The sequence below is a fragment of the Schistocerca americana genome, chromosome X (assembly GCF_021461395.2).
Source record: "Schistocerca americana isolate TAMUIC-IGC-003095 chromosome X, iqSchAmer2.1, whole genome shotgun sequence".
Taxonomy (NCBI): Eukaryota; Metazoa; Arthropoda; class Insecta; order Orthoptera; family Acrididae; genus Schistocerca; species Schistocerca americana.
Window position 1 is genome coordinate 792,182,236 of NC_060130.1, and position 72,089 is coordinate 792,254,324.

The 72,089-nt window shown below is 39.7% G+C and overlaps 1 protein-coding gene across 1 annotated transcript; it reads left to right on the forward strand.

Annotated features, from left to right (window-relative positions):
* Window positions 1-8,819: 8,819 nt before the first annotated feature.
* Window positions 8,820-50,276, forward strand: LOC124556326 (glutaryl-CoA dehydrogenase, mitochondrial-like; the record flags this gene model as incomplete). Its single annotated transcript, XM_047130297.1, has 5 exons — window positions 8,820-9,074; window positions 27,142-27,371; window positions 36,067-36,227; window positions 36,313-36,435; window positions 50,214-50,276. Coding segments are annotated over 4 exons (711 nt in total), but the record flags the coding sequence as incomplete, so codon positions are not given.
* Between the last annotated feature and the right edge of the window lie 21,813 nt (window positions 50,277-72,089).

Genomic DNA, 72,089 nt, shown 5'->3' on the forward strand with positions numbered 1-72,089 from the left:
TGTCTAGGCGATGATTCCTTGGCTGCTTTGGGTCCAAGAAAAAGGTGCGGGTTTTTTAATTATTACTGGACTATCGAAAAATGACGCAGTATTCCACGGTTTCTTTGTATCAAACACATTTATTGCAAGAACTATATGCACAACTACACTCAACCGCGGCCAACACACAAGTGGCCGAAAGCCCGTAGTAGACCAAAGAACACGGTCATAAGCTACAAAGAACATACAATTCCAATATCGATTATTGATCGCAACACCTAAGTTAGTATTATCTTAAGCAAAAACTTTTATAACACGACTTTAGTGAATAATAAAATAAAGTGACGTCTAATAGTGTATCATAACATAAAATGACGTCTATTCGTCAGTTCCATTACAGCCCGCATGATCCACTACATAAAATGTGAGGGGCCGAACAACAGACTTGTAGGCAGTGGAAGCATCAAACTGGCCAATGATGGGAATTTTCTGTTTATTATAAGTTCTCAGATTTCGCGTAACTGGAGACAAGAGAGGGGAGCCCAACTCCAAATACGTGCGAGAATTAATGAGAGTTACTGCAGAGCCAGTGCCCACTTGCATGTGAATGTCTTTATCCAGAACACGAACAGTAACAAACAACTTATTTGTTTGAGAAAGCACACAGTTAACATCCATGTCCGATGCCTTGTCCTCGTCGACAGGAACTTTAGGGGACTGACACACAGAAGCAATGTGGCCTTTTTTCCTACATGAATTACACGTGGCCCAACATTTTGGACACACAGCCCTGTCATGCTGTACGAAACAATGTGGACAAGAAGGAAGTGCGGAACGAACCTGCTTCCGTGGTTGCTGTTGTCGCTGCGAGCGTTGCGGCCCAACGCGACGTTGCTTACGCGAGTGAACCGCCGCCACATCTTCGTTCTCCTGTGAAACAGGCAAATTGTCTGGGTCGAAAGTTGACTGTACAGCGCCTACATCACACCACACATCTATTTGCGCGCCAGCAGTGTGAGACACTTCAAAGGATTGAGCGATGCTTAGAACTTCCGACAACGACGGGTTTGGCAGTTGTAGGGCATGTTGCCGAACTTCTTTATCAGGAGCAAGCCGTAGAATAACATCCCTAACCATTGAATCAGCATAAGACTCATGATGAGTGTCCGTGACAAACTGACATTTCCTACTCAGACCGTGTACTTCCACCGCCCAAGCCCGGTAAGATTGATGGGGCTGTTTATGACACTGGTAGAACGCCACACAGGTGGCAACGACGTGGGTGTTTTTTCGATAATAGTTAGACAATAAGTCACACATTTCCTGGAAGGACAGAGAGGCAGGTTCCCGCAGAGGGGCTAACTGAGATAGCAGCTGATAGATCCGTGGGGAAATCCGAGATAGAAATAACGACTTACACATAGGAGCGTCGACAACGCCGAAAGCCAAGAAGTGTTGCCGCAAACGCTTCGCATAATCATCCCAGTCTTCAGCGGCCTCATCGTAAGGAGAGAATGGAGGCGGAGAAGAGGAAGCCAGACGATGAGTAAGCGATGTCGACAATGCCTGAATAGCAGCCGTCAACTGTGTTTGTTGTTCAATGAGCGCTTGCATAAGCTGTTCCATGTCTGCCCCGTCACGAACACACAAATCCACAACGCAGTGAAAATATCCGACCTCGTTGCCAAAAAGTGTTATAACCTTTAATCCCCAATAATTGCGTGGATATTCAAACACACTCACTTAGAAGCAATAGCTGGTTACATGATAACAACTCAGTATCTCTTATTCGACTGCCGTGCCGTGACATGCGGCCGGCGCCGTTCGTAGCTAGGTGGCACTCCCGCGCTCAGCCGAGTTGCGGAGTGCCTCTATCGCCATTTGCGCGTACTGTCGTGGTGGCACTGTTAAATGTCGTGGCACTGTCACAACAGTTTGAGTCTTTTACACAGCAGACAAAGAGATAATTAAGATAATATTTACTACAAAATAAGATTGTATGTTTTATTTTAGACAGAAAATTAGTAGTTATTTTTTTATTATCCTGAGCTGTATGAGAAAAGTTATTAACAATAGAAATGCTAGTTCTACATAGATATGTGCTATACTGTGTTCCCACTACACTGGGTTCATAAATGCCCATACAAAAACCTCTCTGCCCCTGGCAACAGGCTGGCCTCAACCTCCATCACTTTCACTCTCTACAACCTCCCTTGCTCTTCTCACATTTGGTCATAGTAGTTATGAAATTGTTTTCCTGCAAAGGAAAACTTGATACATTCATATCTCTGCTCCACAGTAACCTGAGTTCTGTGGCCAACAGTGCTGACAGGTGACACTCAACTTCATGGAAAAAGTTGAGTCCAAACATATACATGAATAAGATGAAAAATACAAGTTTCTTACCAGTTTTGCTTCTGAGATAGTATTGAGAAAAAATAAGAGTTCAGTATACAGTCCAGTAAAAAGTTAATAGTGACAGAGTTAATCAAGTGAAAGGTAAATGAAACAGTAAACTCTATTTTTTTTAAATTATTGTGGTTACAGTTCTATGTAGTTGGAAAGTTCAGTTAGTTGTGATGTCTTCTTAGCACTTTTGGCAAGATGATGCCACTAAACTCCATAGCTGCTGTGATATCTTTCCGTACTATATTTTTTAGAAGAAATTTTGCAAAAGGGGTTGAGTCACTAATTTACGGTGACTTGGGAGATGATAACTCACAGGTTCAAATATCTTGTGACTTACGTATTATCAGCAAACATGGTAGCTTACATAAATGAATTTCTGAACCACTGCTACAGCATTAAGTTCAGTTAATAAAATGTCCTTACAGCAAGTCTTTGAAGCAACAGGGATCATTTTACAAAATGGTAGTTGATGCTTCCTTTGTGTAGCATAGCAAATGACAGCCATTTTGGCCTTTTGAGACTATTACCCCTGTAATCTTGGAGACTAGGGCTTAACAGTTGAATGAGCTCCTAATTCTGGATGGTGTGTCCATAATGGCAGTGGCTGCATCACCTTCAATGGCAGCGTTATGTGGGATCAAGTGCCATGTCCTTCTTCACCAGTCCATGCTGAAGACCCCCTGCTGGCTGCTACTGCTGTCCTGTATCTTGACCATAAACAGTGGAAAGCTCCCACCTCTGACAGCCTTCTGTTTGTTTCTGCCACAGAGGACACACTCCCATGTCTTTTCTCCCTTTCTGTTGCCCCCAACATATTCTCATTGGTCCCCATTCTTGCTGCTTTGTTATGACAGTAATTTTATCATTGTGTGGTTCAGAATAGTACAAAACTTTAGTGGTTATTTTCGCTGTCTAAAATAAAATGTTAAAATATTATTTAGCAATTAACATAATAATATGAGAGTTTACCTGGTATAAGAAACGATAGCCTCTCAAGTTTTCTGCCAGTGACAGATGTGTGGCAGAACCATTACAAAAGTGAATTACATACATTCACACAATGCACCTGGAACACCTCAAAATGTTGCTTTTGGTATTGCCTGTAAGAGTCTCAAGCCCCTGTGTTTCTTGGAATGGCACAAATGACAATGGACATGGTAGTAGGGACACTAAAGCTTGTATCTCCTAAGACTGTTGGCGACTGCGACGAAAATTTAATACTCATGGGTGACTGGAATTCGAGAGTAGGAAAAGGGAGAGAAGGAAACATAGTGGGTGAATACGGATTGGGGGAGAGAAATGAAAGAGGAAGCCATCTGGTAGAATTTTGCACAGAGCATAACTTAATCATAGCTAACACTTGGTTCAAGAATCATAAAAGAAGGCTGTATACATGGAAGAATCCTGGGGATACTAGAAGGTATCAGATAGATTATATAATGGTAAGACAGAGATTTAGGAACCAGGTTTTAAATTGTAAGACATTTCCAGGGGCAGATGTCGACTGTGACCACAATCTACTGGTTATGAACTGTAGATTAAAACTGATGAAACTGCAAAAAGGTGGGAATTTAAGGAGATGGGACCTGGATAAACTGACTAAACGAGAGGTTGTACAGAGTTTCAGGGAGAGCATAATGGAACAATTGACAGGAATGGGGGAAAGAAATACAGTAGAAGAAGAATGGGTAGCTCTGAGGAATGAAGTAGTGAAGGCAGCAGAGGATCAAGTAGGTAAAAAGACGAGTGCTAGTAGAAATCCTTAGGTAACAGAAGAAATATTGAATTTAATTGATGAAAGGAGAAAATATAAAAATGCAGTAAGTGAAACAGGCAAAAAGGAATACAAACGTCTCAAAAATGAGATCAACAGGAAGTGCAAAATGGCTAAGCAGGGATGGCTAGAGGACAAATGTAAGGATGTAGAGGCTTATCTCACTAGGGGTAAGATAGATACTGTCTACAGGAAAATTAAAGAGACCTTTGGAGAAAAGAGAGCCACTTGTATGAATATCAAGAGCTCAGATGGAAACCCAGTTCTAAGCAAAGAAGGGAAAGCAGAAAGGTGGAAGGAGAATATAGAGGGTCTATACAAGGGCGATGTACTTGAGGACAATATTATGGAAATGGAAGAGGATGTAGATGAAGATGAAATGGGAGATACGATACTGTGTGAAGAGTTTGACAGAACACTGAAAGACCTGAGTCGAAACAAGGCCTCGGGAGTAGGCAACATTCCATTGGAACTACTGACGGCCTTGGGAGAGCCAGTCCTGACAAAACTCTACCATCTGGTGAGCAAGATGTATGAGACAGACGAAATACCCTCAGACTTAAAGAAGAATATAATAATTCCAATCCCAAAGAAAGCAGGTGTTGACAGATGTGAAAATTACCGAACTATCAGTTTAATAAGTCACAACTGCAAAATACTAACGCGAATTCTTTACAGACGAATGGAAAAACTGGTAGAAGCCAACCTCGGCGAAGATCAGTTTGGATTCCGCAGAAATGTTGGAACACATGAGGCAATACTGACCCTACTACTTATCTTAGAAAATAGATTAAGAAAAGGCAAACCTACATTTCTAGCATTTGTAGACTTAGAGAAAGCTTTTGACAATGTTGACTGGAATACTCTCTTTCAAATTCTAAAGGTGGCAGGGGTAAAATACAGGGAGCGAAAGGCTATTTACAATTTGTACAGAAAGTAGATGGCAGTTACAAGAGTCGAGGGGCATGAAAGGGAAGCAGTGGTTGGGAAGGGAGTGAGACGGGGTTGTAGCCCACGTTGAGGTTCGCCGATGACATTGTAATTCTGTCAGAGACAGCAAAGGGCTTGGAAGAGTAGTTGAACGGAATGGACAGTGTCTTGAAAGGAGGATATAAGATGAACATCAACAAAAGCTAAATGAGGATAATGGAATGTAGTCGAATTAAGTCAGGTGATGCTGAGGGAATTAGATTAGAAAATGAGACACTTAAAGTAGTAAAGGAGTTTTGCTATTTGGGGAGCAAAACAACTGATGATGGTCGAAGTAGAGAGGATATAAAATGTAGAATGGCAATGGCAAGGAAAGCGTTTCTGAAGAAGAGAAATTTGTTAACATCGATTATAGATTTAAGTGTCAGGAAGTCGTTTATGAAAGTATTTGTATGGAGTGTAGCCATGTATGGAAGTGAAACACGGACGGTAAATAGTTTGGACAAGAGGAGTATAGAAGCTTTCGAAATGTGGTGCTACAGAAGAATGCTGAAGATTAGATGGGTAGATCACATAACTAATGAGGAGGTATTGAACAGAATTGGGGAGAAGAGGAGTTTGTGTCACAACTTGACTAGAAGAAGGGATCGGTTGGTAGGACATGTTCTGAGGCATCAAGGGATCACAAATTTAGCATTGGAGGGCAGTGTGGCGTGTAAAAGTCGTAGAGGGAGACCAAGAGATGAATACACTATGCAAATTCAGAAGGATGTAGGTTGCAGTAAGTACTGGGAGATGAAGAAGCTTGCACAGGATAGAGTAGCATGGAGAGCTGCATCAAACCAGTCTCAGGACTGAAGACAACAACAACAGCAACAACAACAACAACAGGAAACTTGAAACATATACCAGAATAATTGTCAGTTTGTCAGGACATTACATGAATAATGTAGACCTGAGTTCAAAATTTTTTGAACCTCAATTATTTGCATAGAACAGATGATAGAAATGTACTGAACTTCATTTCAGGTAAGGGAACCTTTAATGGACCACCAATTGTTGAAATACCTGTATCAATGTGCATGTAGAACAACATTGCATTGGCATAAATAAAGATATTATGTTTTGTGGCTTGGGTACCAAGGAGAACTTTCAGGGCTGTAGAACTAGCCAATAATGTGTTGCTCAATTGAAATTTTGGTATCCCCACCAGCAGACAAATGTATGGACACAGATGAACTGCAGTGGGTTCTGTGGTAGAGTAGTGCAGAAGCTATCATGGACGTCATGTGTGGAGTGTCATATGGGCAGAACTGCTGACTCAGGTGTTTACTTGCCAGGGACGATAGGTTGGGCCAGTGAGTTCCTATGGAGTGATTGATTAACACTGACCTGACTTCCACATTGCAGCATGTTCTTGTTTCCACATGTAATTTGTTTGGTAATTCATGCTGGTTGCATTTTGTGCTTTTCTCCTTGTGTCTCTACATGGTGTTTGGACTCCCTGTTCCCCCATAGATCAACTTGCACATTGAGTTTATCCTCTTCTGCAGTCCAGCTTCCAGGCTCCCGGGTTGAGTGCCCACATTTGGCTAGATTAGTGACATTTGTGCTGATGGCTATGTTTTGCAACGTTGTCATGCCTGTGCAGATACAAAAGAAACAATTATGTTGAAGTATGGTTTTTCACTGTATTAAGTGTTGCAAGTATTAATTCTAGATTTGCATAAGGCATTTGGTTCTATAAATCATACAGTACTTTTATCCAAATTAGCGGTATAATAGCAGTATCACTAAAATTCATAAGTTATCTCTGAGATGGGAGACAGTATGCTAAACTATCTTATAAGAATGGAAGTAAGAATGCCCCACAGTAAAATCAGTATACAAGACTCTCAACTTTGGAGTTCCCAGGGAAGTATTCTTAGATCATAAAACTTAAAGCTAGTGAACTATGCTGCTGATACAGCATTTATTATCCTCAGCCGCAATGAGCAGATAGCATTCCAAAACAATAAAGACAACTTTGAACTAATCATGGAACATCTGATCATGAATAAACTTATACCAAATAAGGCCAAGACTGTTGTGATAAAGTTGGTGCTCAATTGCAACCAGTCTCAAGTGTATATAAATATTGAATCACTGTCTACAGTTGAAACATCCAATAAACATAAATTTTTAGACATTGTTATTGATGAGTGTCTTACATGAAAAGAGTCTGTCAGCTGCATCTGTAAAGAGACCAGCTGAAATATTTGGTTGCTAAAACACCTGAAAAATATATAACTCCTCCTATTATTAAACAAATGCTCTATGGATTAATCCCTTCTCATTTACAACACGAGACTGAAATTTGGGGTGGAGCACCCACAGTCTACATGGATAAAATATTCAGGCTTCAGAAGATACTAGTTATGGTTATTACTACTGTAAGCAAACACTAGTCGTGTTGGGACTATATTAAGTATAATTTATTGACTATACAATAAAGGTATATGCTTATGACAATTATATTTGTAAAAGAGAATGATGCAATAAGCATAATGAATAGAGATTTTATTAATGCAATACATGAACAAGGTGTATTCAAATAACTTAGGGGAATGCAGCTGGGTGACGACATTCTATACACTGGGAGAAACTAAGGTCTCATAAGGTGTTGTTATTATGATACTGAGTAACAAAAGTGCTACAAATGAAAGTCCACTTGCATTTTATAATAGGTTGCCAAATAATGTGAAGGAGCTCTGTGGAAATTTCTTTAAGAGCAAGTTGAAACAGCAGTTAATTAAAAGACTTTTATATCCACTCAGACATTTCTGAACTCCATTATCAGTAGTATTACTTTTGAATGTTGCAGTGTATTAGTGGCGTTGAATGTTTATATAATGGCATCTAATGTGCTTCTATTTTAGCTTATGTATTCCTTATATGTACGACATGATATCATCATTGTAAGTGTGCAGTAATTACAATGTTCAAGGCTGTAAAGGTATCATAGACAAATAAAGGTTAATAATAATAATAATAATAATAATAATAATATCATTTCTTATGTTATAAAAATCCTACACTGGTGCTTTTCTATGTTAATAATCATGCATAATAATATTGTATTGTATGGAACTGAGGACCTAGAAATGATGGAGAGGCTTCGTCCCTGCCATAGCCCACAGTGGTACACAATCCCACAACAGGTTACAGCAGTCCACTCACCCCACCGCCGCCCCACACCGAACCAAGGGTTATTGTGCGGTTCAGCCCCCAGTGGACACCTCCCCTCCCCCAGGAACATATCACACCAGACGAGAGTAACCCCAATGTTTGCATGGTAGAATAATGATGGTGTATGCGTACATGGAGAAAGTGTTTGTGAAGCAATCGCTGACATAGTGTAACTGAGGCAGAATAAGTGGAACCAACCCACATTTGCCAAGGCAGATGGAAAACCGCCTTAAAAACCATCCACAGACTTGCTGGCACACCGGACCTCAACACTAATCCATTGCATGGATTTGTGCCGGGGACCGGCATGCCTCCTACCCGGAAAGCAGTGCGTTAGACTGCACAGCTAACCGAGTGGGCATGCATAATAGTACATACCTGTAGCTATATTTGGGTATTTCAGACACATCATATTGTCATATGCTTGTTCCTCAATACTATCTATGATGAGTTTCCATTGTGTTGATTTCTTTTGATTTGAAAAGTGTACTTGTAATACTGCATCTATGTTTATGTAACTTATTGTCTGTTCAGGATAAGCAATGCCCCAGTTGCAGATATTTTAATTATTTGGGCAAAATGTGAAGACGGCAAGTTACGAGGATTCATTGTGGAAAGGAATGGAGCTAGAGGATTGGCAACACCCAAAATAGAAGGCAAATTCTCACTTCGGGCATCTGCTACAGGAATGATTTTCTTAGATGAAGTTGAAGTTCCAGAGGAAAACGTTCTTCCTGGTGTGACCAGTTTCAAAGTAAGCTTGAATTTTGTTTTTGTCATGTGTCACCATAACTCACTACCATGATCCCTAATCTTATACCAGAACATACTGAATATGGGCAGAGTAATTCAGTCAAGAATTGCAATGTGTGAGACTGACAACTACGTTGCGACACCAACCAAGAGCAGTATTTAATTCTTTGTTAAATGAGAATTGTGTGTTGGTAGGAACAAGTGACGGCAAAGTGTCATGTTTTGTGTATGCATTAACTCAGAACAGCAAGAAAAATTTCTTTATTCTAGTAGAAGCATCTTTAGGCAACAGATGCAAAAGTTACTTTATTTTCTACAATTTTCTTCTTTATTATGCCTGTAATGTCTAGAACTTCCTTTAGATTCCATAGATGAGTGTATTTTAATTCCCTTAGCTGAAGTTTTACCCAGCAAAGCAATCCAATTATCTGGCCAGGGTGCCGGTGCCCCTGTGTTCATGCCCTATAAGCAAGGAGGGGAGGTAGTAATTGTGTACCTTCCAGTACTGTTACAAGAGGAGTGCTGTCGCACGCTAAATGTCTATACTCACATCTAAATGAAGTACCCATTTAGAATAAGACCGGAATTGGGACACATAGTATATCTCACCTTGGCTGCTCACAGTGGCCAGCAGTAAGAAGGGCAATATCTGGAAAACTATCTTCCCCAGTGACATCGCTATTTTCTACGTGTGTATCTGTTGATTCTTTGCTGCTGTTTCACTGGAGGATGACAATGCTGACTTTTTGTTTGAATCTGTGCTGAGTGATTTTATTTATATTTTCAGTTCCTTGGCCATCAAAGTGTGTCTCCTCCACTCATCATCACACACTTTTTTGGCATACGTATACTTTCAAGTCTTCTAAGGACACAGCAGTAAAAGATAATGTGACAGCCACATAAGCATAGTGACATTGTGGTCTAGTGGTTAGCATTTGTGCCTAGTAATGCCAAGGTCCTGTGTTTGATTCCCAGTGACCATCTCAAATTTTTCGTAGGTGGAAAGGTTTGGAAGGAAACCCACTTAGCCTTGTAATGCCAACTATAACCAGAAAAATTGATGCATAAATCACCAAAGTAGTGTTACATCAAAAGGTATGCACCAAGCTAGATGACAAACAACATTTATTTATTAGCAGCAGAGGCATGAGCTGTTAAGTTTTTCAGGTTAGAGAGTAAGATGTGTGATGTATCATGATTATCTTTGCAAGATTTCATAATAGTTCTGTAGGATTTAGGTCTAGATGGCATGACAGCAGTAAGAAGGGACATTTTTTGCAAGAGTTTACCAATTGAATAAAGAGAAAGTGTTTGTTGCTCCATAATTAATGTGAAAGTTTGGTTTTCTTTGTCTCTACAGATTTGTATTTTTTTTGCCATTTCTACATGATAGTCTGAAGTTTTCCTGTTGTCACAGAGAATATGTGAACAAATAATGAAACTCTGCAGTCACAACAATGAAACGCTCTCTGGCACTGTTGTCCGATGACACTGTTCACACATTGCCACTTTGCAATATTTTTCACAGTGTAGTGTGTCTCGATCCATGGCTCATCTAAGTAAACCATTGGTCACTTTATGCTAATGCTTCATTTTATAAATTTTTTTTAAAAGTCTGATATCATAGGCTTTTTTGCTAGTATGTTCATGACTCATTCATTCTAGCAACTTCTAAAATCAAATCCCATAGATGGAACAGTTTTTCTTAGAGTTTCTTTTCTAGTAGGGAAGGCTAATTCAGTGAAACAACAGCTGTGAAATTTCTGCAAAGATTGTATTTCCTTCCATGGCCATAATATTGCAGCAATTTATTTAGATCACCAATGAAATATTTATTGTATGCATTTCTCTAATTCTGTTTTGGAGCACATACTTGATGTCCTACTCCACTTGGCATCATATCCCTCCTTCTGTAATTTGCACACCATTCCCTAACTGAATGCATCTTTTATCACCTTCTGTGTCAGCACTATCACACTTTTCTTGGTTTCATTGCCTGTAATATTAACGATATTAATAGCAAGTAGTCATGGCTTTCCACAAAGGTATTTTCTGCAGTCCCTTTTTGTGCTCACACTCTGAGATGGACTGGAACGTTACTGTAACAAGTCACATCGCCAAGTAGTTCCCATTACAGCCAGGTAACTGATTCACCTTGCCGAGTAATACAGAGTGCTTATTGTAATTGTTGAATTCATCAGTCTGAAGACTGACTTGTTTTCCTGTATAAACTTTTTACTACCTGCATAACTACTGCACCCTACATCAATTTAAACCTGCCTACTGTATTTAACATTGATTTCCCCCTGCAATTTTTACTCCTGACACGTTCCTCTAGGCCAAATTAAACTATTCTTTGATGCCTCAGGATGTGTCTAATCAATCTCTTTCTTCTGTTAGGCAAGTTTTGATGCTAAGCTCTTTGATGTCTAATTCCATTCAGTACCTCCTTGTTACTTATCCAATCTATACATTTAATCTTCAGGATTTTTCTGTAGCACCAAATATGCTTATATTCTCTTTACCATTTATTTTCTTCCTTTCACTTCTACATGACACCACACTCCAAATGAATACATTCATAAAAGGCTCCCTAACACTTAAATTAGTATTTGTTGTTAACATCATCTTGCTTTTCAGGAAAGTTTTTCTTGCTATTGCCAGTCTCTGTGTGTGTTCGATATTCACTCTGTATGTTCTAAATATTCTTGTCAGTTTTATATTTTCTTTTGAAATATGATGTAACAACTGAACTCTAAAACATACACTATAATCTAATCATCAGATGAACATGTTAACTGTTGCAGAGGATTGGTTTTCATGATCTCGCTAATATCCAAAAGCCACTCATTGTGAGAATGCAATTGCAGCAGTGCTAGACAGGGAGCAGTGCTGTAGGTTTTGTGCCATTTTATTTTGAGACTACAGCTTGCTGTAGTTTGACAGAAAGCATGGCAAATAGATGGATCAGGCTGAATGCCTTCTGTTTTTGTCCAAAGTTTTTTGTACATTTGGGTACAAAAATCTTCAGTAATTATCAAATTTATGTGTGCTTCAGAGGAATTAGAAATTCAGAGAAGAAGAAAGTTGCTTAAAATCTACTGCTGTCTTTTGAATGCATGGAAATAAAATATTCAAATTCATAATAGTGATTATGTATAAAACTATTTTTGTGTTTAGCAGAATATAAGCAGAGTTTAGTTTCTGAGAGGATGAAACGTACAAGGTATACTCTGCAATGGTTTTAAGATAACGACTGAATTTGATGTACCATAAACTGGGTTAAATTATGCAACCTGGGTTACTTTACACACTTCCCATTAAGTTCTGTGGGGTGCCGCCCATGGCCTGTTTTGGAAATTCTGAGTAAAATGGCTGCTTAGATAAGACATAGTGAACTTTACTGGATTGAAAAATCATGACAGTGTTGTTCATACATCATGATACAGGATGATAAATGCAGTTAATTGGATGTGAGCATCTTTACGTATTTTTACATTGCTTAGAAACTGTCATTGCCATGTCATAGTTATGTGGAACAGTAGGTGAAACACTTTTTTAGTGGAGACATTTTACTAGCAAGCTGAAAACAAGCAAAGGTGTGTGACTTTTGCTTGGGTGGGGGTAACTTTACGACGACTGCAAACAAAAGCAGAAAATAAGGATACTGAGCAAATTATTGGACAAGTGCTATCTTATGATGAGATTCAAGTTAAGTTCGTGAAGATGACAGGTGACTCAACATAGACATTTGTATGGCATGATGTTGGAGATATCTCCAAAATCAATAACTAGGGGCTACTTGATGAACCTGTGGTATTACAAAGATGATCTTTGTAGTTCAAAGAACACCTGCAATCTTTTATGTATGTATCCAGTCTTTATTGAAGTGAAATCAAGGTTAGTAGTGCCTCATCCTGCTATAGAAGTACTATAAAAGTGAAGGTGAGAAACTCGTGCTCCAGACACAGCAGAAGCATTATTTTCAATTTACATAATAAAAACTTAAAATTTAAATGACTTGCCATATTGCATTTATCCTTGTAATAGGTTCCAACAAGTCAATAAAGCTATGAAAAGTGTCATGCCACTTCATATTTCTGTTTTCTTTCTATTTAAAATTTCCAGACGTGTGTAAAGTTATCCATTATAAGGCAATACTGCCAAATATCTTGCAAAGTACACTGAAGAGCCAAAAAACTGGTACACCTGCCTAATATTGTGTAGGGCCCCCGCAAGCATGCAGAAGTGCCACAATATGATGTGGCATGAACTCGACTAATGTCAGAAGTAGTGCTGGAGGGAACTGACACCATGAATGCTTCAGGGCTGTCCATAAATCCATAAGAGTATGAGAGGGTGCAATCTCTTCTGCACAGCACGTTGCAAGGCATCCCAGATATGCTGAATAATGTTCATGTCTGGGGAGTTTGATGGCCAGTGGAAGTGTTTAAAGTCAAAAGAATGTTCCTGGAGCCACTCTATAGCAATTCTGGATGTATGGGGTGTCGAGTTGTCCTGCTGGAATTGCCCAAATCTGTTGGAATGCACAGTGGACATGAATAATGGATGCAGGTGATCAGACAGGATGCTTACGCATGTGTCACCTATCACAGTCATCTCTAGACATATCAAGGGCCCCATAGCACTCCCAACTGCACACGCGCCACACTATTACAGAGCCTCCACCAGCTTGAACAGTCCTCAACTGACATGAAGGGTCCATGAATTAATGAGGTTGTCTCCATACCCTTACACATCCATCCGCTTGTTTCCAGTCATCAACAGTCCAATGTCGGTGTTGATGATCACAGGTGAGGTGTAAAGCTTCATGTCGTGCAGTCATTAAGGGTACACGAGTGGGCCTTCGGCTCCAAAAGACTATGTTGATGATGTTTCATTGAATGGTTCACACACTGACACTTATTGATGGCCCAGCATTGAAATCTGCAGCAATTTGTGGAAGGGTTGCACTTCTGTCATGCTGCACTATTCTCTTCAGTTGTCGTTGGTCCCGTTCTTGCAGGTCTTTTTCCAGCTGCTGCGATGTCAGAGATTTGAAGTTTTACTGGATTCCTGATATTCACCGTACACTCGTGAAATGGTCATATGGGAAAATCCCCACTTCATCGCTGCCTCGGAGATGCTATGTCCCATCCCTTGTGCACCGACTATAACACCACGTGCAAACTCACTTAAATATTGATAACCTGCCATTGTAGCAGCAGTAACCGATCTAACAACTGCAACAGTCACTTGTTGTCTTATATAGGCATTGCCGACTGCAGTGCCATATTCTGCCTGTTTACATATCTCTGCAATTGAATATGCATGTACTCTTTGAATGGAGTAACTTTACACACAATGTTGTTAAAACATGTCATAAACACGATTTCCATTCATTTTGAGGCTACAATTGCCCTTAAGAACCTGAATGATATACAGAAACCCATTGATATCAATTATATAACCAACCACCTCCCCCTTTGAACCATAGTCCTTGCCGTTGGTGGGGAGGCTCGCGTGCCTCAGCGATACAGATAGCCGTACCGTAGGTGCAACCACAACGGAGGGGTATCTGTTGAGAGGCCAGACAAATGAATGGTTCCTGAAGAAAGGCAGCAGCCTTTTCAGTAGTTGCAGGGGCAACAGTCTGGATGATTGACTGATCTGGCCTTTTAACACTAACCAAAACAGCCTCGCTGTGGTGGTACTGCGAACGGTTGAAAGCAAGAGGAAACTACAGCCACAATTTTTCCTGAGGGCATGCAGCTTTACTGTATGGTTAATGATGATGGCATCCTCTTGGGTAAAATATTCCGGAGGTAAAATAGTCCCCCATTCGGATCTCCGGGCGGGGACTAATCAGGAGGACATTGTTGTGAGGAGAAACAAAGCTGGCGTTGTACGGATCGGAGTGTGGAATGTCAGATCCCTTAATCAGGCTGGTAGATTAGAAAATTTAAAAAGGGAAATGGATAGGTTAAAGTTAGATATAGTGGGAATTAGTGAAGTTCGGTGGCAGGAGGAACAAGACTTTTGGTGAGGTGAGCAAGCAGTAAAGGAAACAAAAGAAAAATTTGGAATAGGTATTAAAATCCATAGAGAAGAAATAAAAACTTTAAGGTTCGCAGATGACGTTGTAATTCTGTCAGAGACAGCAAGGGACTTGGAAGAGCAGTGGAACGGTATGGACAGTGTCTTGAAGGGAGGATATAAGATGAACATCAACAAAAGAAAAATGAGGATAATGGAATGTCGTCGAATTAAGTCGGGTGATGCTGAGGGTATTAGATTAGGAAATGAGACACTTAAAGTAGTGAAGGAGTTTTGCTACTTGGGGAGCAAAATAACTAATGATGCTCGAAGGAGAGAGGATATAAAATGTACACCGTCAATTGCAAGGAAAGCGTTTCTGAAGAAGAGAAATTTGGTAACGTCGAGTATAGATTTAAGTGTCAGGAAGTCATTTCTAAAAGTATTTGTATGGAGTGTAGCCATGTATGGAAGTGAAACATGGACGATAAATAGTTTAGACAAGAAGAGAATAGAAGCTTTTGAAATATGGTGCTGCAGAAGAATGCTGAAGATTAGATGGTTAGATCACACAACTAATGAGGAGGTATTGAATATGATTGGGGAGAAGAGGAGTTTGTGTCACAACTTGACTAGAAGAAGGGATCGGTTGGTAGGACATGTTCTGAGGCATCGAGGGATAACCAATTTAGTATTGGAGGGCAGCGTGGAGGGTAAAAATCGTAGAGGGAGGCCAAGAGATGAATACACTAATCGGATTCAGAAGGACGTAGCCTCCTGTAGGTACTGGGAGATGGAGAAGCTTGCACAGGATAGAGTAGCATGGAGAGCTGAATCAAAGCAGTCTCAGGACTGAAGACCACAACAACAACAACATAACTGACCACACTTTATAAAATCATGAAAACACAAAAAATGTGTTTGTAGTATCTCCAGTTGACAGTAACAGGAATATTCTTAGTTTTGATGTGAAAAGGAGAAAAATAGATGGAGGAGAATGAAATACTTTTTTTGTGCAATAAGAAAAACTATTGGCTCTGGCCAGTTGTATTAAGACAATACATGTTACTGATATTAAGCTTGCAGTGATTCGTAAATGATCATCATTGTGTTGTTTTGTATTGTATTGTATTGTATTGTATTGTATGTTAACCGGGGGCCTAGAAACGACGGAGAGGCCCCATCCATGCCGCAGCCAGAGTGGTCCACAACCCTACGATGGCCACCGCGGTCCTCGTCACCCCTCTACCACTCCACACCAAACCACTCTTTCAGGGTTATTGTGCGTTTTGACCACAGCTCTGTGGTCTAATGATTTTATCAACCAGACTGACCGTCTTCATCTTAATGAGGGTGACAGTATGGTCTTCAGGAACTACGGTTACAACATTCATCAAATAAATGGAGTGCTTTCAAGTGAGAATCACAATAAGACCACCGACAAAAAGTGGGAAAAGAAACATGTCTTCTTGCCATTCTGTGGGTCCATGTTGAGCAAGACATGCCACCTACTGAAAAGACACAAAATCAAATTGATCTTCAGGTCTCTGATAAATATTCGGAAGTTCTGAGACCAGTTAGAGATGGAGTAGGTCGCAGAATACCTCGGGTCTACAAGATGGCTTGTGAGTGCGGCCAGTCATATGTTGGAAATCGGTATGAATGGTAGAACAATGCAGACAGAAGAACAAGAGGCTTTATCGCATACACTACCTTGAGAAATCGACTTTAGCTGAACATGCTTTAGAAAACGGTCGCTTGATCAAATTCGATGAAACCACTGTTGTGGCTCACACTAATGGCTTTTGGGACTGTGTAATTAAATAAGCCACTGAAATAAAAATCACCAATAACACCCTTAATGGAGATGGCCTCCTGCAGCTCAGAATGATGTGGAATCCAGGGATCACATGGTTGAAGTGGGCATATTGAATGCCAAGTCAAATTATGCCCATATATGGCAAGGCTGTGAGCACCAGTGATATCAGCTGGCAGCTAGCATATATAAGGGTGTACCAGCAGCCCACTGGCAGTCATACCTCTTGAAAAAGGCCAATGAGCACTTGGCTGAAAGCTTGTGACGTTCACCTGCTTTGTTTCTTCATTTGTCCTTGGTGTCGACGTACTGCATTGTTATACTGGCTAAAAAATAGGGGGTAGGGGGGGGGGGGGTTGGAGGGTGGAAGTTCAACACTGACTACTGTAATTAATGTAGCTAACAGTTGCACAGTTGTGTTTCACAGTTCTTTACTGTCACTGTCCACAACCCCCAACAGTACATAGCTCACTATTGGTAAATTTTGATAAGCCTCATTAATGGGTTGCAGGCAAACATCAGCATACTCCTATGATAGTTTGCTGTTGAACATCTATGAGCAGTATAAACCTAACCACACAGTTCACAGTTCTTGCAGAAGAATAAGGTATGTGTGACACTATTTCTCAAATAACTTGAACGGACATTGTCATTGCCTTAACACATGGCCTATTTGTGTTACACTAATTCCACTGTTAAATTTGATGCATTGTTGTTACTTGAAGCAGTACATAATTTCCCTCTGAAAATTGGCCGTGGACGGACTGTCTCAGGACCAAACATAGGGCCTTTATAAATCCTCACAGTAAATAGGCACTGAGACTATACTTTTTTGATGTTTTAAGTTACAGAAATTACAATTAAAACATAACTCATTCAATTATATGAATAGATCGAAAAATTCCTCCTTTTTAACAGTTCTCTCTACCACAAAGATTAGGCCAAATTATTTGTTTAAATAATGAAATTAGCAGATCTAGTTATGCAAACAATGCTTTTGACCAATCTGGTAATTATTTTGGAATTAAATAAGGGCTGGCTTTGCTAACATGTTTTCGAATAGAGCCAAGTAAATACTTAAAGGATTCTAGTAGTTCTTCTTCCAAATGTTTATAATTATTACAGATTTTATTTTTGTTTATAAGTAAACAATAGAATTTAAGTCCTGAAAAAATTACTGATTTCACTCCATAACAAAAGATATTAACTAGGAATGGTCAAAATAAATTAGGAAATTAATTACATACACAAAGCTACGCACCAAATTAGACCTGGTGCAGGGAATAGCCTTGATAGGGACAAGGAATGTGATGTAGGTGGTGACCTGATAAAGATAGCTACTCAAACTGATGGCATCAATCTGCATTTCATGCAACTATTTCAGCATCATGATCAGCCTCATCTTAATGCAGCTGTTAAGCACGTTAACATTGGGCTGGAGAGGGCACTGATGGCAGAGGGCATGGGTCACATTGCAGTGGTGCCAGTTGAGTTTATCAGTAGATCGGGTTTCACTAGGCATGGCCTGCACTTCAACAGGTTTGGGAAGGGGATACTGGCAAAGCTTATAGGTGCAAGTGTAGTGGGTGGTGGTAGGACACTCTTGGAAAAATTCCTGTAGTAGTTGGTGTTAGAGTTGCACCGTTTTTGAATGAAGTCAGCTGATGGATATACCTGCTTAAAGGAAGTCCCTCTAAGGGCTCACCTTCAGAGGATGTCATGTTTCCAAGTAGAGAAGGAGTTAGCATATTTCATCAGAATATTAAAGCTATTAGAGATAAAGTTAGTGAACTGCTTATAGATGTTGACTATGAAATTATTCGTATATCGGAGCACCACTTAAATAATTTGACGATTCAGAGGCTTTCTTTACCAGGATACAGGTTAGCTGGCTGTTTTTCAAGGATTTCATTGTGGAGTGGGAGAATGGCCATGTATGTAAAAAAACAGTATTCCTTTTGCGTCCATAGAGGTATGTATCGTGGCACTGCACTGAACAGATATTTGAATGTTGTGCAGTTGCAGCTGAATTTAGTGAAACTAAACTTTTGTTTATAGGTCCCCTAATTTTGACTTCAGAGCATTTCTGCCCAAGCTAGAGGGGGTTCTTGTTCACTTTATAGGAAGTACGAGAAATTAGTTGTGTGTGGTGACTTCAGTATAAATTTTGTACATGATAGTGCAAGAAAAATGATGTTGGTAGATCTCCTAAATTCATATGATCTGATGCAGACTGTGTTTTTCCAACTAGGGTGCAGGGGAACAGTAGCACAGCCATAAACAACATTTTTATTCATTCTTCATTACTAGATGGGCATTCTGTTAGTAAAAGGGTCAATGCCCTTTCAGACCATGATGCACCAATTTTAACACTAAAAGGATTTTGTACTCAAACAAATGTCACATATAATTACAAACTATGCAGGAAAGTTAATCCAAAAGCCAGCCGGAGTGGCCGAGTGGTTCTAGGCACTACAGTCTGGAACCGTGCAACCGCTACGGCCACAGGTTCGAATCCTGCCTCGGGGATGGATGTGTGTGTTGTCCTTAGGTTAGTTAGGATTAAGTAGTTCTACGTTCTAGGGGACTGATGACCTCTGAAGTTAAGTCCCATAGTGCTCAGAGCCATTTGAACCATTTAATCCAAAAGCAATTGAGAATTTTTTAAACCATGTCGAGAAACAAGAGTGGCAGGATGTTTATAGTGCTGGTAACATAGATGACAAATATAATGCTTTCCTTAACACATTTCTGATGCTCTATGAGAGCTGCTTTCCATTAGAATGTCCTAAATAGGGTTGTTGTTGTCTTCAGTCCTGAGACTGGTTTGATGCAGCTCTCCATGCTACTCTATCCTGTGCAAGCTTCTTCACCTTCCAGTACCTACTGCAGCCTACATCCTTCTGAATCTGCTTAGTGTATTCATCTCTTGGTCTCCCTGTATGATTTTTACCCTCCACGCTGCCCTCCAATACTAAATTGGTTATCCCTCGATGTCTCAGAACATGTCCTACCAACCGATCCCTTCTTCTAGTCAAGTTGTGCCACAAGTACCTCTTCTCCCCAATTCTATTCAATACCTCCTCATTAGTTATGTGATCTACCCATCTAATCTTCAGCATTCTTCTGTAGCACCACATTTTGAAAGCTTCTATTCTCTTCTTGTCTAAACTATTTATCGTCCACGTTTCACTTCCATACATGGCTACACTCCATACAAATGCTTTCAGAAATGACATCCTGACATTTAAATCTATACTCGATGTTAACAAATCTTTCTTCTTCAGAAACGATTTCCTTGCCATTGCCATTCTACATTTTATATCCTCTCTACTTCGACCATCATCAGTTATTTTGCTCCCCAAATAGCAAAACTCCTTTACTACTTTAGGTGTCTCATTTCCTAATCTAATTCCCTCAACATCACCCAACTTAATTCAATTACATTCCATTATCCTCATTTTGCTTTTGTTGATCTTCATCTTATACCCTCCCTTCAAGACACTGTCCATTCCGTTCAACTGCTCTTCCAAGTCCTTTGCTGTCTCTGACAGAATTACAATGTCATCGGCAAACCTCAAAGTTTTTATTTCTTCTCCATGGATTTTAATACCTACTCCAAACTTTTCTTTTGTTTCCTTTATTGCTTGCTCAATATACAGATTGAATGACATCGGGAATAAGCTACAACCCTGTCTCACTCCCTTCCCAACCACTGCTTCCCTTTCATACCCCTCGACTCTTATAACTGCCATCTGCTTTCCGTACAAATTGTAAATAGCCTTTCGCTCCCTGTATTTTACCCCTGACACCTTCAGAATTTGAAAGAGAGTATTCCAATCAACATTGTCAAAAGTTTTCTCTAAGTCTACAAATGCTAGAAACATAGGTTTGCCTTTCCTTCATCTTTCTTCTAAGATAAGTCGTAGGGCCAGTATATCCTCACGTGTTCCAATATTTCTACGAAATCCAAACTTATCTTCACCGAGGTCGGCTTCTATCAGTTTTTCCATTCATCTGTAAAGAATTCGCATTACTATTTTGCAGCTGTGACTTATTAAACTGATAGTTCGGTAATTTTCACATCTGTCAACACCTGCTTTCTTTGGGATTGGAATTATTATATTCTTCCTTAAGTCTGAGGGTATTTCTCCTGTCTCATACAACTTGCTCACCAGATGGTAGAATTTTGTCAGGGCTGGCTCTCCCAAGGCTGTCAGTAGTTCTAATGGAATGTTGTCGACTCCCGGGGCCTTGTTTCGACTTACGTCTTTCAGTGCTCTGTCAAACACTTCACGCAGTATCATATCTCCCATTTCATCTTCATCTACCTCCTCTTCCACTTCCATAAAACTGTCCTCAAGAACATCGCCCCTGTATAGACCCTCTAAATATTCCTTCCACCTTTCTGCTTTCCCTTCTTTGCTTAGAACTGGGTTTCCATCTGAGCTCTTGATATTCATGCAAGTGGTTCTCTTTTCTCCAAAGGTCTCTTTAATTTTCTTGTAGGCAGTATCTATCTTATCTCTCATGAGATAAGCCTCTACATCCTTACATTTGTCCTCTAGCCATCCGTGCTTATCCATTTTGCATTTCCTGTCGATCTCATTTTTGAGACGTTTGTATTCCTTTTTGCCTGTTTCACTTACTGCATTTTTGTATTTTCTGCTTTCATCAATTAAATTCAGTGTCTCCTCTGTTACCCAAGGATTTCTGCTAGCCCTCATCTTTTTACCTACTTGATCCTCTGCTACCTTCACTATTTCATTCCTCAAAGCCACCCATTCTTCTTCTACTGTATTTCTTTCCCCCATTCCTGTCAGTTGTTCCCTTATGCTCTCCCTGAAACTCTGTACAACCTCTGGTTCTTTCAGTTTTAATCTACAGTTCATAACCAATAGATTGTGGTCAGAGTCCACATCTGCCCCTGGAAATGTCTTAATATTTAAAACCTGGTTCCTAAATCTCTGTCTTACCATTATATAATCTATCTGAAACCTATCAGTATCTCCAGGCTGCTTACATGTATACAACCTTCTTTTATGGATCTTGAACCAAGTGTTAGCTATGGTTAAGTTGTGCTCTGTGCAAAATTCTACCAGGCGGCTTCCACGTTCATTTCTTACCCCCAATCCGTATTCACCTACTACGTTTCCTTCTCTTCCTTTTCCTACTATCGAATTTGTCACCCATGACTATTAAATTTTCATCTCCCTTCACTATCTGAATAATTTCTTTTATCTCATCATACAGTTCTTCAATTTCTTTGTCATCTGCAGAGCTAGTTGGCATATAGACTTGTAGTACTGTCGTAGGCACGGGCTTCGTGTCTATCTTGGCCACAATAATGCGTTCACTATGTTGTCTGTAGCAGCTTACCCGAACTCCTATTTTTTTATTCACTATTAAACCTACTCCTGCATTTCCCCTATTTGATTTTGTATTTATAACCCTGTATTCACCTGACAGAAAGTCTTGTTCCTCCTGCCACCGAACTTCACTAATTGCCACTATATCTAACTTTAACCTATCAATTTCCCTTTTTAAATTTTCTAACCTACCTGCCCGATTAAGGGATCTGTCATTCCACACTCCGATCCATAGAATGCCAGTATTCTTTCTCCTGATAATGACGTCCTCTTCAGTAGTCCCCGCCTGGAGATCCGAATGGGGGACTATTTTACCTTCGGAATATTTTACCCAAGAGGACACCTTCATCATTTAATCATACAGTAAAGCTGTATACCCTTGGGAAAAATTACGGCTGTAGTTTCTCTTTGCTTTCAGCCGTTCACAGTACCAGAACAGCAAGGCCAGTTTGGTTAGTGTTACAAGGCCAGATCAGTCAATCATCCAGACTGTTGCGCCTGCAACTACTGACAAGGCTGCTGCCCCTCTTCAGGAACCACAGATTTGTCTGGCCTCTCGACAGATACCCCTCTGTTGTCTGTATCGCTGAGGCACGCAAGCCTCCCCACTTGGGAGGTCCATGGTTCATGGGGAGGGGGGGCTAAATAGGGTACTAGCAGTAAAAGGCAGCCTCGGTGGCTAACTAGTGGGGTAAGGATATTATGTAGAACAAAGCGGGAATTATATCAAAACGTTAGAAGTGGTCACAATCAAGCTACAGTAGTGCATTGCAAACAGTACTTCAAGGTGCTTAAAAATGTTATTAGGAAGACAAAGAGTACATGGCATGCAAATACAATAGCTCATTCACAGGATAAAATTAAAACCATATGGTCAGTTGTGAAGTAAGTGTCCGGTCAGCAGCACAAGGTTGGCAATATAAAGTCAGTTTCTGTTACTTGTATATCAGATATATGTACAGTATTTAACAATCATTTTCTGAGCATTGCTGGTGAATTAAATAAAAATTTAGTTTCTACAGGAAATCATATAACAATCTTAGCAAATGCCTTTCCGAGATTGATGTCTGAAATATTTCTCAGTGATACAGACAAGGGGGAGATTGAGTGAATAATTAAATCACTGAAGACTACGGACTCTCATGGATATGATGGAGTGCCTAGCAGAATATTAAAGTACTTTGCTGCACATGTTAGCCCTGTATTTAGCCATATTTCTAATTTTTCGTTTAGGAATGGTCAGTTTCCTGAATGATTAAAGTACTCAGTAGGAAAGTCGCTTTATAAAAAGGAAGAAAGGGATAATGTAGACAATTTTCGACCTATTTCTATGCCATCAATGTTTGCTAAAGTCATTGAAAATGCTCTGTATGTAAGGATAATTGATAATTTTATATCACACATTTTGATATCAAATGTACAGTTCGGCTTTAGAAGTCATTTGACAACTCAAAATGCTATATTCTCTTTTCTCTGTGAGGTACTTGATGTGTTAAACAAAAGGTTTCAAGTACTAGGCATTTTTTTGATTTAACCAAGGTGTTTGACTGTGTTGGTCACAAAATGTTGCTGCAGAAATTGGACCATTATGGAATGTGGGTAATAGCTCACAATTGGTTCACTTCTTACTTTAGCAACAGACAGCAGAAGGTCATTATTCACAGTGTTGAGAATAGTGGTGATGTGGAGTCTGAGTGGGGTACGGTCAAATGGGAGGTGCCACAGGGATCAGTGTTGGGGCCACTCCTATTCCTTATTTATATAAATGCAATGCCCTCTAGTATTTCAGGTAACTCTAAAATATTTCTGTTTGCTGATGACACTAGCTTGGTAGTAAAGGATGTTATGTACAACATTGGCTCAGTTTCAAATAGTGCAGTTCATGACATAAGTTCATGGCTTGTAGAAAATAAACTAATTCTAAATCACAGTAAGACACAGCTTTTGTAGTTTCTAACACACAATTCAAAAAAACCTGACGTTTTAATTTCACAGAATGGGCGTATGATTAATGAAACTGAACAGTTCAAATTTCTAGGTGTTCAGATAGATAGTAAACTGTCATGGAAAGCCCACATTCAGGATTTTGTCCAAAGACTTAATGATGCCATTTTTACTGTTCGAATGGTATCTGAAGTAAGTGATCGTTCAACATGAAAGTTAGTCTACTTTGCTTATTTTCATTCACTTATGACATAAGTCTTATGTCATATGGTATTATATTTTGGGGTAACTCTTATCATTCTCAAAAGATATCTGTGCTTCAGAAATGCACAGTTTGGGCAATAAGTTCGCAAACCTCTTGTTGACCCCTGTTCACTAGTCTGGGTATTGACATTGGCCACTCAGTATATTTATTTTTTACTGTCATTTCTTATTAACAATATCAGCTTATCCCCAACAGTTAGCAGCTTTCACTCAGTTAATACTAGACATAAATCCAATCTGCATTTGGATTGCACTTCCTTAACCCTTGTGCAGAAAGGTGTGCAGTATACTGCTGCAACCATTTTCAATGAGCTACCACAGGAGTTCAAAAATCTTAGCAGTCATCTATGCACTTTGAAATTGAAACTGCAGAGTGTCCTCATGTGTTACTCCTTCTATTCTGTCGAGGAGTTCCTTGAAAAATTAAGCTCATTCCTATGTTATATTGTTGATTGTGCTTACTCAAACTTATGGCTTGTCTTTTTTTGAGTTCATATACATTTTATTTTATCTGTTATTACTTGTATGTTGTAATTTCATGTTCTGACATGTTGCATGACCTTGGAGATTTGGTACTCAATTTGGTCCTACGGAACTTGATGTGTAAATAAAAAGAAAACAAGAGCTGTGTATTTCATAGTCTTGTCATGCAAAGATAGTACATTGTGATTGTAAATTTTTGAAATGGATTCATTTGTGGGTTTGTAGCTATTTATTGTATTTACAGCATCTTTACTTCAAAGTCAGCCAATCAGGCGTATTTCTTTTCCTTTCTTATGTCTTCTCAGAAACTGGTACATAATTGTATATTTAGCATCATTTAATTCTGGTACATCCACCTTTGGCGAGTCCTTCTCTACCCATCTTTTTGTAATGTGTGTTGGCTTTTTCATGTTTGCCATGTGTGTGAGAGAGGCAAGCCTATTACAATCGTGGAACTTCCCTCTTCTGTTTAACTATAGCCTATGAAATGTAAATTCTTTTCATTAGTGCAGATGATAGAAATACACAAAGAATATAACAGAATCACTTGTCTGTCATACTGTCAGAAAATAAGTTTTGGAGCAAACTTTGTTGCTTCTGTTAGTTATCAATAAGCTGCCAATTTAATTGTCTGTTTGGCTACATAGGAACCTTACATGTTGGATGTTCTGAATTTCCAGCACATTTATCTCATTTCAATGACTTACAGTGTCATTCACTATTATAAAATAGTATTAACAAATTTGACATTTTTGTGGCTTGTGTTGTGTAGTAGTAATACTTGATCTGTACAGCTATTTTATTGGCAACCATTGCTGCCTGATTATTTACCATCATTGGAAAGCCATTAATGAAAAATCAAGATAAGAATAGGTTGAGGGTAAAACACTGAAAGAGTCTATACTATCTGATTTCCCATGCTGTATTAATTTTGTAAGTCTAACCTGGAAGAGGTCCAAAAATTCAAAAAGATTCTCAGAGGATACTGTTAACAAAGTATTTTATTCCTGTAAATGATTATAGCATCCTCTGTGAAGTATCTTATATGGAAACCAAATTGGGAAGGAAGCAGAAAGGAATTGCAACATGTCAATAAATATGATCATAAATAGTCTTCCAAAATATTTTGAAAAGTAAGTGGTAGGAGATAGGCAGGTTTAAAGTTGAAAGATACAAACTTATGTCTGCTTTTACAGGCTGATATCAAAACAGCATAATTTCATCTGTAGGAAATAAAACTAATTATTTTCTATAATTGTATTGCCAGTTAAAGATTTGCAATATGTATGACCATTTCTACTAATTTTAAGAAAATACAATTAGTTTGAGACACTACTCTTTCATCTAAAGTGAGAAAATTTGTACAATTATGTTGCTACTCTTTTTCAAATTATCTTCTTCTTCCCCATTATGAGGCAAATCATCCTGCAGCTGAGCACCGATTTCATGAAGTACTGTAAGCAAATTGTTGACACAATCACTTTGGATGTTCTAAGTTCAATCATGGAATAATCTAGATTCTCATCTCCAGATATGTACATAATTCCCAAATCAACAATCAGATTGTCGCACAGATTAAAGTTGTATCCATTACACTCATGTCTGATGGCTGATCCAATTTATTCTTCAATGCCTAGAAGAAAAAAGTAACTCTCATCCCTAGGTTCTCACTGACCTTAACACACATCTCCAGATATTTACATAATTTCCAAATCAACAATCGGATTGTCACGTAGATTAAAGTTGTATTCATTACACTCATTTATGATGGCTGATCCAATTTATTCTTCAAAGCCTAAAAGAAAAAAAAAAAGAAAAAAAACCTCTCATCCCTACGATCTGTTATCTTGTGGATGAATCTTGGTAAACATGGCAAATGTATTCTTAGTTGAGGCACATTGGATTATATAATCAATACTCATTTGGTTCATACAGTTTACACAATGTGGATATAATGAACTCGAAGAATACTGAGGAATTGATGCATACTGTAACAGGCAAAACTAAAAAAGGCCTGATGTTTGAAGTGAAGATGATAAAATTTTTCTGTGTGTTCTATTTATATTCAAAATAAACTCTTCCATATTTCACATTTTTATTGTAAGTGTTGGATCTGTTGTAACTTAAGGTTCTTTTTTTGTGCCCTTTTTCCCCAGGGACCTTTTACCTGTCTTAGTAATGCTCATTATGGTATTGGTTGGGGAGCCCTGGGTGCAGCAGAGTTTTGCTTAGCAGAAGCACGTCGATATACACTAGAGCGTCACCAGTTTGGACGGCCTTTAGCAGCCACCCAGCTCATTCAGAAGAAATTAGCAGATATGCTTACAGAAATATCAATAGGTCTTCAAGAATGTCTTCAAGTGGGTCGCCTGAAGGATAAGAATTTGTAAGTGTACTAATTTTTGAGGAATAAGAATTTGTAATATTGCTGATTTTAATCACAAAGAGAAAACAACATATTCAATCAAATTAAAACTTAATTTGAAATATGTTGAAAAAAACTTAGATAATCCAAACTTGTTCATTACTGAAAATAATTTTTTTAAATAAGGGTAAAATATAAGGTATATTAAAGAAAAATAACATTTTTCATCCTAGAATTCTGTCCTGTGGTATTAACTGCCTCTATAAAGACACATTGACTTCTAACTACTTTTATGTCATAATTTTCAAAGTTACACAAGAAATGCTATGTAATTCATTTGGGAATGAAGATGTTCACTTTCAACTCAGAAATTCCTGGTAACAAAACTCACTCAGGCTTAGTGTGATGCAGAAAGCAGTGGGTTATGCAGTCCCAAAATTAATTCACCCCTTATCCAAGTATGTGAAAAATCTAATATACAATATAATTAACTTCAAACGCAAACTGAAATCATGTCTGCTTGACATCTCCATCTCCATAGGAAAAGGATGGAATATTAGAGCTTAACATTGTCAATGATGAGGTCATTAGAAATAGGTTGGAGAGGAAATCAGCTGTGCCCTTTTAAAAGTACCTTTCCAAGGTACTTTCCCAGCATTTGCCTTAAACTGTTTAAACAAATCAAGGAAAACCTAAATCAGGATGTCCAGGTGGGGATTTGAACCGAATGAGTTGAGTGTCTTACACTGTGCCATTTTGCTTGTATACAATTGAAAAATTTGTGAATGTACAAGACTGTAAAGTGTATGTGACATTGCACATATAGTTAAGTATAAATCAATGTATGTTGAAAAATAGAGATTAAAGATAGCTTAATATTAATTAAAGGACGATCATATAAATGGCTAGCATGTTACTATATTTTTCACTGAGTAAGTCCTTTGTAAACTAAATGACTCATTTGATTAGAGTACTGTGAAATCATGTACTTAGTTACAGTATATTCTGAGGTTCATTATTACACTGCAAAGTTCCCAAGGAAGAGTACTAATTACAGGAACTGGACACAAATTTGATGGAGGAGAGTTCAGATCCTCTCAAAGTTATTTATGTTTTCCTTTACTTCCATAAATTGATGTAGACATCTACATCTACATACATGCTCCACAAGCCACTTTATGGTGCTTGGCAGAGGTTACCTTGCACAGCAGCGAGTCATTCTCTTCCTTGTTCCACTCGCAAATGGAGTGAGGGGGAAAATACTGTCTAATTGCTTGTGTATGAACCCAAATTTACCTTATGATTACTTCATATTCCTTACACAAGATGTACATTGGGTGCCGTAAAATTCTTCAGCAGACAATTGCAAATGCTGGTTTTCTAAACTTTCTCAATAGTGTTTCACTAAAAATATGTCGTCTTTCCTCCAGGGACGCCTATTCAAGTTCTCAGAGGATTTCCATAATACTCATATAATGATTGAACCTATCAATAACAAATCTAACAACGTGCCTCTGAATTGCTTCGATGTACTCTAATCCTACCTGGTAGAGTCTCAAAGACTCTAGTGGTATTCAAGAAGTATTCTGTATGTGGCCTCCTTTAGAGATGAGCCATACTAAAAAGACTTCTTGCAATAAAACAAATTTGACCACTTGCCTTCCCTGCAACTGATGTCATGTGCTTGTTACATTTGATATTGCTTTGCAACTTTACACCTAGATATTTAATTGATGTAACTGCATATTTGGTTCACATGGGGTACCACAGCCATACTTGCACGTCATGTGCTGGCTTTCAGATCGGCTGTATGCACTGTTTAATAACAGGGTAACTGCACAACACATCAACACCTACAATGCTTGAAAATGGCCTGCAAGGCCAAAATTGGGCAATCATGCAAGATATAATATAGGATGATTATAATTAAAATTAAACTTTCAAACCACTGTAGAAGTAACACCACTAGTCAGAATAACGTCAAATTGTAACGGAATGTTATTGGAGAAGGGGGAAAACATATGGCAGACGGAAAATAAATAGTTACAAAATGTAGCAATAGATGGCACTGTAAGCATTATAATTTAATAGTGGTCGACTACAAATGACAAATGAATCATACAACAATGCCTAAGGTGTACGTTTGACGTTAAACAAACTTAACTACTCAGTTTGCATGCGTGTACAGGTGTGATACTGTTAGTTACGTAAGCCCATCCACCACGGCAAGTTCATATCACATTGGATGGGAAAAATTGGTTTTTAATTGTCTTGAGACCAAAAATCACATAAAAAGCATCACTTACACCAGTTTTTAATTGTCCTGAGACCAAAAACCGTACAAAAAGCATCAATCAAAATCAGATCACATTATTAATTTCTGTGTGACTGGTCCAAAAAATGTTCAGTATGCTGTCCACCATTTTCTGCAACAAGTTGAAATTGAGGAACAGAACGTTACACAACTGATGGAAGTGTTTCCGGAATCACATTCAGAATGTGTTGCGCAGTGCGTGCCTTCAATGCAGCGAAGTTTGCAGTCGGAACACTGAACACATCATCTTTCAGGCTGCCGGACAGCCAGAAGTCATACGGTTATGATCAGGTGATCAGGATGGCCAGGCTGTAAGAAAATGGCGGCTGATAATTCTAGCAATTCTGAAATGGCATTTCAGCAGCTGCTTAACTGGATTTGCAATGTTCAGAGGTGTGCCATCTTGCATAAAAATGATCCCATCCACACATCCAGGCTTTTGGAGAGCTAGAATAACTAGATTGTGCAAGAGACACTCATAGCACTTACCAGAAGCACCTGTCTCTTCGAAAAAATATGGCCCTATGATAAATGATGCCGTAAACCCACACCACTCAGTGACCTTTTCAGGATGAAATGGAATCGGTTGATTTGCGTGTGGATTTTCTCTTGCCCACATTCGAAAACTCTGTGTATTGACATACCCTGTCAGATGGAAGTGGGCTTCATCTTTCCACAAAATCTTCCCTGGCCAATCATTGTCCACTTCCATGCAAGCAAAGGTCTCTCTTGCTGGCAGGTCAACAGGAAGCAACTCGTGCACATGGGTAATTTTGAATGTGTCGCAAAGAAGAGTGTTTTGTAGGATTTTACGCACAATGCTCATGGGTATGTCCAATGTTCAGGCAATTCTCCATGCACTACACGTTTGCACACCACTACTTGTCTCCTCCTGCACTGCTGTGGCCACTGCTTCCACTGACGTCGAATCAATTTGTTTCCTCTGTCTATCAGGTTGCTCACCAAAAGAACACGTCTTTTCGAATTTATGAATAATTTTCTCCAGACCCACGGCAGTCATTGGACCAACACCTTTTTTAAAACCCTACAGTGTCCAGTACTTCCACAGAATGATGTGTGCACAGTCATCGTTCTTGTAATACAGCTTCACAAGCAGAGCGTGATTCTGCATTGAGACAGTCATTGCGAACATCGCAGATGCGAAAGGAGGAAAAGCCGTGTACCTGGAGTGTTTATACCAACTTCAATGTGTCGTGCGCATGACAGGTGTTTTCATTTACCTATTCTGTCACATGAAGCACCATCTGTTGATCAATTTTCATACTATATTTTTCATCTGCCATAGGTTTTTCCCCTTCTCCAATAATTTTCCATTGCAATTTGACATCATTCTGACTAGTGGTGTTATTTCTACAGTGTTTTGAAAGTTTAACTGTAATTATAATCACCCTGTAAAATGAATACTCGTGAAAATCATCTGAGGTTGAAAACTTCAAAATGTCCTTTAATGTGATTGTTGATAAAAAAAAACATGACTTTTGTGTGTCATGTGACACATTTGCAGATGAATAACATGCCCAGAACTTCTAAAATGGATCCTAAAAGTGTGCTTGTCATACTTACTGATAAGAGTAAGAATTTTCCAGTGTTGTATCATGAAACACTTAAAGTTTAATTATTTATCAACAAGAATAATGTGTGGTAGCTTACCCATGATCACCTTGTAGACATTTGTTTAAGGAGTTGGGCATCCTCACTTCTGCTTCACAGTATATTTATTACCTCATGAAGTTTGTTGTAAATAATCCATTACAGTTCATTACAGTACATTATGATGTACATAATTACAATACCACAAAGAAATATGACATCCAATACTCCCCATAAAGGTTGTCTTTAGCAAAAGAAAGGGTGGTGTAATGCTGCAACAAAAATTGTTGATCACTTAATGAGGCATATAAAATGTCTGGCAGCCAGCAAAGCAGAATTTGAGGACAAACTGAGAAAGTTTCTCCTTGACACCTCCTTCTATTCTATAGAAGAATTTATGTAATTCTAATGTGTTAAAGGTGATGGGTAAGAATTACCAAATCAGATCCGCATATTTAAAAAAAAAAAAAAAAAACACTTATAAATTTTGATGCCATAACAATATTCACAAAATAATTTGTGATGGGATGTAAAATGACTCATTCCTACAAGATATTGATTTATATACAACAAACTCATTTAAATTGTGCAATTTTTACTATTAAAATAAAATTGTTTTAAACATGAGATAAGTTAGTACATTTCACCCAGTGACTGTCTCGGAGTATTTCAACAAATTTAAACGGATGACGGGTGGGTATTGGGAAAAACTGAAGACCAAGCTTAAGAAAATTCCTCACACACCGATTGCCTATAATATTAATATTATGAACATCCTTCTGTCAAGATTGAGCTCACCTAGTAACCCAGGGGGGATGTCATAATACCAGAGGTATTATGGAGTAATGAGGAATATAACCTAATAGCATCTAGCAAAACGTTTTGGCCTTATGACAGCAGTGACATGTCATTGCTCGGGCTGTGTGAAACAGTGTGTGTAGATAGCCACCCTGATCCGTAACTACTCAACTGTTGACCACAACACACAGAAATTGGCCAGAAATGGATCCAAGAAACATACATATGGTGTCCTATATGTGCTCAATATGATTAAGGTCAGGTGACCTGGAGGACCAGAAAACTTTCTCATTTCATGCAGTGTTCCAATTTGGGAGCAACTAGATAAGGGAATGTCTTTCTAAAGGTACAAGTCACCTGGAGAGGGAGGTGAGAGATTTAGTGTGCACCTGATTGGGCTGAAGGTGGTTGTATCATTCACCAGTGAGGAACAATGTTAGTCATACCAGGAACCACATTTCATTCCACGTACATGTCCACCATATGGTTATACCACTGCTACTGGCCTGAATGGTGTTCTTTTGGAAAAACAGCTCACCTGGTTTTTGGTGTAATTGTACCCCGCCATAAGAGTGTACCAGTGTGTTCTGCAGCTCGTCAGTTCAGGTAACTTTCTTTACTGTCAGTGTCCAGTGATGATATGAATATCCATGCTCTTTGATGTTCAATAAGCATGTGAGAGTGGTGACTTCTACACATTATAGTGAGAGGATGATTGTGGGTGCTGACCAATCTTCATTGTTGTTCATGGAGGTATGTTCCATCTATGCAACTAAATGAAAGGCAGTGTGTTTATCTCCATATGCCTTTTGCTTCTTTTGTCTGTGAAGCATCTTCAGTGGCATGTTATACATATTTCTTTTTTATACATATAATAAATGTGTGTTCGCCCTGATGGCTGAGAAGTCGGCGTGGCGGTCTGTCATGTCATGGGGCCCGGTTTCAATTCCTGGCTGGGTTGGAGATTTTCTCCGCCCAGGGACTGGGTGTTTTGTTGTCCTCATTATCATTTCATCATCATCTGTGGAAGGCAAAAGGAAACCACCACTGGAATCACTTCCCTAGACGCTCATGGGGTGGACCTCTCTGATGAGGCTTCCTCCATGACAAGACCTGCCATAAGGCAGAACACAAAGTTTTAGTTTTTATAAATGTGTTATGTAGTAGTTGCAGAATGTAAGTATGTAACATTTTGTCATGTTTTTCTCTTGTTTTATAGATTAGAAGCAACGTTTGTATCACAAATTTTGTGATGTTAAATTATCATTTGGTGTTATGATTTCCAGTGTTGTTAGTCCATATGTGGTTCTGGAGATGTATTCATTCAGTCCCCATACTCCAGCTGGCCGATTTCTGGTGTTTGTTCACTCACATTTATCATTTTTCATTTATTGTGTGTGTGTGTGTGTGTGTGTGTGTGTGTGTGTGTGTGTGTGTGTGTGTGTGTGTGTGTTGTGTTATATGTAAATTTGTTGTTCATTGTGAGAGTGTGTGTTTTGTGAATATTGTGTGTGTGTGTGTGTGTGTGTGTGTGTGTGTGTAGAGAGAGAGAGAGAGAGAGAGAGAGAGAGAGAGAGAGAGAGAGAGAGAGAGAGAGAGAGATCCATCAATTATTTACTCTTGTCATGTTTCAGATTTCTGTTTGTTATTGTTTTAGTGGCTAACATGATCAGAGAGTTATTGCTTGTGTTGATTTGGTCATTAATTACTTTCCTTTTCATTGCAAGGGCTCTTTGCATGTGGAAGTTTTCTTCTAATATGAGGAGTTTTGTTGTGATCGTTCACTCTAATAATTTTATGTGAGAAGAGTGAACAGTCACAACAAAAAACTCCTGACATTATGAGAAAACTTTCACATACAAAGAGCCCATGCAATGAAAAAGAAAGTAATTAATGACCTAATTAATGTAATCAATAACTCTCTGATCATGTTAGCCACTAAAACAATAATAAACAGAAATCGGAAACATTAACCAGAGTAAATAATTGATGACTCTTTCTCCCCCCCCCCACCCCATTTTCTCTCTCTCTCTCTCTCTCTCTCTCTCTCTCTCTCTCTCTCTCTCTCTCTCACTCACACACACACACACACACACACACACACACACACTTATTCACTTAAGGAAAAAGAAGACTGCTCCCACAAATAATGTAACATTTACACATAACAAAATACACACACACAAAACAGATGAAAAATATGAAACCACACATAAAAGACAAAAGATAAACCACATGGTGATAGTTGGCAATACCACATACTGTAAACAAGCACATATTGATCACAAAATGAAAAGTGCAAGTAATGTGTTGTAATAAATGTGGGTGAAAAAACTGCCAGAAATCGGCGAGCTGGAGCATGGGGACCGAACGAACACAGCTACAGGACCACACATATGGACTAACAATACTGAAAATCGGAAGTAACATCAAATGATAATTTAACCTCACAAGATCTGTGTAATAAAAGTTGTTTGTAATCTAAAAAACAAGAGAAAGACATGGCGAAATGTAACATAGTAACATATTGTAACTATTACATAATACATTTATTTTATGTATAAAAAGAAAAATGTATTACAGGCCACTGAAGATGCTTCATGAATAAAAGAAGTGAAACATATATGGCATAAACAATCTAACTTTCATTGACTTACAGTTTTGAAACGTACCTCCATGAAATTTGAAGCAACTAAGGAATGACAGAGGAAAAAATGACATTGTTGTTGTTCTGCATTGAACTGGCTGTGGCCCACCACTTAAATCTTACAACCTGCACTAACTAAAGGAGCTAGTGGCAATCTCTTTCATCATTGTGTTATTTCTCATGACTTATGACATTGGTGGTAGTTATTTTCCCTATAAGCAAGTCCTCAGGAACACCCTTGAAAGAGTGGCATATGAAAAGCCCATCAATTGCATAGCCTCAAATGGAGTGTCTCACGTGCCATATACACATGATCTGATATTGATAAAATATGCTAATATTGCATATCTTTAACATCCTGCTCTCAACTGTTATGCCAATGACCAGTACAAAATTTGATGACTGCCAGTCATGTGGCATGCCGAAGTGTTCACTTTGAAAACAGGACCACTCTCTTTCCTACACAGCAACTATCTCAAATTAATGTACTCATGGCATGACAGGTGCCAAGAGTGCAACTAAGTCATTCAGTGTACTCCGTATTCTGAGATTACAGAAAACTGCTGATCAACTTCAACAGAGGTCACATTTTGATAATTTAGAAGCTAGAAATGATTACTGCAAAAGCAGCATAGGTTATTGGATGTTCATATTCTGATATCACTAATATTTATCAAAAGCAAACTAATTATATTGTAACCTATTAGAGATTAGAGTTTTTTAAATATGAATTTCCTAGTAGCAGAGTGGCAACTCAGATGAAGGTTCGGAAAAGGTGACATGGAGCTTGTTGGGACCTGCGGTTGTTATAGAAGGCGTTATGAAAGCTGTGGAATATGCCAGTATTTTTATTAGTCACATATGCTCCTTCATAGTTTATGGTCTCCCTACCAGATGTGGCGTTCCCAGGATAACACAATCCATACCAACAGGTCAAAATCACGCTACAGTGGTTTGAGGGATATTTGATGTCCTGATAGCACATAATCCCAGTTGAATTGGTCTGGGGTGTCATTAACCATGCATTGGGGACATGGAGACTCCATGTTCTGATAATGTGCAGCTGTCTTGTATGTCAAGATGAGGCAGCTATCTATTAGGTGACTAGGTGTAGTATGAAACTGGATGTTGTGATGCAAGAGTGGTCTCCTAATTATATGCTTCAGTTTCACCAACAAAAGTTGTCTTACATGAAAAGCCATTTGTTATTGCGTGTTTCATAATAATATAATAAAAATAGCTGTTCTCAAGATTTTACACAAATTCCTCACTTTCTCACTTACATATTAAACCATCTTCATTTTCTCCATATAAGTAAAGTTTCATTTTGTACATATTCTTTTAAGGTGTACTCCAGAAATGATATCAATACTGAAACGTAATTCCTGTGGAAAAGCTTTGGACATTGCACGCACTGCCCGTGACATGTTGGGTGGGAATGGCATTTCTGATGAATATCATATTATTAGACATGTTCTGAATCTGGAATCAGTCAATACATATGAAGGTAAGGTCATATACTTTTCTGTCTTTTTCCTCTTTGTTTCCTGAATGCAAATAATGGACAACTGCACTTGATCAATCTGTTATAGGTACTCACGATATCCATGCTCTCATTCTTGGGAGAGCTATAACTGGAATACAAGCATTTAGCTAAAAACTGGACTAAATATTGTGTTGCTACTGAATATTTATGCATTGCTGTATTTTCTGAGGTATGTGTGACAATACTTATTCACTGTGATTCTAAAATATGTAAATAATACTGTACATATTTATTTATTTATTGCTGTATTCTGAATGAGAATATCCAGTGTGTTTTACTCAAAGTTTACCTGGAATAGAAAAAGTAAATCAGTCACCAATCCAAAGATTGCACTTTACCACCAAGCCACACTTACCTGCAATATGAAGTGTAAATTTTATGTCAACACTGTTAGTTCTAGTTTTCTGTCCATAAAATTTATTAATAATAACTGACACTGAACTGATGTTTGACTGTGTGTGGAAAATATAATGAGGAAAACAGGACATACAATTTCCTAACTCTGGCTATGATTCCTATACAATGAATAATGTTTGTAGAAGTATGAAGCCACAATTGTTTAGTTTATTGTTTATCCACAGATAAATCATATGTCTAACATCAGTTTGATACAAAGAGAAAACACAAGTAAAAGTTTACTGACAAGAATTAGGAAATAGATCTGCTGTTCACTTGCCCCATGGGTGATGCATCTGTTCATTTAAAAGATTATAAGATCACACTAACTTTTATTACTGACTTTCAAGTACTACGTAAGAACATGTTATTTCTCATAAATACTGAACATTTACTGGAAACACTGACTTCTGTTTCTGAAATGTTCAATATACTGTCTTCTTTCATAAACAGCACTGCACCCTGCTGCTGATTTTTATAGACTTACTAGCTGACAAACCCAGCATTGCGTGGATATTAATTTTGCCAATTTTCTATTAGAAATGAAACCTTGTATGTATTTGAGCAGTATACTTGGTGTGAGATGTGCAGTTTTGTGAACATCACTATGGCAATGCCTCTCCATATCTCTGTAGGCAGCTATAGTTTTCGTCTAATGCCGTTTGTGCTTCACAGTTCAAACATGCCAAAAGCACAAGCAGGTGTAAGGGATTACCTTAAGTTGACTTGACTAGGAGTGTTTTAGTACTTAAGAACAAGTTTATTTAAATGTCATGCATGATGCAAAAGTTTCTCCTGATCTGTATATCATACAATGATATAATTTTATAGTTACATTCAGCAGCTTTTGTGGATAGTGTCTGCAAAATGTGTTGTGAATAGAGTTAGTAGCAAAGGAGTAAAAAATGTAAATGTCATGCACAATGTAGCAGTTTTTCATGCATCTCAGTGTTAATGAAGTCATATGTCCTGAACTGTGGTGGGTAGGTGGTTCTTACCCCTCAGCAATTGTTGCTTGACAGTAATGGATATGTATATCATGTTTGGTTGAAATTGGTCCACTGGTTTAGGAGAAGATGTGGAACATACAAAACACACACACACACACACACACACACACACACACACACACACACACACACACACACACACACACACACCAGCAGCAGTAGCAGCAGATAGTTTTGAAAGCTAGAGTATTTTTGTATAATTTTATATGTTTTGGCCGTACTAACAGTTTTGCCCCCAGAAAATAGGCACTGGGAAGAAATTCTGTCTCATAATTTATTGTTTTATCAGGTGAAGTTTTCTTTTGATGCAACAACAACTTTCTCTGTCAAAACTACTGCTAGATGCATGTAAACTAACCTGCTTGTAAAGGTGTGTTTACATCTGTGTAACTTTATGTGTGCACTATAGTTCAATTCTTTTATCTTGGCGGGTCGCGCATGCCCGCCCAGATGCGGGAGATTGCTGCATTGCCAGTTGCACACGATGCACGCACCAAGAGAAGCAGTGCCATAGGATAGAATAGTTCCTAAGCTTACATTTAGGGGGGAGCACGCAGTTCATGAAGTAAAGCTACCACGGCCGCATTAACCCTTTCGCTGATACAAAGACGTGCTCCCTGCATTCCGCGCTGTGCGCGTTTGTCACTGCACTGCTCGCCTGTGCAGACACATGGTGTTCTGACTGCTTTGACACACTTATCATTCGATTTCACAAAAACTATTTGGCCCAAAAATTAGATTTTTACATATCTTCTTGACTGATACCTTCCCCCCATAAATGAATTAATTTTGTTTTGATGTTCAACGCAGTTATTATGCAGCATTAAATATAGTAAACCATTGCACGAAATTTTTGAAGAGTTTGCAGAGGTAAAAGTCCATTGAGTATACTTTCCGTATTGTTGATTTTAGTTGCCACAACGTTGAGAATGAAATGTGGACAAGATACCTAAATTTCATGTAAAATTTACTGTATAACAATATCTCATTTAATTTAAGTACCACATAGGTGTCGTATGTAATATTGAGAAATATTCCATCTTTCGTGACTGTAACAAAAGTTTTATTTACACTGGGCACGTTTGGCTTTATTTAAAAGTACTTCAAGCGATCAAAAGGAAGTAGACAAAATACATTATACAAAACTGTGGACTTACAAAAACATTAGGACTCCATCTATCAGTGAAGTGTTCTGAGCTATGTCAAATATAATTTTTGTGTGTGGCACACACAAACAGCATTTATTTGCTAAAACACTGATCAGCTGACACAAACGTTGAATATTGTGTTACCGCAGCACAAAACTATGAAAGGTGACTTGGCAATGGAGGAGACAAAATACTGTCCTCTGAAGATGCTTCAAAAGAGAGAAATGCGTCTGGTCTAAATAAGTCGCTTATTACAGTTGCAGAAGAGGAATATATTTCAATACCATTGGTAAAACTGCAACTGTGGAACAAAAACAAGAAAGAGAACATGAGTACCATTGTGTATGTGCCATACCTTTTGTTGATTGAAGTGCTTTAAAATAAAGCCAAACTTGCCCAGTGTAAATAAAACTTTTGTTACAGTCGCGAAAGATGGAATATTTCTCAATATTACATATGACACCTATGTGGTACTTAAATTAAATGAGATATTGTTATACAGTAAATTTTATATGAAATTTAGGTATCTTGTCCACATTTCAATCTCAACATTGTGGCAACTAAAATCGACCATACAGAAAGTATACTCTATGGACTTTTACCTCTGCAAACTCTTCAAAATTTCGTGCAATGGTTTACTACATTTTGCTGCACAATAACTGTGTTGAACATCGAAACAAAATTAAGTCATTTATGAGGGGAAGATATCAGTCAAGAAGATGTGTAAAAATCTAATTTTTGGGCCAAATAGTTTTTGTGAAATCGAATGATAAGTGTGTCAAAGCAGTGGGAACACCATGTGTCTACACAGGCTAGCAGTCCAGTGATGACAAAATCACGCACAGCATGGAATTCGAGGAGCACATGTCTGCAGCAGCGAAAGGGTTAATGAAGAGACAAAGCACTAGAAATTTCAAAAAATTGCATTCAAACGAATAAAATTCGTGAAGTAAGACACTGCGATATTGTTTTTAAATAAAGAAAATATTAAGCACCGCACAAGGTTTGAACTCATAACCTTTTGCTTAGTAGCCCAACACCTTAACCGTTACAACCTTTTGCTTAGTAGCCCAACACCTTAACCGTTACAACCTTCTGCTTAGTAGCCCAACACCTTAACCATTACGCTAACGCAGCTCATCTTACAATGTAACTACATGAGGAGTCTAACACGTCATGCAAAATACTGACAAACACTGTTGGTATGACTATGAATTACTGACGCTTCGTCGAAGTAAAATAGGAAATAAACACTTACCGCTGTTCTTTATTGCGAAAAAGCGGTTAGTGAGATTGATACAAACACCTTTCCTTGCTATCGCCTGAATTAGGAGTCTTATTACTTGTTAGGTTTAATTAATTAATAGAATATGAAGCAATTGGTATAAAGAATGTTTTTTCCAAACTTTCTATAAAAGAAAGTCTGCTATCAAGACATTGATTTTGTTCTTTTACTTTATTTATGACTGAACGATTCTAAAACTGAAACCACTCATCCATGCTCTGCACTGCAGTCGAGATCTGGCAACGTCATTCTCTGTTCATTGGCTGATTGTGTTTTGTGATGTCAGATGCGCAGAACGAACCTAAACACGGCCGCCAACATAAATGACGCGCACTATAGGTGCATGTAGCCATTGAACGGAGAAGTGAGGGGGTGAATGCAACTTCGCAGAATCACACGGGCTTCTGATTTAAGCACACAGGCTGCCCCATGTAGGCACAGGAATCTCCGCACTCCAGACAGGGAGACAAATGCAGCAGTCGTGTACGTCTATGTAATTTGAAGAATATTATCATGCATTTCTTGTTTGTGGCTGGTATATTCTGCAGATTATAAAGTCAGTGTGAAATGAAATGATTGTCTACAGTTTTTCACAACAAAAACAATCTAGAAACAATAAAGACACACCTGAACACAGTAAAGCCATTGTTTGTACTTCTGACAAGTACGTATTGATGAGGAGTGATTCTGGGACTCTTGATGTGCCAGCATTGACCCGTTTCCTTTACATGTCACTTCAGTTCATAGATAGTTTGCGTATAAAAATAGTAGTAGTAGTAGTAGTAGTAGTAGTAGTAATAGTAATAATAATAATAATAATAATAAAGTCCACCTTACTAAGGTACCAATCTGGCAGTGTCGCTGCAAGTCCTCAGTGGTGCATGAATAATTTAGTCTCAGATCCTGAAATTGTATTAGTTGGTGGTCTCACAGTTCAGGGACGGATGTAACACCATTGATTTAATTTTGATACTCTTCCTTATTTATTCAGATTAAGTTGCACGCAACTGATGACCAGTTCTCACACTTTTTCGTAGTATCAGCAGTTTATAAAAATAATTTCATTAGTAATACTCATCTAATCAGTCCACTTTCTCTCCAGATAATAACACTAGTTAGCCAAGTTAGTTACCGAATATAATGGACTTTTAACAGTGGCAGGATAACTCATCGATAGCGCTCTAACAGGTTCAACAATCATGTCTCCCTTATCGATATTTACACCTATCACTGACTGACTACACAAGGAAGTTCATACACGTTTATTTTCACAGCTGAGCACAGATCTTTTCACTGATGTGTTGACAAAATAATTGCTGATTGTGGGACTGATTAAGGTACAGTGCTCGTGGTGCAGGGTGCGGTGACTAGAAGCCAGGATGCTGCAAATGGGTGGTGGAGCTGAGGTCGAGCCCAGATGGCAGAGGACGGCAGCTGCAAATGTAACAAGTTCTTTTATTGACACATCTGAACTGCTTGATGCATAGGGTCAGTGTCCAGCTGGCTGCCGAATTCTGCTTGGCTGTCTGCCCGCACAACCCTTGTTGCCGGTGCGGCACTACATCGTGCCAGTGACCTTGTTACATAAGCTGGTTGCATGGACCCTGCACCATCATTGTGCAAATTTTATGCTGCTATGGCTTCTGTGGCCCCAAGTACCATCTGCTGACATCACAGCAGGGGTGCCCACCACACTAGACCCCCTGTCTGGCAGTGGCTGGTGTGCATGGGAAGAAACCTCCTGCCCCCTGGGCAGGAGTTGGCTGTGCTGCCGGGGATGTACATGAGTGGCCAGTGGTGTCATGCCTCCATAAGTCTGTGGAGAGATGTAGTGTGCAAAACTGCTGTCCTGCAGTGGCCTCGACTAATAACCTCTGTTGACAAGGCCATGTGGTGTCCTCATTTGGCACAGCTGCATCATCTCGGTTGAGCTGCGAGACTAAGAATAATTCTATTAAAAAAATGACTAGTGCTTGTGGCTGGCAGCAAGATGTGTATGCACCACTACCAGTAACAGATGGCATCTATATTCAAGTGTGTGCCAGTTTAAGGTTTTCAGCATTCCTGTGAGTCAAACAAACCTGTGACCATTCATACTACTTTTACTTGTTTACATTCAATATACATGTCAGTACTAATTGTTATGGGCCCCATACACTTGAAATGGAATGTGGAAGTGTTTTTAAGCAGTTTCCTGTGTAGATTGACTGCATTATCCTACTATGCTACCAATGAACAATGAACAATGTTTTTTTTTAGTCCTACTGCCCCAACAGTTATCATTCCAGTGGGAGACAGCACCTTAAACCTGTTGGTAAAAGTGATAAGTGTAGAACTTTGAAGTTCTTCCCAGTCCTGGCCTTCCTCTGGACCAACCATTGACTCACCACTCAAAGTCTAGTTGTCGACATCTTGTATTTCCTGGAGAAGGAACGGTACCCGTGGGAGAGGATAGTAGTTCACGCTCCTTTGACAGAAGTCTACCCAACCATCCATTCACACCGGCTTTCAAATGCTTGATAGCAGTCTGGACAATTTCCAATTACTTGCAAACACCAAGTAGTCCACCCAGTGCCTGAGAGCAGCATTCACAGTGGGGCTGCATGTGGGTGGTGCAATGTTTATCTGAACAACAAACATTAATTTAATTGGCTAGATAAAACATCTACTCACCAAGCAGTGGCAGAACACACACATAAAAGAATGTTGTAATTAGGCAAGCTTTCAGAGTCAGTGGCTCCTTCTTCAGGCAGAAGGGTTGAAGGGGAAGGAAGAGGGGTGAGTGAAAAGGACTGGAGAGGTCTAGGAAAAGGGGTAGACTTTGGGAAAGTCACCCAGAACCGCAGGTTGGGGGAGACTCACCACACGGGACGAGAAGGATAGCCTGATTATTGAGGACTGCATTGGATGAGATTTGAAAACCTGAGAGCACACAGAGCGTAGTTACTGTGAAGAGATGCTGAAGTGGAAGAAGTTAACATAAATTAAGGCCAGGTGGGTGGTGAGAACCAAGGACATGTTGTAGTGCTAGTTCCCACCTGCGGAGTTCTGAGAAATTAGTGTCTGAGGAAGAATCCAGATGGCATGTTTGGTGAAACAGACACCGAGGTCGCGATAGTCATGTTGTAGAGCCTGCATGTTGCATGTATACACCCTCTGCCTTTGTCCATTCATCCTAATTGATAATTTGGTGGTCGTCAAGCTGATGTAAAAGGTCGAACAGTGTTTACATGACAGCTGGTACATGACGTGTTGTTTCACAGGTGGCTCTCCCTTTGATAGTATATGTTTGCCAGTTACAAGGCTGCTATAGTTGGTGGTAGGAGGGTGCATAGGGCAAGTCTTGCAGCAGGGATGGTCACAGGGGTAAGAGCCATTGGGTAGGGAGATGGGTGCAGAAGGAGCATAGTGTCTGACAAGAATATTGTGGAGATTGGGGGGGGGGGGGAGGGAGGGTAGGGGAGGGGTGGGGAGGGGAGGAGAGGGGGGAGGGGAGGGGGGGTGACGAAAAGCTGTTCTAGATGTGGTGGGAAAAATTTCAGACAGAATGCATCTCATTTCAGGGCATGATTTTAGGAAGTCATTGACCTGTCGAAGTAGCTGATTTATGCATTCCAGTCCAGGACAAAACTGAGTCACCAGTGTTGTGTTCTGAAGCTGTTTTTTTGGAGGGATCAGCAGTACCAGGATTGGATTTGATGGCCCGGGAAATCTGCTTTTGAACTAGGCTGGTGAAGTAATTACGTGCAGTGAAGGCTGAGGTGAGACTGGTGGTGTATTGCTGTAAAGAGTCTGCATCTGAACAAATACGTTTGCCTTGACATGTCAAATGTTCCCTCCCATACAGCTTTGGCATTTGAGACAAACGTATTTGTTCAGATGCAAACTCTTTAGAGCAATACACCAAGAATTTCACCTCAGCCTTCACTGCACTTAATTACCCCACCAGCCAAGTTCAAAAGCATATTTCCCGGGCCATCTCATCCAATCCTGGTATTGCTGATCACTGTAAAAACAGCTTTGAAGCACACCACTGGTGACTCAGTATTATCCTGGTCTTTAATGTGTAATCAGCTACTTCAACAGGGCCATGACTTCCTAAAAACATACCATGAAATTAGATTCATTCTGTCTGAAATTGTACCCATCACATCTAGAACAGCTTTTTGTTGCCCTCCCAATCTCTGCAATATTCTTGTCGGGTCCTGTGCTCCGTCTGCACCCATCTCCCTACCCTATGGCTCCTAGCCCAGTGACCGTCCTCACTGCAAGACTTGCCATATGCACCCTCCTACCACCACCTATAGCAGCCCTGTAACTGGCAAAAGATATACTATCAAAGGGAGAGCCACCTGTGAAATGACATGTCTTGTACCAGCTGGTATGTAAACACCGTTTGGCCTTTTATATCTGCATGACAACCACCAGATTATCAATTAGGATGAATGGGCATAGGCAGAGGGTGTATATTGGGAGCATGCAATATCCTGTTGCAGAGCATGCTCTACAACATGATAACCATGACCTCGGAGTCTGTTTCACCACACATGCCATCTGTACTCTTTCCCCAGACACCAGTTTCTCAGAACTCTGCAAGTGGGAACTAGCACTACAACATGTCCTTGGTTCTCGCGAACCATCTGGCCTTAATATATGTTAACTTCTTCCATCCCAGCATTTCTTCACAGTAACTACTCTTCTCTTCACTCCACTTTAGTTTTCTACATCTTTCATTGTCTTACCTATCTATTTTTCACCACCCCCTCCCACATCTGTTACATACAATGTACTTATCTTTTTGCTCTTATTAACTCGTGCATGATGTGTAAGCAGTAATCTCTGTCTTGCGTATTACCCTGTGTTCCACCTTTAAGCTCTCAGGTTTTCAAATATCATCTGATGCAGTCCCCAACAATCAGTCTTTCCTTCTCATCTTGTGCGGTAAGTCTCCCCTGATCTGCGGTTCTGGGTGACTTTCCCAAAATCTACCCCTTTTCCTAGACCTCTCCAGTCCTTTTCCTTCACCCCTCTTTCCTCCCCTTCAATCCTTCTGCTCGAAGAAGGAGCCACTGGTTCTAAAAGCTTGCTTAATTACAATTTTCTTTTATGTGTGTGTTCTGCCACCTCTTGGTGAGTAGATTTTTTTTATTTATCCAATTAAATTTAAATTATTTTTTCAAAAACTGATTGTTTTTGTTGAACAATAAACAAGTAACTTTAAACTAATCTTGGATTTTTTAGTTTCGTGATTTATTACCCTACAAGGCCTCCAAGTTCCTTTTTAAGATATGAAGTTTCAACACCCAAGAAAGTGGCTTTTGTTAAATATCAGTGAATTGTTGAAGATTACTTTGTCTCAAACTTCTGTTGAAATCATCTTCATTAACAGATTCATGTGGGGAAATGATTTTCCAAAAATATATTGCTGCTAAAGTTTGCAGAGTACACAACTATAGCTCAAAACCATTGATTTATTGTCAAATATGTTACACACAGTACTCAGAGCTTCCAAAAATTCTGAAAAATGTATCATTTAGCACACGTGTACCAACTGAAATCAGGAGGCAGTGGTTGTCTAAATGATGGGTTCTGCTGCCAAAATGTAGTTTGCAATTGACATTGTAGTACAGATCTTTTGCAGCACTCACAGATGTTTGAAGATACACAATATATTATGATACACACAAGCCTTAATACAAACAATAAAATATTTCTAGAATTCTGCATCAGTTTTACCTGACACATGACGTGGTCTCACACCATGGAAAAACTGAAAGTTAGTTTACATATTTAAATAAACATGTGCAATGTTTGGGTCTTTTTACTTAGCTGAATTTGTCACATATTCTACACTAGCATGCCACAGATGAATACTGTAACATCAATTTATGTCGTTTATAAGAGTGAAAATTGTGGAATACCAACCATTTAGGGCAGCTAACAGCAGAATGATTAATGTTTCATGTTGTCTGCTCAGATAATCTGAAATCTGTTTCTTGTCACATTTATTAATGAGAAATATCTATCTGCCTTTCTTAACATATCTAATAACACTCATGCTGGTGATGCTATAACTGCTATATCAGCTTTGATTCTTTGCTTTATGTTAACTAAATTAAAATGTTATGACCAATTTGTAACTAGATTTAAGACATTTCCCCTTATAAGTCACTTCCCTTACTAATTGTTCAAGGTAAATTTTAGATAAGGATTCATAACAATATCACACAAATCCCTGTTGTTATTGCTTGCCATAATCATTATAGAGTTTTCCAGCCTATAGTTAGTAAGTTGAAATCTTCCCATACCGTAACGTAATAAGGTAACTCACAGTTTATGAATTTCCATTATTGTTCATACTGTTTTTGAACAGTAGCTGAGAGGGTGTGGTGCCATATGTTTCTCAGTGATAACGATGATGAAAAACTTTGACAATACATACTGTTTAGAGTGACCTGCAATAAACTTAGCTGCATCAGGCCAACACACAACAAATGGAAAATAATATGGATGGACATAAATGTCATGCATGGGGCTGATGACTTCGCTGTTTGTTCCCTCCCGCAAATCAATCAACCAATCAAACAAATGTCATGCAGGCAGATAAGATACACTTTTCAAGTAATTGAAATGTGTATACATATAGCTTGATTAATTGTGGAAATACCTTTGTATTAGCAGTGAAAAGGTGTGGTGCACATTCAGAGAACGTTTCATTATTGGTTCCTTTTCCTTTGAAGATATATGCAGTGGTAAATTTTAAACAGTTGTTTTTTCTGCAAGTGAGTATTTACTGTGGTTTTAAGAAACACCATTATTTTCTGTGCACAAGAGAGGTAAGTATCCATAGAATAACAGTCACCTAGAGTGCAGCACATTCAGTGACTGCAGCTCCCGCCCCAACAATTGCTAAAATAAAAGTGTCATTGGGCGCTGATGACCTCGATGTTGAGCGCCCGTAAACCCCAACACACACACACACAGAAAAGTGTCATTGAGTAACATTGTGGATATGCTACAACCCTGTCTCACTCCTTTCTCATTGTCTCACTCCTTTCTCAACCACTGCTTCCCTTTCATGCCCTTGGTCTATTATAACTGAGATATCTGTATAAGTTCCATATAATCCTTCACTCCCTTTAGTTTACTCCTGTCACCTTCAGAATGTCAAAGAGTGTGTTCCAGTCAACATTGTCAAAAGCCTTCTCTGAATTTACACAAGCTGTAAACATGGGTTTCCGTTTCCTCAACCTATTTACAAGACCTAAGATAGTTTGTTGGGTCAATATTGCCTCACATGTTCCAATGTTTTCCAAAACCCAAACCTATCTTCTCCAAGGTCAGCTTCTACCAGTTTTTTTTCATTCTTATGTAAATAATTCATGTTAGTATTTTGCAACCATGACTTATTAAACTGATAGTTCAGTAATATTCACACCTATCTGCACCTGCTTTCTGTGGAATTAGATTTATTATTTGAAGTCTGAGGGTATTTTGCCTGTCTGATACATCTTGCAAACCAGATGGAAGAGCTTTGTAATGGCTGGTTCTCCCAATGCTATTAGTAGTTATGACAGAATGTTGTCAACTCCTTAGGTCTTTTGGTGCTCTGTCAAATTCTTCTGACAGTGTCATATCTTCCATCTCATCTTCGTCCATGTCTTCTTTGATATCTATAACATTGCCCTCAAGTACATCTCTCATGGACAGACCCTCTATATACTCCTTGTACCTTTCTGTTCTTTGCTTGGTACTGGATTGCTATCTGATCTCTTGATAGCCATACAGCTAGTTTTCTTTTCTCCAAAGGCCTCTTTAATTTTTCTGTAGGGGGTACCTATCTTCCCCCTAGTTATACATGCTTCTATAGACTTACGTTTTTCCTCTATCATTCTGCTTAGCCATTTTGCACTTTTGTGAATTGCATGTTTTAGACATTTGTATTCTCTTTTGGCACTTCATTTGTTGAATTTCTATATTTTCTTCTTTCATGAGTTAAATTTAGTATCTCCTGTGATGTCCAAGGATTTCTGCAGGCCTGGTCTTTTTACCTATTAGATCCTCTGCTGCCTTCACTATTTCATCTCTCAAGCTATCAATTTGTCTTCTACTGTGTTCATTTCCATCGTTCTTGCAATCTATTCTTCTGTTTTATCCACAGTTCATGATCGATAAGTTATGGTCAGAGTCCACAGCTGCTCCGCAAATGTCTTACAGTTTAAAATCTGTTTCCAAAAATCTCTGTCTTGCTGTTATGTAATCATCTGAAACTTCCCATTATCTCAGGTGTCTTCCATGATTGTTGATTCTTGAGCCAAGTATTCATGATGATTAAAATATGCTCTGAGCAAAATTTTACCACGCAGATTACTTTTTTGTTCCTTTCCCCCAGTCCATATTTTCCTACTATTTTCCCTTCTCTTCCTCTTCCTACTGCTGAATTCCAGTCACCCATCACAATTAAATTTTTCTCTCCCATAAGTGTCTGAATAATTTCTTCTGTCTGATCATACATTGTTTCACCCTCTTCATTATCGGCAGAGCTAGTTCGCGTATAAACTTGTACTATTGTTGTGGGTGTTGGCTTTATGCCTATCCTGTGTATAATAATGTGTTCACTGTGCTGCGCATAGTGGCTTACCCACATTGCTATGAGGGTCGCCCAGAAAGTAAAGCACCAATTTTTTTTTTCTCAGCCAAAAACAATGCTACAAATGCAGAATATTCCATATGTATTATTTGAAGTCTCCTGAGAGAGAGAGCGCGTCAAGATTCTGTCACTTTTGACAGATAGTGTAGCCGCAGGACAGTTTCAAAATGGCATCTGTAGGAGATGCATGTTACAGCAACATGCTATCATTGAATTTCTCACTGCAGAGAAAGAAACTGTGGTGAATATTCACAAATGCTTGTGCACAGTCTATGGAGCATATGCTGTCAACAGAAGTACAGTTAGTTGCTGGGCATGGAGGGTGAGGTCGTCAGAAGGTGATTTGGTGGAGCTCCATTATTTGCAGCAGTGTCTGTCACACCTGACACACCTAGCCTAGCCCCCTTGGACTTCCACTTGTTTGGGCCATTAAAGAATGCCATTCGTGAAGACATTTTGCTGATGAGGAGGTGATTCACACAGTGAAGCATTGGCTCCACCACCAGGACCTGGATTGGTACTGACAGGGCATACACACCCTTGTTTCGCGCTTGAGGAAGGCCATAGGATGGGATGGAGATTACGTGGAAAAATAGGGTATGTAGATGAAACACCATTCTTTCATGTGTGTAATTCTTGTTATCTTCAGTAAAGGATTGTTGAAGAAAAAAATGTGGTGCACTACTTTCTGGGCAACCCTCATATTTTCTTATTCATTATTAGACCTACACCTGCATTATCCCTATTTGATTTTTTATTGATGACAGTGTACTCACCTGACCAGAAGTTCTCTTTATCCTGCTACCAAACTTCACTAATCCCCATCCCATCTAACTTCAACCTAAGCATTTCCTTTTTTTTAAATTTTATAATCTACCTACCCAGTTGAGGGATCTAACACTGCATGCTCCAATCCGTAGAATGCCAGTTTTGTTTTTCTTAATGATGACATTCTCCTGAATAGTCCCCACCTGGAGATCCAAATGGGAAATTGTTTTGCCTCCGGAATATTTTACCCAAGAGGATCCCATCATCATTTAACTATATGGTAGAGTTGCATGTCCTTGGGAGAAGTAATGGCTATAGTTTCCCCCTTGCTTTCAGCTATTCACAGTACCAGCACAGCAAGGCCATATTGTCTGACATTATTGTAACAGATCAGTCAATCATGCAGACTGTTTCCCTGCAACTACTAAAGAGGCTGCTGCCCCTCTTCTGGAACCACATTTTTCTGGCCTCTCCACAGTATTAATAATATAATATTGTTTCTTATATGGCAGTTACATTGTCTGGAAGAAAGTTTATTATTTGAAAGTCATATTTATGTTAGAGACACAACTAGGAGGATCAAACTCAATGAAATATCTAATATTTTGAACAAAATTTATTAGTGTCAGTGTACTGCATATAAATGTAAGCAGTTTGGAAACACTCTTGATAAATACTCTTTTATTTTAGGTTGTACCAAAAGTGCCAATTTGTGTCATGAATGGTGAAAGTTTGTGATCGTCCTCCAACATGGAAAAAACTCCAGTGAGAATCCATACTGTCTCAAAATCAGTGTACAGGTATGCAATACACATGGAGCATAGTATCAGAAGATGCAACACAGACATTTGTGCACAAGTTTTGGAATAATGAGTGTCCTGTAGCTTTAAGTAATGAACATCTAGTCTGTAACTATGAATCTAATACTGAAGACTGCAGATTATGATATTTTCTGTACACCAAAGTTGCTGTGGTATTGTATGAACTAAAAATGGTTTCATGATGCATTTGTTAATAAATAATTTTTGTTTTTACTCAATAAAGTGCAATACCAAAAACATCATATTAAAAATTTTATTCTATATTATTATATGACTCTGTTGAAATGAAAGTCTGAATATTGTCAAAAAGATGATACGTTTCTGCCAGAGAGGTGGGACCTAGTTTTGTTTTATATTTATCAACATGACACACACCCAGTTAATTACATCATTAAGAAATGAAAGGTAACACCAGTAGTTACTTTGTGATTGGTGTAAGAGGTAACAGTCAAAATGCTCACACATGCATGTTGACAATATGGTAATATTGCAATAGTTGCCTGAAAGATATGAAGAGGAGAAAAGGAGTGATTTCTAAACATTTACCTCAGTATTATATGCAATAATAGTGTACGCCTGTTTTGCTTTCTAGAGAAACAGTCACAGAGAAAAACTGTTCTGGTAAAATGACTATGATACTAAGAGACTTATATTAACATTGAAAGATCACAGGTTCACGTAAATGTGAGATAAGCCATTGCAAATGTGAAGTGCTGGTAACCAGTATAAGAGCCAGAATGTTGCATGCAAACATGCATGCACTGTGTTGTACAGGTACCGGATGTCAGTTTGTGGGGTGGAGTTACACACCTGTTGCACTTGTTTGGTCAATGCAGGGATGGTTAATGCTGTTTGTGGATGATGCTGTAAATGACGGTTAATGCTGTTTGTGGATGCTGCTGGAGTTCTCATCCGATCATGTCCTATGTGTGCTCAATTGGAGACAGACCTGGTCATTAAGCAGGCCAAGGCAACATTTTGACACTCTGTAGAACATGTTGTGTAATGACAAGGTATGTAGTTGAGTGTTATCCTTTCAGAAAACACCCCCTGCAATGCTGTTCATGAATGGCAGCACAACAGGTCAAATCACCAGACTGATAAACAAATTTTCAGTCAGGAAGCATAATATAACAATGAGAGTGCTCCTGCTGTCATACAAAATTGCACCCCAGATCCTAACTTCAGGTGTAGGTCCAGTATGTCTAGCACACAGGCAGGTTGGCTGCAGACCATCAACTGACCTCCTCCTAACCAACACATGGCCATCACTGGCACCAAGGCAGAACCAGACCTCCACCATGTCCTCCAATGACCTCTTGCTTAACGGAACTGAAGTCAAAAATGACAGTGATTGGGGTCAGTGGAATGCATGCTACAGGGCATCTCGTGTGAAGCTGTCCTTGAAGTAAACGATACGTAACAGTTCGTTGTGTCACTGTGGTGCCAACTGCTGCTCAAATTGCAGCTGAAGATGCAGTATGATGTGCGAAACATGTTCCCTCTTGGAGGGTGATGTGACCGTCTAGAACCCGGTCTTCATGCGACCTCACATTCTTGTGAGCACCACTACCAACAGTCATGCAAAGTGGCTACATTCCTGCCAAGTCTTTCTGCAATATTGCAGAAAGAACATCCAGCTTCTCCTAGCTGTATTACAACTCACGGAGTCTCTGTCACCTTCTACATCTACATCGTTCATCCATACTCCGCAAGCCACCTGACGGTGTGTGGCGGAGGGTACCTTGAGTACCTCTATCGGTTCTCCCTTCTATTCCAGTCTCATATTGTTCGTGGAAAGGATTGTCAGTATGCTTCTGTGTGGGCTCTAATCTCTCTGATTTTATCCTCATGGTCTCTTCGCGAGATATACGTAGGAGGGAGCAATATACTGCTTGACTCTTTGCTGAAGGTATGTTCTCGAAACTTCAACAAAAGCCCGTACCGAGCTACTGAGCGTCTCTCCTGCAGCGTCTTCCACTGGAGTTTGTTTATCATCTCCATAATGCTTTCGCGATTACTAAATGATCCTGTAATGAAGTGCGCTGCTCTCCGTTGGATCTTCTCTATCTCTTCTATCAACCCTATCTGGTACGGATCCCACACTGCTGAGCAGTATTCAAGCAGTGGGCAAACAAGCGTACTGTAACCTACTTCCTTTGTTTTTTCGGATTGCATTTCCTTAGGATTCTTCCAATGAATCTCAGTCTGGCATCTGCTTTACCAACGATCAACTTTATATGATCATTCCATTTTAAATCATTCCTAATGCGTACTCCCAGATAATTTATGGAATTAACTGCTTCCAGTTGCTGACCTGCTATTTTGTAGTTAAATGATAAGGGATCTATCTTTCTATGTATTCACAGCACATTACACTTGTCTACATTGATATTCAATTGCCATTCCCTGCACCATGCGTTGATTCGCTGCAGATCCTCCTGCATTTCAGTACAATTTTCCATTGTTACAACCTCTCGATATACCACAGCATCATCCACAAACAGCCCCAGTGAACTTCCGATGTCACCCACAAGGTCATTTATGTATATTGTGAATAGCAACGGTCCTACGACACTCCCCTGCGGCACACCTGAAATCACTCTTACTTCGGAAGACTTCTCTCCATTGAGAATGACATGCTGCGTTCTGTTATCTAGGAACTCTTCAATCCAATCACACAATTGGTCTGATAGTCCATATGCTCTTACTTTGTTCATTAAACGACTGTGGGGAACTGTATCGAACGCCTTGCGGAAGTCAAGAAACACGGCATCTACCTGTGAACCCGTGTTTATGGCCCTCTGAGTCTCATGGACAAATAGTGCGAGCTGGGTTTCACACGACCGTCTTTTTCGAAACCCATGCTGATTCCTACAGAGTAGATTTCTAGTCTCCAGAAAAGTCATTATACTCGAACACAATACGTGTTCCAAAATTCTACAACTGATCGACGTTAGAGATATAGGTCTATATTTCTGCACATCTGTTCGAAGTCCCTTCTTGAAAATGGAAATCAATAATCGATAACTAAAACTTGAAATGTTGCTCTTCTTACTGGCCGATTGCATCAACTTAGATGCGTCTTCTGTGTTCTACTGTGCTGCTTGTAGTGTCTCCGCATACCGCAGCACGCGACAAGGGCATGCAGACGATAAATGTAACCGTTTCAGAGAGAAAAGCGACCAATGTGACGATCTGGCGTTAGGTCGATTCGATAGTAAATGACGGAAACGGGACATTTTCTTAGGTTTTTACTACATATTAACACTTTTCACATTTTCTCGTGTTACGTGGCTGCCAGTCCTCGGTTCATGCAAAATCTTAAGGTGCTCGGTCATGTCCTCATAGTGGCACTCCACACATTATATCTAACGTAAATAAACTTGGGTGTTGCAACAAACAGACTCAGTATTTGAGTGAACTGATCACAATTGTTCCAGTTCAGCAGTGGTGCAACAGAAACCGCTGGATAGGCCAGGAGTCCACTACACGCAACAAGCGGCTACACGGGTAGCAGGGGTTGTGTGGCGTGGGCTGGGCGGTTTCTTAGGTTAGATGGCCTTGGGCAAGTACAGAAAGGGCAACAGCCTCAACGGGTGCGGGGCAAAGTCAGGACATGCGGGGACCAAGCAGCAATCGGTATTGTAATTGTCAACTGTCGAAGCTGCGTTGGTAAAGTACTGGAACTTCAAGCGCTGATAGAAAGCACCGAAGCTGAAATCGTTATAGGTACAGAAAGCTGGCTTAAGCCAGAGATAAATTCTGCCGAAATTTTTACAAAGGTACAGACGGTGTTTAGAAAGGATAGATTGCATGCAACCGGTGGTGGAGTGTTCGTCGCTGTTAGTAGTAGTTTATCCTGTAGTGAAGTAGAAGTGGATAGTTCCTGTGAATTATTATGGGTGGAGGTTACACTAAACAACCGAACTAGGTTAATAATTGGCTCCTTTTACCGACCTCCCGACTCGGCAGCATTAGTGGCAGAACAACTGAGAGAAAATTTGGAATACATTTCACATAAATTTTCTCAGCATGTTATAGTCTTAGGTGGAGATTTCAATTTACCAGATATAGACTGGGACACTCAGATGTTTAGGACGGGTGGTAGGGACAGAGCATCGAGTGACATTATACTGAGTGCACTATCCGAAAATTACCTCGAGCAATTAAACAGAGAACCGACTCGTGGAGATAACATCTTGGACCTACTGATAACAAACAGACCCGAACTTTTCGACTCTGTAAGTACAGAACAGGGAATCAGTGATCATAAGGCCGTTGCAGCATCCCTGAATATGGAAGTTAGTAGGAATATAAAAAAAGGGAGGAAGGTTTATCTGTTTAGCAAGAGTAATAGAAGGCAGATTTCAGACTACCTAACAGATCAAAACGAAAATTTCTGTTCCGACACTGACAATGTTGAGTGTTTATGGAAAAAGTTCAAGGCAATCGTAAAATGCGTTTTAGACAGGTACATGCCGAGTAAAACTGTGAGGGACGGGAAAAACCCACCGTGGTACAACAACAAAGTTAGGAAACTACTGCGAAAGCAAAGAGAGCTCCACTCCAAGTTTAAACGCAGCCAAAACCTCTCAAACAAACAGAAGCTAAACGATGTCAACGTTAGCGTAAGGAGGGCTATGCGTGAAGCGTTCAGTGAATTCGAAAGTAAAATTCTATGTACCGACTTGACAGAAAATCCTAGGAAGTTCTGGTCTTACGTTAAATCAGTAAGTGGCTCGAAACAGCATATCCAGACACTACGGGATGATGATGGCATTGAAACAGAGGATGACACGCGTAAAGCTGAAATACTAAACACCTTTTTCCAAAGCTGTTTCACAGAGGAAGACCGCACTGCAGTTCCTTCTCTAAATCCTCGCAAAAACGAAAAAATGGCTAACATCGAAATAAGTGTCCAAGGAATAGAAAAGCAACTGGAATCACTCAATAGAGGAAAGTCCACTGGACCTGACGGGATACCAATTCGATTCTACACAGAGTACGCGAAAGAACTTGCCCCCCTTCTAACAGCCGTGTACCGCAAGTCTCTAGAGGAACGGAGGGTTCCAAATGATTGGAAAAGAGCACAGATAGTCCCAGTCTTCAAGAAGGGTCGTCGAGCAGATGCGCAAAACTGTAGACCTATATCGCTGACGTCGATCTCTTGTAGAATTTTAGAACATGTTTTTTGCTCGCGTATCATGTCATTTCTGGAAACCCAGAATCTACTATGTAGGAATCAACATGGATTCCGGAAACAGCGATCGTGTGAGACCCAACTCGCTTTATTTGTTCATGAGACCCAGAAAATATTAGATACAGGCTCCCAGGTAGATGCTATTTTTCTTGACTTCCGGAAGGCGTTCGATACAGTTCCGCACTGTCGCCTGATAAACAAAGTAAGAGCCTACGGAATATCAGACTAGCTGTGTGGCTGGATTGAAGAGTTTTTAGCAAACAGAACACAGCATGTTGTTATCAATGGAGAGACGTCTACAGACGTTAAAGTAACCTCTGGCGTGCCACAGGGGAGTGTTATGGGACCATTGCTTTTCACAATATATATAAATGACCTAGTAGATAGTGTCGGAAGTTCCATGCGGCTTCTCGCGGATGTTGCTGTAGTATACAGAGAAGTTGCAGCATTAGAAAATTATAGCGAAATGCAGGAAGATCTGCAGCGGATAGACACTTGGTGCAGGGAGTGGCAACTGACCCTTAACATAGACAAATGTAATGTATTGCGAATACATAGAAAGAAGGATCCTTTATTGTATGATTATATGTTGGCGGAACAAACACTGGTAGCAGTTACTTCTGTAAATTATCTGGGAGTATGCGTGCGGAACGATTTGAAGTGGAATGATCATATAAAATTAATTGTTGGTAAGGCGGGTACCAGGTTGAGATTCATTGGGAGAGTGCTTAGAAAATGTAGTCCATCAACAAAGGAGGTGGCTTACAAAACACTCGTTCGACCTATACTTGAGTATTGCTCATCAGTGTGGGATCCGTACCAGATCGGTCTGACGGAGGAGATAGAGAAGATCCAAAGAAGAGCGGCGCATTTCGTCACAGGGTTATTTGGTAACCGTGATAGCGTTACGGAGATGTTTAATAAACTCAAGTGGCAGACTCTGCAAGAGAGGCGCTCTGCATCGCGGTGTAGCTTGCTCGCCAGGTTTCGAGAGGGTGCGTTTCTGGATGAGGTATCGAATATATTGCTTCCCCCTACTTATACCTCCCGAGGAGATCACGAATGTAAAATTAGAGAGATTAGAGCGCGCACGGAGGCTTTCAGACAGTCGTTCTTCCCGCGAACCATACGCGACTGGAACAGGAAAGGGAGGTAATGACAGTGGCACGTAAAGTGCCCTCCGCCACACACCGTCGGGTGGCTTGCGGAGTATCAATGTAGATGTAGATGTAGAAAGTATGATGCAGTGGCAAGTGATTGTGTGTCTTATTGTTATCAGGCACGTGCACATGTTTATGGTAGTGATTTATTGCCAGATGTAACCATTTGCCACAAAGCCTTCTTAGCCTTACACGGTATTATAAATTGCCATGTAGAGACTTTAAAGAAACACTTCTCTGAAATCTGTGACTCTCAGATAGATGGTTGAAGTAAATATAAAACCAACTAATATCAACTGTGTGAGTAAACTAAATCCATTTTTTTTTTCCTTCATGAAATCTATGAGAGGAAGGAAATATCACTATTCTTTAAAGGATACATCAAGAGTGTGCTTGCCTGAAGGGCTAGATGAAGCCAAACTATATGTAATATATACTGAGTCTAACAAAGAGCATACTGGTGGTTCAACAACTTTCCAAGAAATTTTTGATGGAAACTTCAATATTTATTTTTGGATACCCTGAAAAAGACATATACAGTTGTAATTGATTGAAATAATAGGTATCAGTGTCATTACTGATACTACTGACAAAGGACCTGAAGCCTCATTAGCCCAGGACCTACCTTACTTACAAAGATGACTTCCTCTCATAGATTTCATGAAGGAAAAAAATTGGATTTAGTTTATTCACACAGTTGATTTTATTTGGTTTTATATTTACTTCAACCATCTATCTGAGAGCCACAGATTTCAGAGTGTTTCTTTAAAGTCTCTACATGGCAACTTATAATACCGTTTAAGGCTAAGAAGGCTTTGTGGCAAAGGAAAGACAAGATCATATGGTGAGAAGTGCGAAGTTTTATTCAGTCAAAAGAAACTGCTATAAAGAATCCGGAAAACATGAAGAAATTGAGGCAATTATTGTTGATTAAAAAAAGAATCTGCCTACTCTTAATGTAAGCACACCTGATGTATACAGTCATCGTCAACTGAATTTCATATCTTTTAATATACACGTATCATCAGACTAAACTTCAGTATTTTACATGTATGATGAAAGTGACACCTGGAAGAGGACATATGATGAGAATAATCTCAGCCCAATAGTAAAACACATCATTCTTTTTTCCCAACTCATATGCAAGTCAGAACAAGAATTTCATGGTTATGCATTTTCTGCACTACACAGCTCATGCACAGAAACAACGTACATCTGTAAAAGTAGTTTTCGCTATAAGAGGCCACTGTTATATGAAAGGTCTTGTCAATGCGAAATCTTACACTGAGACATCCGATGACTGGAGGGATGTCATCAGAAATACCAGAATCAAACCATGACCTTTCACTAACATCATTTGTGCCATAGACATCAAATTTGAAACTTAGACAGACTTTTTATGTGTGTTTTATGTTAAAAAGTGCCTTGTGGCAACACCACCAATTAGAAATTTAAAGTTGACCAAAAGGAGGCAAGATTGGAGCTTCACAAGACAAACTACTTTTAAAACTATTTGAAAGCTGTTTTTGCTGAGAATCAAGGCACAGAAAACAAGAAAGTGTAACAATCAAAGTGATCTAAACATACTGAGAGAACTTTACAATGGCAAACTGCCCCTTAAACCTGCAAAATTCAAGAATCTACTACATTTAAAACCAATCTTGACCAATCCCAATCCTCAAGAATTCTGTAATTCACTGGTTCCTGCCCTAGGTTTGGACGAGGAGATGAAGATGACATTAAGAATGTTGATGACCTATCAATTAATTATGCTCCACAACTGGCAGAAACAGTCAAAGTCCTGATGTCTTTTTGTTTTGAAATTAACTGTTCATGTTCCATGTGTTAAATGCAATTTTTTATTTCTGAATATGTAATAAATAATGTATGACAATGCACAATGCTTAAGAAGTTTATTTTTATACCTATTTTTAAGTTACTTATTTGACTTGAAACTTAAGGAACATTATTGTTGTGTGCAGGACTATGAACATTCTTACCTTTACCTCTTCAACAGCTTATCACATTTGAGTACTGCTTCTGACATACAAACATTTACCAAAACTAGAGGTAAATTGGTAAAATTCCTTCCATAAACAAAGGCTTGTCTTATGAAAAATACCAAAGAAACAGAACAGGATACTTGAAGATTTCTGCTTTTTTTTATAGACAATTTTTAATGTTGCCAAAGGTATGATCGCAAACAAAATGTTCTGGCTTCCTGCAAAGCCAATTATATGAGCATGATTAGCCATGATTTTACCACTGAGATGGAGTGCAGCTGTGACTTCTGTATACTGCAACAAATGACACAATGTTTTTGAATCTGTGTAACACTGGCTGTATGTTCAGTATTGCAGAACAGTACTGTTTGTTCTCGCCAAATTATGTTAACAGAGGTCTTATAAAATAAGAATAAACCTCAAAGTGCTGCAGCGGCCTCCAAATGGTCTGTTCATCAGGGCACCTGATACTAACTTGACTGTCACTTTAAGCCATGTTGGGCTTACATTTCAGCAAGATAATACCTGCCCGCACATGACAAGAGTTTCTACTGCTCATCTTCATGCTTGGCAAAGGCTACCTTGGCCGACAAGGTGGTTAAATCTCTCCCCAGTTGAGAAAATTTGGAGCATTACGGGCAGGGCCCTCTAACAATTTTGGATTGTGACATTCTAATGCACCAATTGGACACAATTTGGCACAATATTCTTCAGGAGGACATCCTTCAGCCCTGTCAATCAATGCCAAGCTGAATAACTGCTTGCATAAGTTCCAGAGGTAGACCAATGCATTATTGACTTGCTCAATTTGTGAAGTTCTTGCCGTTGAATAAATCATCCAGTTTATCTAAAATTGCAATAATTTATTTGTCTGTACGTTATATCATGTCTACAAATTTCTGTCACATTCAGATAATTCTTCAGAGTGGGTCTTTTTTTGTTTTATTGTAGAGTGTATTATTATTATTATTAAAGACATTACTATATTTTATTGTTATTAAAATCATAGACATATGTGGCACATTAAAAGTGGCTTATGCAAGATGAGTTTTGGAAGGGAATTGGGGGGTGGGGGGAGGGGGGGGGAGTGTCTGCAGAGACAGCAAGCCACGCACTTTGCACTTTTTACCCCCCCCCCCCCTCCCCCTCCAAGATCAAACCTCAATCTGTGCTTGTGCAGAATTGGCAATTGTAAGAGGAGCAGACTGTATTTCTCTGGGAGTATCAGTGATTGCACAGTACAGCTTGAAGATATTACCAAAGAACTTTCTTACCATAAAAACCTCTTCGTGGAAACAGCTCTGACTAAAAGCAAGACCAGCCGCCACGATGGCCGCATGAGTCAATTGGTAACTGTGTGAAGCGATAAGGCCGGTAGGCCACTTTGTGCTGCCCATGCGTGGTTGTGCACCATGTACCTCAAGGTGACCCCTGGTTCTTTTGTCAGTAGGAGGAAAATATTTTCCACATAAACATGATTTTTGACATTTTGAGTACATTGTTATCTGCTCGGTTCGTCACAACGCCGTTTTAGTATCTCGTCAATGCTATAAACACATATAAACTAACAATATAATTACTTCACAGTAAAACCAGTTTTTACATTTCCAGATTTTGCATTTTCCCGTTATGTTCAGTTGGTCCTATCATAGGCCCTATTCTCTCAATTAATAATTTTTTCCTGCAATTAAGAATTTCATATGGATAAATTTCCCTCACTTTACAATTCTGAATCACTACCCCAAACTTCAACATCAGTTTTCAAATTGATTTATGGTGAAACTAAATCGTGTTTGCTCTGACCCACAACATACGATACTATACGGGGCGAAATACCTAAAACTTGCACCACAAATATTGTTGAAATGGAAAGTGCTATTGACGTGCAGTTTTCACAGAATAGGTTGGTAATCAGGGGCTCGTATTGTTAGCCAATGAACAGATTGTAATAATTCTTAGAGATTGTATTTTTTGTGCAAGCATACACTTTTTAAATGGAACAGTGCCTGTTGAGATTAAGGATCTAAAAGAAGGGTAAATTAGAATGTCAGTGGTGTTTCTTTTGCAGGATTGTAGTGAGTCGTTTACGAAATATCGTATTTCGAAAAGTTACAATTCTGACTCTTGTACAATGCCAGTGGTAGCACACACTAAAGAACAACACAAGTGCACACACTAGGTATGTGGATTATGACCAGTAATGAGACAACTGGCCATCACAGGCTGTGTTCAAAATGACCACTGGCAGCGGCAATACACACTTCCAGTCTGGTATGTAACTACTTCTGCACACATGCTAGCATTTCAGCGGAGATGTCCAAGCAGGCTGTAGTAATATGTTGTTGCATATCATTGTGTGTAACTGGTATGTCCTTTTAGATAGCGTCTTTCAGCTTTCCCCACAGAAAAAAGTCTACAGGCATCAAATCCGGGGAATGGGCCGGGCAAGGCACAAGTCCTCTACGTCCAACCCAGTGACCTGGAAACAATTTGTGAAGACATGCTGTAGTACTTCGTGCACTATGGGCTGGACTGTCATCACATGGTACCACAGGTTCCTTCTAGTCTGCAGTGGAATATCTTCTATCATCCGTGGGACATTGTCTGTTAGGAGGCTGCAACACTTATGTGCTTTCAGTGTTCCATCTATGAAAATCGAGCCAATGTGCTCATGGTTCATTATCCCACACCACACGTTTACGTTCCACCTGACGAAGCTAGTGGGGATTGTCAATAGACCAGTAGTGCAAGTTTCGTCAGTTTACCTTTCCATGATTGGTAACTTTGGGTTCATCACTAAACAAGATACTGATACATCTGGAGTATCCTGCCTTAATGCCCCTGTACAGAAGTTGACACGATTCTCATCATCGTTTCCGCGCACCTCTTGAGAGAACCTATATCAAGGGAGAGTGCGTAGGACACTTTCCTGACTCTTGCCACTTCCTCGCGCGATTGAGTGGTAGCTAACGTGCGGATCAACCGCAACAGCAGCAAGAACATTAATTTCCCCCTCTTCTGTCATCACCTGTTTCTTTCTGTTACATTGTCTAGTGGTTATACTACACTACTGGCCATTAAGATTGCTACACCAAGAAGAAATACAGATGATAAACGGGTATTCATTGGGCAAATATATTATACTAGAACTAAGATGTGATTACATTTTCACTCAATTTGGGTGCATAGATCCTGAGAAATCAGTACCCAAAACAACCGCCTCTGGCCGTAATAACGGCCGTGATACGCCTGGGCATTGAGTGAAACAGAGCTTGAATGGCGTGTACAGGTACAGCTGCCCATGCAGCTTCAACACGATACCACAGTTCATCAAGAGTAGTGACTGACTTATTGTGATGAGCCATTTGCTCGGTCACCATTGACCAGACGTTTTCAGTTGGTGAGAAATCTGGAAAATGCGCTGGCCAGGGCAGCAGTCGAACATTTTCTGTATCCAGAAAGGCCCGTACAGGACCTGCAACATGCGCTCGTGCATTATCCTCCTGAAATGTAGGGTTTCGCAGGGATCGAATGACGGGTAGAGCCACGGGTCGTAACACATCTGAAATGTAACGTCCACTGTTCAAAGTGCCGTCAATGTGAACAACAGGTGACCGAGACGTGTAACCAATGACACCCCATACCGTTACGCCAGGTCATACGCCAGTATGGCGATGACGAATACACGCTTCCAATGTGCGTTCACCGCGATGTCGCCAAACACGGATGCGACCATCATGATGCTGTAAACAGAACCTGGATCCATCTGAAAAAATGTCGTTTTACCATTCGTGTACCCAGGTTCGTCGTTGAGTACACCATCGCAGGCGCTCCTGTCTGTGATGCAGCGTCAAGGGTAACCGCAGCCATGGTCTCCGATCTGGTAGTCCATGCTGCTGCAAACGTCGTCGAACTGTTCGTGCAGATGGTTGTTGCCTAGCAAACTTCCCCATCTGTTGATTCAGGGATCGAGACGTGGCTGCACGATCCGTTACAGCCATGCGGATAAGATGCCTGTCATTTCGACTGCTAGTGATATGAGGCCGTTAGGATCCAGCACGGCGTTCCATAATACCCTCTTGAACCCACCGATTCCATATTCTGCTAACAGTCATTGGATCTGGACCAACGCGAGCAGCAATGTCGCGATACGATAAACCGCAGGCTACAATCCGACCTTTATCAAAGTCGGAAACGTGATGGTAAGCATTTCTCCTCCTTACACAAGGCATCACAACAGCTTTTCACCAGACAACGCCGCTCATCTGCTGTTTGTGTATGAGAAATCGGTTGAAAACGTTCATCATGTCAACACGTTGTATGTGTCGCCACCGGCGCCAACCTTGTGTCAATGCTCTGAAAAGCTAATCATTTGCATGTCACAGCATCTTCTTCCTGTCGGTTAAATTTCGCGTCTGTGGCACGTCATCTTCGTGGTGTAGCAATTTTAATGGCCAGTAGTGTACAACTTCCACGTAACTGGTTGAAGAGGTTGATAAATAATTCCAGAGATGATTCTTGCCGCATACACTGTACAAGAACGAACTGCATTCATCCCACACTCCCCATACACCATGAGCATGGCGACTTTTTCTGCATTGGTAAATACCATCGTCCACTCACACTTGGATTGACACACACTGACTGACTAGCAAGTCGCAGTGCATTCAAGGAACGCACAAGTACACTGTAAGGAAACATAACAACATCATACCTAGCAACTATGCAAGCTGAATGGCACAACCAAGTATCAGTGTGGGAATTTTTCAAAATACGATATCTCGTTAAGCGACTCGCACTAGAATCTTGCAACAAACACCACTGACATCCTAGTTTACCTTACTTTTAATATGTTAATATCCACAGCCATTGTCCCACTTAAAAAACCTATGCTTGCACAAAAAATACTCTTTCGAATTATTATTAAGACCTGTTTATTGGCTAACAATACGAACCTCCTATTACCAATCCATTCTGTGAGAACAGCGCATCAGTAGCACTTTCCATTTCCGCAATATTTGCGGTACAGGTTTTAGGTGATCACCCTTTATACGAGTAGCCCAGTTGCAAAAGCATCGAAAATTGAGTTAGAGGCACTTTCTTGTACAGGTTTTCACGGACTATGTAATAATGTATCGATCAGGCTTCAAAAACGGTCCTAAGTATTTTAAAATGTGCGAAAATCGCGTACGGGTGCAAAGGCGGCTATGTTTTCTACACGTTAGGTTGCAAAAGAGGCCAAATCCTATTCGGTTACATAAGAGGCAGTCTTAATGGGATAATGACCGCCGACAAAGGGTGCGGTTGGTGACCCGGGCATATTATCTTGTCACACGTAAAACTTTTAAAAAGTTCCGATTTTTAGCTACATGTGACTAAAATGTTTGCCGGCCGGAGTGGCCGAGCGGTTTGAGGCGCTTCAGTCAGGCGCCGCGCGACCGCTACGGCCGCAGGTTCGAATACTGCCTCAGGCATGGATGTGTGTGATGTCCTTAGGTTAGTAAGGTTTAAGTAGTTCTAAGTTCTAGGGGACTGATGACCTTAGAAGTTAAGTCCCATAGTGCTCAGAGCCATTTGAACCATTTGTGACTAAAACGTTTGGGTTGGCAGTACTGGGTAGATTCTCATATGAAACTTCCTGGCAGATTAAAACTGTGTGCCCGACCGAGACTCGAACTCGGGACCTTTGCCTTTCGCGGGCAAGGGCTCTACCATCTGAGCGACCGAAGCACGACTCACGTCCGGTACTCACAGCCTTACTTCTGCCAGCGAAAGGCAAAGGTCCCGAGTTCGAGTCTCGGTGGGGCACACAGTTTTAATCTGCCAGGAAGTTTCATATCAGCTCACACTCCGCTGCAGAGTGAAAATCTCATTCTAGATTCTCATATGTTTTTGCTTCCATTGCTATAAGTGCGAAAAGGCATTGTTATACGATAAAAATACCTACCAGCACACTCGGTCCACTGTGTATTTTAAAACGACTTTGTAGGCAGTTTCATTGTAGCACAGTTCGAAATGGACAGGGATAATGAAGAGGAAATTTCTACTATTGTAGTACATTTCGACGAACCCGACGACAATAGAGCTGATATTAGCGTTAATGATGAGTGAGGAGATGCCACGAGAAACTCTACTTCTAGAAAGATAAGACGGAATGTAAACCAATGGAAACGAATCGTCGAGAAAAAAAAGAGGTAAGAAAGACCACTGCTTAGAGTAATATTCAAATATTCGTTACAATTTTAATGTTGTTGAAATTAATGCCCTGGCAACATTACCTAACCTTTTCTGGAACACATTTCTTGTAAATTCAACGTATTTGGAAATAGAAACACCGAAATTCTGATTGCATTGAAATAAAACTACTATCAGTTGGCTTTCAGTTTCATTTTTCATTTATCTGTAGGTACCAACCAAAAGGGTTTCTACATATCTCAAACTGTAAACATCCTGCTGGAAAGCTAAAATGTAAAGAACTAACTATGCAGGACGTAAGACGGACCTATCAAAACTTTTACGAACAAAATAACCAAGAATGGCAGAACAATTACATTCGACAGCATGTCACTGTGTCATCTCCTCGAACATCTAAGATTCTAAGCCTACAGCAGACAAAGTATCAAGAAAGCAACTAATTACAGAGTTTGTGCTCCCAAAAAAGTGAAGGAGTTTCTATAAACATCAGGGTTTGCAGAGCGGCTTTCATGGGATTTTGCAGATAAAAAAATGAGACTCAACAAAATTTGACAGAGTATAATGAACAATTCCTCACCTGCAACCGCTGAAAGAAAAGGATGTGACAGAAGAACGAAGCTGTGCGAAGATAGGAAAAATGCAGTTGTCAGACACATTGAACAATTCAAGCCGATCGAAAGTCACTATTCTAGAGGGAAAATGCTACATCGCCAATGTTTGTCCAGTCAATTAAATGTAAAAATAATGTTGGAAATGTTCTGTGAAAAAAATTTCCTGGTCTGGACGTAAAGTATGACTACTACCGGACAATATTCTACAATAATTTAAATATTGGCTTCGGAGCACTTTCTATTGACACATGCTCTACATGCTCGTCCTTACAAAGCATGATTTACTTGGAAAATCGGCCAATGGAAAAGAAAAATTTGGAACATCTGCTTACAGCTCACAAAGTTCGGAACGATGTTTTTTATGAAAGGCTGAAGGACGACATCGAAGGTCAACTAATTTTAAGTTACGACTACTAGAAAAATTTAGTCCTTCCAAAAGTCCCAGTTCAGGCGGCTTATTATTCCAGACAGATGTACTTATATAATTTCACGGTTTGCCGAGGTTCCTCTACGAGCAGTCAGACGAAAGACAATGTGACCTCGTATGTTTGGCTGGGGAACTAATTTGTAAAGGGTCAAATCAGATTGCTTCACCTCTTCATCATTAATTGCTTAACTCCAATTTGCATGGTGTCACCAAATTACACCTCTTTTCGGATGGATGCGGCGGGCAAAACAAGAATACAACAGTGATTGGGATGTTGATGTACTGGTTCCTGTACGCTGCTCCAGTACACGTAGAGAGCGTTGAAGTTTGGTTCACGATCGTCGGTTATTATTTTATACACCCTGATAGAGTTTTTGGAAACATGGAGAGAAAATTTTCAAAATTGAGTGTAATCGAAAACCTTGCAGTATACGTCGGCATAATGGAAAAATTCGGCACAGTGGTGCATTTGGGGTTGGACGAGTGCAAAGTGAGAGACTGGAGGAAGATCGCCACTGACGTCATCAAAGCTCCTCAATCACTTCCAGTTTCAAAAGTCGAAGATAATTATCATCACGAAGGCAACAAACAGAAAATTATGTCTTGTGCAAGGAGAAGCATTCTTCAACTCTTAAAAGAGGCAAACGTATCACGAAAGAAATTCTTCCTGAGATTCCAAAAGGCGTCCCATTGAAAAAAGCTAAAATTACAGACGTCGAGCGGCTCTTAAAACTACACTGGGGAGAGACATGGCCCGAGGAGGAAAAGTTAAAATTCTACACTGATGTTTTTGGGCAGCAGCAGATCATGGAAACAGACGAATGTCAAAACGACGAGGACGAATGACTTAATTTTGAGCTCTTACATGACGATTCCCCGAACTTAGCTTAAGCGCTGTACACTTCATTTTACCTTGTGATCGTTTCTTTGCAGTATTTCATTTTTCCAAGATTTGTTTCCAAAGATTTCTCATTTTCATGACAGGTGTTAAGACTGAATTCAGTGATTAAATCTGTGTGATGTTAATATTGTACCTTGTAGTAGTTCGTGTTTAGTTCTTTCTTTTTTTTGTAAAGGTTTCAATCTTTTTAAATATCTAAAATAAAACAGTATTTCAGCACTTTGTTCGTTTAATTTTCTTCCTTTAGCATTATTTTAGTAAACTACTGTAGTCTACCATTCTTACCGGCATAGCCAGATAGACACCGGAATTAATATTTCGGCCGGTCTTGCAACCGACTGCATTCCATCATGGCCGCCGATGGTGTTGCAGAAGCAGCTAACTGGCCCATTCGGTTGCAAAACGGGGTAAGTACAAATTTTTACATAAAAATACTAATAAGGGGTTAATGTAGGAATATAGAGACATTTATGATGTGGTCGCTATGATTCTCTCTTTTTTTTATTTATATATTAACCACCGTTGTAGTACTGCTGTGACAGCAGGGCTACGTTTTTTTTTTTTTTTTTGCTTTTCCCAAAAATCTTTTGAAACTGACTTAGCCGCTTTTGCAACTGGGATACTCATATATGTATTATCCGTTCATCATAAGAATAAAACTGATGAAACATAGTGTGGTGTCACCGCCAGACACCACACTTGCTAGGTGGTAGCCTTTTAAAGCGGCCGCGGTCCGCTAGTATACGTCGGGCCCGCGTGTCGTCACTGTCAGTGATTGCAGACCGAGCGCCGCCACACGGCAGGTCTAGAGACACGTCTTAGCACTCGTCCCAGTTGTACAGCCGACTTTGCAAGGAAAGGTTCACTGACAAATACGCTCTCATTTGCCGAGACGATAGTTAGCATAGCCTTCAGCTACATTTGCTACGACCTAGCAAGGCGCCATAGCTTTGATAATTTATTATATGAAGCATGTATCATCAAGAGCGATGTTCTACAATTATGGATTAAAGTTAAGTATTCCCGAAGCTACGTACTTTTCTTTATAGCATTCATTACGTATCCTGTTTCAGACCTCACGCCAGCCTGCGTGAGTTTAAGCGCGTGCCTTTCGGCTTCCTGTCATTGTGTCTAGGCTGTCTTGTCTAGACACAACACAGAGCACTATGTTTTCGTTCGCGTTTGCTGGAATCTCTTTGGACTTCCGTTTCACGTGGGACTGCAGCCAAGCTGTCTCGAGTACTGTCAAGTGCGATAATGAGGGAACTTTTGTGCTGTGCATTACGAGCACATCGACTTACCGGTCAGGTGGTACAGTTAACCTGCAGTGACGTGCTCAGGTGCAGTTCACACGTAAAAAGGGACGAGCAGAGAAGCAATACAGCTTCGAATGTCATTTAATTTTAAGCAGAATGAAATAATACACTGCAAATCTCACACTATACGTTCCTTAGACGACTAGACGAAAACCGCAACAGGTTATCCTCTTTCAGCTAACGTACTGTTGTAATTAAAAACAAGAATGATGAAAATTCCTGACTTAGCCACAGGGCAATTTTTCTGCATAAGTTGTGTGTAACGTCAGAGAGTATTGAAGGATTTCACCGTATAGTTCAATATTGAAGCCACTGAAGGTATTACTTACAGTCAGTCGTCTGGTAATCTCCTAGCATTTCAGTTCTGGAAGTGTCACCTGCTGCGTTGACAACGAGCCTATCAACAACAGAACCCACGAAGCCAACCAGGCGCAGCATTTTCTCTACTTTTATGACGAGCCCTTCTATATCCCGCAAGCGTTCGGCAGTGACGCGAAAAAGCTGCGTGCGTTAGTTCCAGTACGTCTGACAGCTTAGTCTTGTTACTTCTCGGGCCAAATCCCGCAACTTGGCCCCAGATCAGTCCTGTTGGGTTCATATTGTAATGGTACAGTAGCAAATGTAAAAATTCAGCATCTGTATGATTTGCTCGATGCTGTGAAAATAATTGTCTTTTATGTTTCTACGATACTTATTCACCTGCAATACGTGTAACGACATTCCTCTCAACACGGCGGGGTCAGGGATTTTCTCTGCCTCGTGATGACTGGGTGTTGTGTCATGTCCTTAGGTTAGTTAGGTTTAAGTAGTTCTAAGTTCTAGCGGACTGATGACCATAGATGTTAAGTCCCATAGTGCTCAGAGCCATTTGAACCATTCCTCTCAACAGCGAGTAGTTCGCATTCCGTAATGTTCGCACATGCATTGACAATGCGCTGACGCATGTTGTCAGGCGTTGTCGGCGGATCACGACAGCAAATATCCTGCAACTTTCTCCACATAAAGAAATCCGGGGACGTCAGATCCGGTGAACGTGCAGGCCATGGTATCGTGCTTCGACGCCCAATCCACCTGTCATGAAATATGCTATTCAATACCGCTTCAACCGCACGCGAGCTGTGTGCCGGACATCCATCATATTGGAAGTACATCGCCATTCTGTCATGCAGTGAAACATCTTGTAGTAACATCCTTAGAACATTACGTAGGAAATCAGCATACATTGCACCATTTAGATTGCCATCGATAAAATGGGGGCCAATTATCCTTCCTCCCATAATGCCGCACTAAACATTAACCCGCCAAGGTCGCTGATGTTCCACTTATCGCAGCCATTGTGGATTTTCCGTTGCCCAATAGTGCATATTATGTCGGTTTACGTTACCGCTGTTGGTGAATGACGCTTCGTCGCTAAATAGAACGCGTGCGAAAAATCTGTCATCGTCCCGTAATTTCTCTTGTGCCCAGTGGGAGAACTGTACACGACGTTCAAAGTCGTAACCATGGAATTCCTGGTTCGTAGAAATATGGTACGGGTGCAGTCGATGTTGATGTAGCATTGTCAACACCGACGTTTTTGAGATTCCCGATTCTCGCGCAATTTGTCTGCTACTGATGCGCGGATTAGCCGCGACAGCAGCTAAAACACCTACTTTGGCATCATCATTTGTTGCAGGTCGTGGTTGACGTTTCACATGTGGCTGAACACTTCCTGTTTCCTCAAATAACGTAACTATCCGGCGAACGGTCCGGACACTTGGATGATGTCGTCCAGGATATCGAGCAACATACATAGCACACGCCCGTTGGGCATTTTGATCACAGTAGCCAGCCATACATCAACACGATATCGACCTTTTCCGCAATCGGTAAACGGTCCATTTTAACACGGGTAATGTAACCCGAAGCAAATACCGACCGCACTGGCGGAATGTTACGTGATACCACGTACTTATACGTTTGTGACTATTACAGCGCCATCTATCACAAAGCGAAAAAAGTGGTCCAACTAAAACATTCGTATTTATTTACGTGCTACACGAATATGTAATAAAAATGGGGGTTCCTATTAAAAAAAAACGCAGTTGATATCCGTTTGACCTTTGACAGCGGCATCTAGCGGGCCAACCATAGCGCCATCTGGTTTCCCCCTTCAAGCTAGACGAGTTTCGTTCTTTGTAGTTTTTTCGTTTGATGCTTATTTCGTGAGATATTTGTCCCGGTCACTATCAATGGACCACCCTGTATATATTTCTGAACTAAACTGGCAAAAATGTAATTGTGAACATATCAAAAACTGTAAATTTAAGAGTATTTCATTCTAATCTGAATTTCGTATCTTTTAATTGGCTTAGCAGCTCTTAATTGACAAAATAGGTTTTCATGTTAACAATGATATATATGTGTAGAAGTAAGAAGAAGGATGTGAATGCTACACATTCCAAGGAATTAAAAACCTGTTGGTCTACGACAAAGCACATTTTAGAATTTCTTCGATGTTGTTAATAATAAAAACTGCTTAAAATAGCAGTTTTTGAAGTTTTTTCCATACGCTTTCAGGGGAAGGAACCCTGGATTTTCTTTCTCTTCTAGGAAACCGCTCTCACCAACGAAATTTCATTAATCTGCCACTGCCTGACTTAACTGTAAACTGCAATAAATCTTTAGAAACAGAATTTGAATTTTATTTTCCCTCTTGAAGACAAATCATGTAATGCACAGAACAGTATGCAAGAAACAATTGATTTAATGCTAGCACAATTAGTCTGTACTAATTTTGTAACATTCTCTTTCGTGATTTCTTCTGCACCCTTAGTTTTGTTTGACATGACGTTAACAATTTTTTTTGAGTTTTCAGCTGCACGTTTATGCCATTTGGAACTGGTATGCACTTTTTGCAGATGCGTGAAACCTTTTGATAACTGCCATGCGTTATACGTGGCCGGAAGGACACAACTTTAACTGAGCTAGAATAAACCAACCATGGGTATAATGACAGGCAGCCGTACCGAAAAAATCTAGTTATGCTGTCTACATCATTCCTGAAATTATAATTTCGTCATGTGACAATGGATTCAATATAACGTTATACTTCAGGGAATCATCAACCTTTTCTTTCAACATTATTTTTGACGAAGTACTGGCTATGTCTGTATTTCCTTCATAAGTGCAATAACTGGAATTTTTAGTAGATATATCTGAGTCTGGCTCGCCCTTGTCTTTTGATATTTCGTCGCAGGTAATATAATTTTCGATTCCCTCACGCTCATTTTCGGCTTTTATTCGTTTATGAGGTACAAAAACTTACGAATATTGGTCATTTTTTCACTGTATTCACTATACTTTTACGCCTCATAATATTCTAAATAAACCACATTCATGCATCACTGCTCACTTTCAACTATGGTAAACGTTGAGTAATAACACTGCTGACAACATTCTTGCGCCGTTCCAATCAGCTGAGTTCCCCCCATCCACTTCAGCAATCCCATTAAGTGATATGTTCACCGAATACACAACGGCGCATAGGGAACGACTGCAGTTATAGAGAGCTATGATTCTTTCAGTGATCAGTACATCAAAACAAACACACTAAAGGAGGGGTCATATATTATTTTTATTTCTAGGTGAAATGGCATGTAAATCTGAAATATTGTGGAGGAGGAGGAGATTAATGTTTGATGTCCCGTCGACAGCGAGGTCATTAGAGATTAGATTAGATTAGATTAGTTTTTCGTTCCATAGATCCATGCTGAGGAGATCCTCGTGGATGTGGAACATGTCAATTTTTTTTTTTTTTTTTTTGCTGAAATAACAATACTAATAGTATGAATATACACAATACATCATTTGTTTCTATTAAAAAATTCGTCAATGGAGTAGACGGAGTTGGCCACTAGTAAGTCTTTCAGGCTCCTTTTAAACTGATC